Consider the following 59,663-nt stretch of genomic DNA (forward strand, 5'->3'; position numbering starts at 1 on the left):
ATCACCAAAAATAGCAAAGAGAGATTACTAAAACACGTGACCAAGATTATGGGTACGTTTGGCCGTTTACATTGGTTTACATGGGCATGGATTGCCGCGGATCCCCAAAATGCTTTGCGTTCACCAATGAGAAAATGCCATGATGACGACACATTCTCAATCTCTATAGCTTTTTTAAACATTCAAATGGATATGTTAGATATTATCATTATATACATACATTAAGTTAATGACTTAGGTAATACTTACCATCATAATTATCAACCAATGATGGGTGTAACCACCATTATGCTATTTATTGGCATACCCGGAAAAACACATTGAGTACAAAGACAACGAAATACAGTTTGTGTCTAACCAGAAGTGCAAAAAAGTAGAAAAGTGCAATGTGATTTACAAAGTATAGACAGATGGTGCATAGACAGGTCAAGAAATATAGTGCAGAGTAGACAGTAGTATACTAGCCTGACGAGCCAGACCCACATTAAAATGAAGGGTCTGGGCACTCACCGTTCACAGTGCTCAGTCCGAGGGGCGAGATAATCGGTTGTCTTTCAAATTCCCTCTGCACGCAATAGGACAGCACTATAAGTCCCATGCGTTTCCCACCAGCGGAGCTAGTTGGCTAGTTCAAACTTTTGCCAACTTAATAAAAGCTTAACTCGTGTCACACTATTCGCCAACAGCAACATCCATCTTATTTGTTTTCAAGTAGCAGGGAATTCAAGCCAAATCGTTGCAACTCTGCCATCAATCATTATGTTAAGCCCACCTAACGACTCTATACGATTTGATTGGCCTGATAGAAGTTTAATTTTTCGAGCTCACAAGCCAACGGAGAGTTGCTAGACTAGCCCTGGCAGCGCTGCCGCTAGGGTGCATCTAGATTTCTAGGCTAGTAGTATACAGTTGATTTACAGAAGGTGGATTAGAGTAATACGGGGCAGTGGTATATATAGCGGGTAAGGAACTGGGCTAATGTACAGTAGCCTGAAAGTTGTCGGTTCAATTCCCGGCTTCCACCATTGTGCCCTTGAGAAAGGCACTTAACCCCAAGTTGCTCCAGGGACAATGTAATCCCTTGTCATATAGTTGACATAAGTAAGTCGCTTTGGCTAAAAATGTGTCAGCCAAATGTAATGTAAAAAAATGTAAAAAATTATAAATATGTACAGTGTATTAGCAGTTACCTTATAAGAGCAGAATAAATATGGCTATGTAATATGAACAATGTATGAACAACATGTACAGATATGTTCAATGTAGTAGCAGTAACATTATAATTGGAGGAAGAATAATATAGAGTGCAAAAACAGTAACATTATAAGCGTAGGAAGAATAAGTGTATGTGCAGGATAAATAGCATGAAGAGCAGTAGAATATTGCTATGTATAAGTTTAATTGCAGTATGTACATTTGTAAATAAATAGAACACTATGGGTGGGATAGGGTAGTGCAATTGTCCAGGGGGGCGGGGTGGAGAGACCTGTAACACCTCCCAGAGGGGAGTGGGGTGAACAGTCTGTGATTGGGGTGAGAACAGTCTTTGATGATGTTTACGCCTTACGCAAGCATTGCTTGCCCTGGATGGCCTCGATGGAAGGGAGTGAGGAACTGGTAATGCGTTGGACAGTTTTCACCACCCTCTGCAATGCTTTTCGGTCGTAGGCAGAGCGCCATACCAAAATGTGACACAGTTTGTGAGGATGCTCTTGATGCTGCAGTGGTAGAAGTTCACCAGGATCTGAGGAGACAGTTGGACCTTCTTTAGTCTCCTCAGAAAGAAGAGACGCTGGTGAGCCTTCTTGATCAGGGTAGAGGTGTTGAGGGTCCAAGAGAGGTCCTCAGTGATGTGGACACCCAGAAACCTTACGCTGGTCGTGACACGCTCCACTTCAGTCCCGTTGATGAGAATGGGGGTGTGCGTGCTAGCTTTAGACTTCCTGTCCACAATGAGCTCTTTGGTCTTCAATAATTTGGTTAACAGGACTTGCAGGAAATTGTGAACATAAAAATTTGCTGATTATAATGCAAGCCTAATGGTGCCTGATGGTTCTTTGCTGCCCACTACAGCTAAATCTGCCCTCATCCATGAACTGGAGGGACTGGTTTCAGAAACAGCATCCTCTGAACAATCTACAGAGCTCAGTGCAATGAACACACACATTGGATAGCATCTTAATAGATGGCATGGCTGTTGTGAAGGAGATGGTTGTAAGGAAAAGGGAAATAAATTGTTGCCAAGATCTGGCAGAATGCTTCATTCAAACTGTTGAAAGTAAGGCACGAGGCTACAATGACATATACACTTATTATTTAACAACTATACCATCACAAACTCCATGAAAGACAGGACGAGACAGATCCGTACAGCACTAAAAGAACAGGATAAGGGATACAAAATACAAGATTCTACACCAAAGACTTTAAAGCTTTCCTGTGATCTAAGGAAACCAAAGCCAACATTGTCCTCTACCTTGCTCATAAAGCTGTTGAACTATGTAAACTGCCAGTCCAGTCACAGTTCACACACACAAAGGTGTTATGGCCTCAAAAGTTAACATGGTGAGCATGAGGAGCTCACAAGAAGAGGCAGACACTCATGTACGCAGTAGCAGTTAAGTCTACTGGATTAGCTGGATGTGAGAAATTCATGTCAGCTCTTCAAACCTGGTTATTAAACAGCTAAAGCCCTTCAGTGGAACATGTTTAAAACTCTAAAACCCTCCCACTTCAGGAGCAGTTATAGAGCACATTCTGAGAGCACACTGGCAAGCAAATGTTTGGGCACAAGATACAGTGCCTGCTCCAAAGATTCTTGACTCACTGGGATGGAGGCAAATTGATGATGGGCAATGGGCTCCTGTCCTGTCAAAACTTCCACCAGCACCAGAGCCTGTTGTGGACCTTGTTAAGTGCTCTTGTCTTGCCAGCCAATGCAGTAGGTGTTCTTGCAAGAGTACATACTTGACAATGACTGACTGTTTTGTTAAACTCTTCAATAATAAAACAAGATACAGATTTGCAGATTTTTCCATTTGTTTTTTTCCCCCAATTTGTTGGCAAATGATGCAACAAATCTTTTGAAAATAGTCTCTGTCTCACTTGTCAAACTTATTAGGAGCACATTTATCAAAAAGTTGACCATTAATTTTAAGGCCTTTTTAGAAGTGAGAAGATTATATTTTATTTTTTGTGTGATTTTTCTGCATATATTGTCTGCCATCTTGGAGAAGAAAAAAAATCGGAAACAGGTTGTTTTGTATTCAATGGGGTCCTAGCAAGTAAAAAAACACCAGTTGCAAAAATCTATATGAGCCGTTCCTAAAATAACACAATTCCCCTCACTATGAATCTGATGAACATCTAGGAGTATGTTAAAGGAACCATATGTAAGATTGTGGCCAAAACTGGTACTGCAATCACTTTCAAAATACTGTAGAGCGGTGTATCCCCTCCCCCCCCCCCCCTGACTCGAGGTTGCCAACCCGGATGCGAAACACTACTGACTTTATGATTAGTAGATAGGTGGAGGGTGGGCGCATCAGGCCAAAAAACACAACATGACATGACAAAACACAACATCATCAGTTGAGGGCTGCAACTTCACTTTTTAAATGACAATATCCTGGCTGTACTACTATTGTCAGTGATATAAGTATTTGAAATGAACATGATTTTTTAATGTCTAGTGACATATCAGGGCCATTTTATGATTAATTGAAATACATTTCTTACATACGGTTCCTTTAAAATTGACCATGTGTCCAAACGCACAAAATCCCTATTACCTCACTTCCTGTTAGGTGTGGCTAATGCAATGTACATACAACAGTTGTTCGTCACCGAGAGAATTTGGTGTGTGTAGCTGAAACTATGTTGACCAAGAAACTCAATGACATAAGGGGGCACTATGGAGTCTGTGGGCCACAGCCTCTGTAACTGAGTACCGAGCGCTATGACTGACGTCTGTACCAAAATTCCTGCGTTTTCGACCATTGGAACCACCTCAAAAAGGTCAATTCATATCCTAAAAGTAAAGAATCCTTACAAAAACAATAGGGCTTCGCACCCTCGGGTGCGCAAGGCCATCCCGGCCCTAAAGTCCTTCTTGGCAAGTCCATATAGCAACGCTTTTTGGGCACTCAGGCATCCTACTCAGCAGAAATGCGCGTTCGCAAGGCTTCACGACACCAATCTTGCTCCAGCAGTGAGTTCACAACACATGACTGGCAAGACGTCTTCACAACACACCATATGATTGGCTCAATATATTCACAGTTGACGTTTTGCTAAGGGAGGGGTGGGATATGTGTAGACAACGTTACAAACTAACCCCATGCATTTCTATGGAGGATTTTTTTGAGTGCTGTCTCATTAGAAAGTCTGTGCCTAAATATAGACCTGGTTGAAATTTAGCAGAGGAAATGCTTCAAATTGTCTGGGTCCACCCAGGGTCTATCCTGTTAACAAATTTGAATTTGCTCTGCAGGTCCATCAGGAAAGGAGCCCACAGGTGTCTTCATATTATACTATCCACTGACTGCACCCAGGCCATCTCCAGTTCACCGATTGAGACTACTAGCGTCAATTTGCTGGACTGCTTTTGATTTAGGTCAATCACCTTCACTACATTATACATCTTTAAACATTTAACATTACTTTGTAGAAATCTGTTTACACTTTGACATTAGAGGTTTTTGTAAATTATTGTAAAGGACAAATTAAATTGACCAAAATCCCATGCAAGCAAAAAAAGGGAAAAATATCCAAGGGGGTGAATAATTTCTATAGAAACTAAGTCATAACACAGGCAGTCTAACACTGCCTACAAAACTTCATTTCGCACATCAGCAGCCTACATTCATTAAAAGAAAACAGAAAGCACAATTCAGTTTAATACTTTTTATTAAAAAAGCAGCAAGGAAAGAAACAAAAACAAAACAAAAAGAAAACGTCCTGTTGGTCACACTCCCCCTCGACAACATCCTACATAAACACAACAGACCACCCCTCCATTCCACCAGAGGGCGCTCTATGGCCCCCCCACACATTTTGGTCAGAATGAAGACACTTGTCGTTTGTAAGTGCTCCACAGCGCTCAAGAGGTGGGAGTGCTCCTTCAACAATGACCCCCACTAATGAGGGACTACACAATTCACAAACAATGTGGACTTCAACAACAAAAAAAAAACTACCAAAAAAAAAAGGCATAAAAAATAAAAAAAACACCAATGGCTAACTTGTATTTCCCCCCTTGTAACAAACGCAGACATGCTGATTAGCTAACAGGGGGGTTAACGAGCGTCACAGGAGGCATCTCTTTCAAACCATAAAAAAGGGAGGGGAAAAATATACAGCACAGGATGCTGAATGTTACCATGACTAAACATTCACAATGGAAATCAAAGTGACTGAACTTAGAACATTATGTACAGGCAAGAGAGGGGTGTGTGTGTGAGTGTGTGGTGAAAAGACCGATGCTAGGACCAGTAAAATCAACATGTTGACTGACTGACTATTGCACAACAAAGTCCCCTCTGGCGCCATCGTCTATACAAACAAATGTATAAAAAGCCTATAGTTTGAACGAATTACACAAAGCAAGACAGAAAGTTAAAAATGTTGCTTACAAGTACGCATCACAGCACAGGCCGAGGATGAGGTCAGTTACACACACCCACACACACCAACGTATTCCTCAAATTACCCCTAACAGACAGACACACATAGAGGGGTAGGAAGGGGAATTAACGCATTCTGTACTCCGATGTCTTGGACACCTCACAGAGTTGACCTTTGAAGTCAATGTCTACAGTGAAGTCCAGGTCTCGCTGTGAGGATAGAAGTAAAACACAAGCATTAGATCAACATGAATGTCACTGCAGTCAAAGTGAGCCAACAGTCAACTTTTTACAGCCAAACATTGACTTGATAGGACAAGGCCACTCAGTAAAGAAGTCAAAACGGACAAGACTCACGTTGTTCTTGACATTTGGTTTCATGTTGATGGTGCCAAAAATCTCTTCTCCAGTCTTCACTGTCAAGTAGTCATCCAAATAAAACACAGTTTGCTTCCAGTGGGTATACGGAGACTCTGGACCTAAACACAAGACAGAAATGATTACTCATCGGTACCGGGCAGATACTTGTACACGAGTTGTGTGGAAGACCAAACATAATGTTTTGGACAACTTCCCAAAGGTTACTTGTAACCAAGAGTGAAGAAACATTTCACAGCAGTGTTTTTTGCAGACAAAACACCAGTAAACACCAAGTAGCCAAGGTGCTTGAGTAAACTATGGAACTCACTGGTTGAGAAACCGGTGCGCTTGTGGCACCGTGTAAACTCAATGTTGAAATAGGTGACCAGGGCGTGGATGTAGTCATTACGCTTGACCTGCAGGCAGAAGGGTGAGGTGAAGCTCAGGTCTTCAGCCTTCACCGTGTAGATGTCCACCTCCTGGAAAACAACAAGGAGAGTCAGAGGTTACCGCAAATACACATCACACAAGTATGGAGACATGAACTCACAGCATCAGACTTAAGGCCGGGACACACCAAACCAATGGCCGACTGTCGACAGAAAAGCAGTCGGACTGATCAGTCGGCTCCTGTCTCCGAGTTGTTAAAAAAAGTGCTTTGGAACACACCAAAGCGATGCAGAGCGTACATTTTGTGCATGCGCACGACGTAATACATTTCCATAACAGCAGGCTGCGCTAAAAGATTCAAAGCTGAAAAGATTGTCTAGATCAGGTTGTCCAAACTTTGACTCACATTGCCACTTTTGCCACATTGGTTTTTGAAAATTGGCTGGCAGGCCACACACAAAAAATTATATAACGTTTTGTATCATTTGAATGACAAAGTAATTTTGTTGTAGAAAATTAATTTCTTAAGAAATACTGTTAATTTGATGCCGTTTAATTCATTTACAAATGGTTGCCAGTTCCACTCAAATATATGGCTGGTGTTGTGCCTATGGCTGTGTCCTCTCAGTTTATTAAAGGTCAGTAGTGGGAACTACAACCCCTGGCATAAATTATGGAATCACCAGTCTTGGAGGATGTTCATTAAGTTGTTTAATTTTTTTAGAAAAAAGCCAGATCACAAGACATGACAGATGTACTGTTGCCATCGCGATTTCCTTTTAAAAAAGTTTCCCATCAAGAAGAGATATCAATTATCAACAATGACAAGCCAGCTGGCAACATGCCGCGCGCTCCCCCCCCTCTGCACGCTCAAGTGTTCCCAATTAAATGGAGTAGCATAACGTAGTTAGATCTGCTGCAATGGAAATACTATGCATCTCGAAGTAACAAGCCGTTTTGACATTGTAAACGTTCTCTAAGAGTGTAAAGCAGTTTGCAGTAGCGAGCGGCCTATGATAACCTAATTAAATGCTCGGCGGGCCGGATTACAGTGCGTGGCGGGCCGCATTTGGCCCGCGGGCCATAGTTTGGACACCCCTGGTCTAGATTAATCAAAGGACTTGTTTCGGACTTCTCTGATTAAGCAATAAAAAAAAAAAAATATTGTGTACTTTTTATTGTCATTGCTTGTGTCTGATGCCAATGAACAACTCTTTTGGACACAGAATAAATCCTTTATTTTGCCTGTTAACAGAGCTAGCTAGCTAGCCAACTTGAGCACAGTAAACAAAAAGTGAATGTTTGCTAGCTAGGTAGCAATAAGGCCTTTGGTTAAACTAGTATGTTGTTGCAAACTAACCTGAAATAACATACGTTCAGCAACTGTGTGGTAGTCTACTAGTTCTAGCAAAAATATGTTAGGATAGTTTATCAAAATGGGTTCATAACTTACATCGCTGAATGCAGGGATAATGGTCATACTAATCAGAGATAATGTTTGGTCAAGGTCTAGCACTCCACCAATCAGATTGGTCATTGAGGCCGACTGCCACTGGCCGATTCGACATGTCAAATCGGCCAAAATGAACGCCGACGACATCCGATAGTCAGGTTGGTGTGTCCGGGCCTTAAGACTTAGAGAAAGTTGGGGATAGAGTGCGAGGGGATGGCTCAAAGTACAGTATTTAAGCAGACAGGAACTCACCTTGATGAGACACGAACTGCTGACCAGCTGTTTGGGGTCCACCACGTCCACTAAAGGCTCCTTGATGGCCACCTCTTTGATGCAGGACATATCAAAGCCATAGACATTCTCCCACCCTGAGAATTTAGAGGCTTTGTCACAGTGGTTCTCATTTAGTTGAATTTAGCAGTCAAATCAAACACCTTCAGTTTCACTGACAAAGTGCAAACAAAGTTTGTCTGTACATTAAGGTATCAATATCTATCATATTCGATAGATGGCGAAAACTGCTTAATGTCCTCAACCATAAGGGCCTTCATCCAATGATCAAGGCACAGGGAATCCATATATGTATGCTAATTACATAATAATTACAAATATATAAACTAAATTACATAATGTCAATGGGCACTTACAGTGGATTTTGTAGTCCTTGTACTGCCTGTCTTCAATGGCTGTGACATACAGGGTGGCTCTGTCAGGAAAGATCAGTCCATCTGGTTTCTGTTGAAAAGTAAAGAGACAAGGGGTTAAAGCATTGCAGAGTGGCAGATTAGGAGGCTATTCAGAGCTCTGGCATTCAATGAATGCAGTGTAATCTGTCAGGTCGGAGTTACACACCAGCTGAAGCCAAAAGGACAGCCACACAAACTATTCTCAGTATTGGAAAACCTGATGTCATAGTGAAACTCAACACCAAACTCAATCACAATAATCTACCATAAAATTCAATTACATAAAGGTTGAACCTGCTCAATACACAACCAACAAACTATACATGGGCAATTCCACATAAACAAATATAATGCGGCTTTCTATTGTTTAACTCCAAGTTTAACTTCAAGTTGCCAACAGCCCACTACCCTGCTCTTTCCATCTTTTGGTTTCCCACTGCAGGGTAATAACTACCAGATCTACACGTTGGCTTAGGTGGCTATGGCCTCAGCAAGGGCAATACAACAGTAACAAAGCCATATCATATTAACTTCCCTTGTGTATTAACCTCATAGCTGAAGAAAATGTGCAAAATCAATGTATAAGCTGCAATGTATAAACTAGTTGGGAAATTACGGTATTTGGCTAGGTAATTTATAATTACAATAAATGTATAATTTTCCACTGTATTGCTTTGTTGCACCATCCAAATGACAGACATGTGCAGTTAAGGGAGGTAGCAAGAGTGAAATTGTTTTTTAAAAATAAATCTGAGATCATGCCAGCATGGAAGCTTTTCAAAAGCTTGACGACATCAGAACACCTGTGTGGAAATTGTGTAGGAGTAACAGTTTTAACCAAGACCAGAAACACAACCAACCCGTTTTGTCAAAAGCTGTACAGAAACTTGGCACCACTAGAATTGACATCAGATTATAGTGATGTCAATTTCACTCAAAACTCCACACACTTCTCCAGTATCAACAATAGACTATTAAACACAAACTTTCGAGATAACTGCAGTGTCTAAACAATATTGTGCACTTCCAAACAATGTCACACTTACCACTGGAGGCATGTATTAAGTGGTTCAGATGATTAGGCCAATAGATATGCAAAGAACACAGAAATATTTCTTGCTATATCGAGATTAGGTTTAGTCGACAGTGGAACCAAGGTTTACTCGACAGTGGAATATCATTATAAACATATTCAATGACAGATTTCAATCATTCAATGACTTGCTTGATAAACCAAGATACCAGCACAATCTCAACTGTGTTTGTTCATTAAGAGGACCATAACCCAAATTTTAGCCTGGTAAGCAGTGGTCTTATTCACAGTATACGGTCCAATAACAAATATTGCTGGTTTTAAAATAGCACTGTAGTTGTCTACTAGCCTCATCATCCATTGGTACCACTTTTAAACAATGAGAATCAACCATCATTTGTCCCACCCAAGTTTCAGGGCTGCACAAAAATACCTACACCTGGAGTAGGCAGTCATTTCTTTCCCAAAAAAGTAGTACCTGCAGCCTAAACACAACTATGCAGGCTACTCCAAAAACCATGTGATGGTATATTCACTCTAATGGCACCCATCTTTTGTATGGAGTCCACAAGTTCTCATCTGTTAATCTGAGTTCATTCACAAAACCGAAACACCAACTCACCAGCCACTTGTCACGGGCATAGATGACAGTGTTCAGCATGGACTCGTAGAAAAGGCAGTATCCCATCCACTCAGAGATGATTATGTCTACTTTGTCCACTGGGAGTTCCACCTCCTCCACTTTGCCTTTGATGATCGTCACAACTGAAAAGAGAAAACACAAGTATTTTCACTGTGCAGTGCAACACCTGACTAGAACTGTCCCTATGGAAATACCAATGACTAATGAGTCACTGGTAGATTCACTGACGTGAAAGTCTCTATAATTTGTATGTTACAGAAAGATTTGTGCAGACATTTACTTACCATGGTCAAGCTTATTTGCCTTCACAATCTTCACTGCATAGTCACATATGCTGCTGCATTCAATCTGTGGGTTGGGGAGGCATCAGTTTTACATTTCTACTGCACAGAACCACCAAAGAACTGAGAAGAGCCGCAGTGAGATGACCCACGAGTTAATTTCCCGATTGGGACAAGAACTCACCCCAATAACCATCTTGGCTCCTGCCTTAGCAGCAAACATACAGAGGATGCCTGTTCCGCTGCCCACGTCCAACACCACCTTATCCTTGAACAAGTGCTTATTGTGGAACATCGAGTTCCTGTAGGTAAGAGTTCGCACCTCATCTTTCAGCATCTCCTACAAGTACAGAATGTAAGAAAGGACAAAGGGGGTGGGTGGACATGGTTAAACTGGTTTACTTGTATTCAAATTGGAAAGAAACAGTTGATTAGTTACATCCAGCTATAGGTCTTACCTCGTGGATACCGAAGTGGGCGTATGAGTCGAAGTAGTAGTCCTTGGAAGTCATGTCTTCTGCAGAGGGCTTCGCTGAACTCTCTCCCTGTGAAACCTCAGGAAAAGTGGACGTCTCAAGTCAATAAGGGGTTTTGAGCAAAAGTAAAAATACTAAAATGATATTTTCATAGCCTGTAATACATAAACCCGACTAGCCAATATCGACTAATTAGTCAATGTGTGTTGGGACTCACTATCGGCGCGCGGTCCATTAACAGTAAAGAGTTAGTGGACTGACTGAAACATTTTATTTGGACTGCTTAAACGATTTAACTCAAACCTATATTATACTGGTAGTGAGACACTCACATTTGATTTGCTCTTAACTTTGTTAACCTGGCAAGCCTATCCTAGAGAGACACGCTCAGCCAGGTGGCCATTGAAGCACAAAGGGCTGGCATCACCTCCCACATGGCAGAAAAATGTACGAGACAGGCCTCGACATATATTATACATTTCCAGGCTCTAACAATAGACTAAAAATGTCAGCCCTGCCGCAATAGGCGAATACGTAGGCCACAACTTTACAGTCGACATCTGGAGCAAGGTAACGTTACGTTACCATTAATGGGATGAGACAAATGAGCTAGATAGCTAACTTCATAGTTAGCTTGCTAATACAAAATCCACGAGGCCGGGAATATCTTACACACAACGTTTGCCTTCATTGTCTAAAAACATGACAAATTAGACGTATGAATGTCACAAATATGAACGGGGACAAATGAAAAACATTTTCACTATTGGTTGTGCCAGGAAGGTTAATATTTCCAAGGAGATAGGTTAGCTGCTAACGTTATTTGCTAGCTAGTGTGTAGTTTGGGATAACGTTAGCTGGTAACCCCAAAAGGCAAGTCATTAATGTTAGTCATTAACCTAAGAAAGTATTCCTTGCCAGTAAGAAGGGACAACATCTAAACTTAGGCACCGACATCTGCGATGAATAATCGCCATCAGATAAAAACCCAGGCCTATATGTTTGCTAGCTAAAGGCTATCGTGGCAACACGTGATGGTAAATGAATGGGCTCAACTCGCTAAAATGGATGCTCAATGTGCGAACCTAATCTCGCTGTCTCGCTAACGTTAGCTGCGGCTACCAGGTGCAGTGCTAGCCAAGTTAATTGAAGATGTGAAGACTACATTTGAGAATAACAAATACATTCTTACATACGTGCGTGACAATATCATAAGACCGTTCAAGATCACGTTTAGAACAGACAGATCGTGTGAACAGTAACGGCTGCAATAAACTGCGTTAATATTAGCAAACGTCTCTTACCTCCATTCTGTCTGTAGTCTCCGCCATTTCAATGCTGAACTTGGAGGATGAAGCCAGACGCACACGCACTGTCTATGTAAACTCACATTGAGCTGACTCCCGCCCTTTAAAATGAACCGCACTGCATGATTGGGTGTCACATAGCCTATGACTCCACCTTTAGTACAGCATCTCCCATCAGAAATCAATTTCATTGGAGGATACATTACCCTCTGTTTTCGCTTTGCCCACTGATTCGAAGATGCAGCGGTCGGTGGGCGGTGTAGCCTACTTCGATGTGTTAGGCCTATAGAAAGGTGTAACAGTGTATGATTCAATGTCTTTAGAAGACAGCTAAGCTTTCTTAAAATGTGTGTGTGTGTGTGTATTTCTGAATTTCTCCAAAGACAATGGCTAGCCTATATACTTTTCTGTGAAGAACGGCAGTACAGTAGGCTACTTTTCACTTGCTCCAGTGATGTAAGCCTTCCTTACAGATGGATCAGCTTTAGTTCATATTTGGCAGGCCTGTTCTCATCAAAGATACATCATAAAACCTATTCTGAAAACAAGCAGGGCGTTGCTCTATAACCTATAAATTAGGCGGTATCAGCATACACAGAGAGAGTGAGAGAGAAATAAGGACCCTCTTCCATTCTATCAGATGCATGTACTTATGCCTTTGCACACTAGCACACACACTCAATTATTCCTTATACATCATGCAAACCAAATTATTGCAATCTCATGTAAACCACAGTGATTTTTTGTCTGGCAAAGCCACTGACCTTGCAGTACTGAAAAAAGTCTTTGAGATAGATAGATAGATAGAGAGATAGATATATACTTTATTGATCCCCAAGGGGAAATTCAAGGTCCCAGTAGCTAAAATTCACACAACAAACACTTACAACATAAACATAAAATAACAAATCTGCATGAATAATATGGACAGTAAAAGATACTAAATCAAAGATCCACATGAATGTGCTAAGGGATGTATAAGCATGAGGTGCAGAGTGCAGGGCAGGGACTGACCCTGTGATTCAGTATGCAGTGGTAAGGTGATTACATTAATTAATGGACAAAATAGGGGACAAATAGACAAGAACTATAGCAGTTCAAGGATATGTTTGAAGTAGGGTAAGCCATTGGTCAAGTATTAAGCTAGGTCACAGACCAGACATGGAGGATGGAGGGAGGGGTTGTGTATATGGGCTAAACAGACAGTGTAAACAGAGGGCCAGTGGACAGTCACACAAACATAGGAGGTAGTGGCGGAGAGGGTGCAGCAGACAGATATGCAGAGAAGTCTATCTCTCCTCTTCCCTTTAGTGAAGCATTGAAGAGTTGTATCTGGCCCTGGGAACAAATGACTTCCTCAGTCTGTCAGTTGTGCATGGCAGTGAGCGTAGTCTCCAGCTGTCATGCTCTTCTGCTTTGTGATAATGCTGTGGAGTGGATGACAATCATTGTCCAAAATGTTGATCAATTTGTTCAGGGTCCTTTTGTCTGATATTGAAGTGATGCACTCCAATTCAGCTTCCACAACAGAGGCAGCTTTCCAGCATGTCCAGACGCCCAGCATCCCTCTTCTTAGTGCTTCCTCTCCAGCATACCATAGAAGAGGACGCTGGCAACAACAGACTGGTAAAACATCCAGAGGAGCTTGCTGTAGACATTGAAAGACCGCAGCCTCCTCAGTAGCCTGCTCTGCCCTTATTTGTAGTGCTTCAGTGTTGGCTGACCAGTCCAGTTTATTGTCCAGATGTATCCCCAGATACTTGTAAGTGTTTACCACCTCCACATTGACCCCCTCAACAGAGACTGGCAGCAGAGCGGGCTTAGACCTACGGAAATCCACTACCATCTCCTTGGTCTTAATATTGAGTTGTAGGTGAGTTTGCACCATTGCACAAGTCCTCCATGAGGTTCCTGTACTCCTCCTTCTTATCAATTTGAGGATGTTGGAGCAACCTACAAAATATACAACCCTGTTTCCAAAAAAGTTGTGACATTGAGTGAAATGTTAAATAAAAACATAATGCGATGATTTGCAAAACATGTAACATATACTTGAGAATATAGCAAAGACAACAGATGTAGTCTTGGGCCTTCTTAATCGGTTTTCCGTTGATGCACCAAATGTGACATTTTTGGACTGCAGGCATGCCACAGGTCTAATGCACCTGCTAGATGCTGGCTTTTGAATGGTGCACAAGTTGGATGGTCCCAGATTATTAGCCCAGAGGGTGCAGAGTCCGTCCAATTTCGAAGGATCATGTCTGGATCATGTCGGTTTCTTTTTTGCATGGTTAACTAGTCAGTTCTGAAATGTTCCTCCATACATTTTCTTTAGCATGACACACAAGCCTTTTACTGCTCTTGTCCCAAAACATGTTGCCATCAAATTCAAAATAGGTGTATTTTTCATGAAACAGTACAATTTGTCAGTTTCAACATGTGTTCTTTTTCAATTTATATAAGATTATCCCATTCTGTTTCTATTTACATTTTACACAAGGTTACAATTTTGGAACCATTGTTGCAAAAAAGGTCTGTGTGCTTTTGCGTTCATTATTCTATTTGGGTAGGGAAATGTAAAATGTAAAAATGTCTATAGTCGCTATAAGTGAAAATTATGTCGTATTATTATGACCTAGGAAAAAAAACTTCTTAATGTTAATGTAAATTGTGCAAAGTAAAAATATGCAGCTGGGTTTGGATGCTATCACTAAGACATTATTTGAAACATTCAGTGCATTTGTAGACAGGAGCTATGGTTAGTCATATATCCAGGTTCAGCACTCTCTATTGCAAATTTGCATGAAAGGTGCGCTATATAAATAAAATTGATGTCTGAAAGATTCCAGAGATTATATTTATTGATGTCTGAAAGTTTATTTCCATTCTTGATAACAATGCATCCTTACCAAATGTCTTATACTTGATAACAATGCATCATTACCAAATGTCTTAACTTCTTTACCATTGCAAAAAAGTATAAGACATAAAGAAGATATAAAGGTGGCTAATGGTAAAACAGCACAGAAAGGTCCGAATGCTCTTGCCTACCAGATGGCAGAAAAGACTAGCTGGGATGACAGGTCTGCCCTGTCTTCCTCATGCAGCACTGGTTGTGGAGGTCCTGCATGGCTGGTCAGGTCCTTGTGATGCTGATCTAACCACCCTCTGCAGAGATTTGTGGTTGTGAGCGATGCAGTTACCATGCGGTTGTGAGTACTGTCAGTACAAAATCTCATTAGTCGTCAGAGGAAGAGGAGCCGTTGTCTCGCTGCCCGATCACCTGTGATCCTGCTCAGATCCTCATTGATGTTGATCCCTTGGAATCTGAGGCAGCTGACCCTCTCCAGAATTTCTGACTTTAATCTCAGAAATTATTTCTGACTTTGTTTCTCGCAAATTTGTGACTTTAAAGGAACCGTATGTAAGAATGTACTTCAATTAATCATAAAATGCCCTGATATGTCACTAGACATTAAGAAATCATGTTCATTTAAAATACTTATATCACTGACAACAGTAGTCCGGCCAGGATATTGTCATTTAAAAAGTGAAGTTGCAGCCCTCAACTGATGTTGATGTTGTCATGTTGTGTTTTGGCCTGATGCACCATCCTCCACCTACTAATCACGAAGTCATTAGTGTTTCGGCATCCGGGTTGCCAGCTCTGCCAGTCAGAGTGGATACACCGCTCTACAGTATTTGAAAGTGATTGTAGTACCAGTTTTGACCACAATCTTACATATGGTTCCTTTAATCTCAAAAATTCTGAGATTTTTTTTCGGAATTTTCAAAAATATTTTCATGTGGCCCTAATACTGTTCTGTAAGGTGGCAATCTTTCACCCAGACTGAAATATCCTTAATGCATGCAGAAATCAGATGAGAAACGGTAATCCAGGTGGGAAAGACAGGGAAAGCTGTCCGCATAGCAGCGAATGGTCTCACTCAAGGAAGTGGTGTAAATAGAGAAAAGTAGGAGCCCTAAATACTGATCCCTGAGGCATACCTGTGGTGAGGTCATGAGACTTTGATACCTGTCCCCAAGACACACTGAAAGAAAGCCCTTTAAGGTAGGATTTAAACCAGTTGAGCTTTCCCAGAAATGCCCAGTTCAGATAGTATAGGCTAAATGTCATGTCATGGTTTACAGTATAGGCCTATCAAAATGAATAAAATAGGCCTAGAATAGACCTAGAATAAAATAAAATCAATTGCATTTGTTATCTATGAGTATAACACTCAGGCCAATTAAAATCCCAAATGGAAGTGACAGACCTTGAGATGAGCCAATGTCTTACTTCACAGCAAGCAGAACGTCCCTGTTCACAAATGGAATGGTAGACGGCGGGGTGAGAGGCGGGTCGTAATCAGGAGAAGCGCAAGAGTTTGCCACAGCAAACGCGTCCAGTGCCCGTTGCTTGTGCAGTCACGAGCTACGTCCGGGAATACGGACCCTAAGATCTGACACCCTAGGTTCTTGAAGACCACGCACAGAATACATTCAATCCGTGAACCTTTCTTTTTACTGTCTAGCTGTTGTCGTTAAAGAGCATTACTTGATTGTACGATCACGGTCCTGTGGGTGATGTACTCCAACATTTGACATTGCTAGCTAGCTAGCTAGCTAGCTGTTTAGCTAGCTTGCCTTGCGTGACTCATGTTCAGTGATCTAGACTGATAGGTTGTTATTTTGACATTTTTTTGTCTACCTTGGGAAATTGCGTGTAATAGAGGAATAATCTATCTACTGTGACATTTCGCTCCCCTCTTATATCAGACTGTGATATACTCAGATGCGGGTTTGTTGACGTTTAGTCGGTGAAACGCAAATAGGTTGCTAACGTTGGGTTTGAATGAATTAGCCAACGGAAACAGCAGCTAGCTACCGTCGCAGCTAATGATACACTAAACCGATAGTTAGCTAGCCACCTCAGCAGGCTGTGCTGCATCCACAGAATACGTTCCCTTGAGCTAGCTAATCTAGCTTGCTAGTGTTAACCTTTTACGAGTTAGTTAGCTAGCTAGAGTGTTGGCTAACGTTGCACGTCCAAAACGAGAATTCATATAGGTTAGGTTTCAAGCTAACATAAGCTTGAAGTCAACGAGCTAAAAAACACACGAGACCATCACTACAATTTACATTTTGTCTGCGCTTGAAATCGGAGGGAACCGAAAATGCCGGCTGTGTCGAAGGGAGATGGAATGCGAGGATTAGCGGTGTTCATTTCGGACATCAGGAATTGTAAGTACCCTGTTCTGGTATTGAACCCTATGTTGGCCTTCTCACTTAACAGTTAATGTTTGCCGCGACATATTTTCTTTTCATTGTTAAATTACAACGGTATCTACATTTTCTTGGAGTTGTCTGAGTGAACAATTATATGAAAATGCTGGGGAATTTGTATAGTTGGTGGGGAGGTCATTTACGCGGTCGTGAAAGAAGCTCTGAATTCCCGTTGCATCTCTTGATGCTGACAGAGGGCCGCTAGTGCAACTAACGTTAACGTTGCCGCTAGCGTCACACGGATGGCGATTGTGGAACGTTAGCAAGAATCGGTCTCGCACCGTAGCACGTTAGGCCGCTACGGAACACTGTTTCTATTTTTACAAATTAGCAACAATTAATCCGTCAGATGTTACCACTGTTCACGCCAACAGGCAGTTAGCCTAGGTGTTGATATCTCTCCTCGCCAAAAGGAGTGCATTCAACTGTTTTCGCGATAATCCATTTATCAGGCGTTTGACCTGGTCTGCTCTGAGCTGGAGGGTCATGTTAAGATGTTGCCTTGCTGTGTGTCCGCATTATTTGGTGATAATGCATAGTGGCTAAAGTCATTGCCCTCTGATGAGTTTCTTTGACCATTGCTTTGTGAACAAGTGCTAGTGCGCGTTCAAATGAGGTTGTAATGAGAGCATTGCACATGAATTGGCATTGCGTTTCCAAGTACATTAGTTGATATTTACTCATGAAGAACGGGTAATACTTCCTTGGTTTTAATGTAACCATGTTGAGATACAGGCACAGTGGCATTTCATTACATAGAATGCCAGCACTTACTTTTCCTGTGAATATTGCAAGGGACATTTATTCTGAAGACATCATTGGACACAAAAAACGCATGTGAGCCAGGCCCATTGAGTGGCATGGGCAGCATCACAAAGATAAGTCCCTCTGAAGTGTCTGTGAGGTTAAGCTTTGAAGCTCTGGTATGCTCAAGGTCAAGGATTGTTCTATAGGATGTCAGTAAAGTTTGTGAAAGTAGATAACAGGGTGAATCCATTAGGAGGAGGAGGGAAGTACAGAGAAATGAGAATGTCAGGTGATGAAATAGTAATAAGTGATGGAAACATGTTAAACTTGCTTACCAGAAGTAGAACATGTTTTGTTCCACAGAACGGATTGTATTTGCAATGCAACATAAACAGGTGCATAGGAATTGTTTACCTCTGGAATAGGATGCATAGCCTACTATACGAATGCGATACATACGCCTATATGCGTATCATTAAACACACATTCTGATCTGCCCAAACATCCTGTGCTAGCTGACAGCCTCCGTCACGTTTCTGACTACAAATCATCACCACACCTAGATTGACTGCAGGGATAGTGGTTCTTGCTTGACTGGCAGTATTTGTCATTTATGTATCAAATTATAAAATCCTCCACTGGGAATGTCTGGGTCATTGGGCTATAATATTAAATAAACACTTGCACCCGGTCTATAGAAAGTACTAGCATAGTGCCTGGTATCAAAAAATAAAAATGCCTAGTCATCATTCTCCTAAATCCCTTTGTTCCAAGTTCTTCTGTGTTGTAGATTTCGGTTCACTCCTAAACCCCATACAAAATTCACTGTCTCAGAGCACTTTTATATGGCCCTGTGGGTTTCACAAAGACCCATAAGGATCGAGGGATCCTGAAGTGTGGTTTGAACGGGACCCAGTGCATCCGGTCTGCTTTCAGTATGAACTCTGACGAGTGTTGCTCTACAGTGTGGGTGTGTGACTGTTTTCTTAATGCTGTGATATTTACTTAAAGTGTCCAATCTGACAACATACACAAGTGAGAACACTGACATCCTGAAGCAATATGCGTTTTTTCTGGGTGTCGGATGCATGAAATCATGCATGTGTAGTTTTTTCCTGGGGAGGACATGCTGTCGTCTTGTCAGATTCAAATAATGACGTGTGTCTGTATCTTGTCTTATTGCCAGGCTCTGATACTCATTTCCTAACAGAGTAGTGGCTAATGGTTGGTTGAATCTGACAGATGATGAGCATAGCTGGCTGCCATTGTTGCTTTAAGTATGGGCTGCGCTTACATGACTGTGAAGGAGAAAAACAAGAAAATAAATCTGAATTTTGTCTGTTAAGAGTTTTTGTTTTACATTGCTGTAAGCAGGTGGCTACACCAAAGCGACTTGCTTTTCAGTGCTCTGTCACTGTAGACCGATGGTTTTGAAAAGGTTTGCCATCAAACAGCATGTAGTTTGTTGCCATGCGAACACCCTGTTGTGGCCCATCTGGTTTGTGTTGCTAGTGTTGTCTCAGCTCCAGCAGAGCTACTGGCACTGCTTCACGCTGGCAGTGGCCAGGTTCGGGGTTCAGTCCCACAGAAGTACAATCACCAAGACAGAGTAGGCCTAGACCAATGCAGAACTTGAAATGGCCTACATTGGCTGCACCAACTGTGGTCAATGGAATTGATGATGTATAACAAATTCTTGGTATTCTAATTACACTCTGTCTTACCATTGTCTTACCACTACCCCCCCTTCAGGTAAGAGCAAAGAAGCTGAGATCAAGCGTATCAACAAGGAGCTGGCCAACATCCGCTCCAAGTTCAAGGGTGACAAAGCTTTGGATGGCTACAGCAAGAAGAAGTATGTCTGCAAGCTGCTCTTCATCTTTCTGCTGGGCCATGACATTGATTTTGGACACATGGAGGCGGTCAACCTGCTCAGCTCCAACAAGTACACTGAAAAACAGATTGTAAGTGAAGATTTATGATTTTGTGTGTGTTTTGTATGTGTTCATCATGTCAGAGTTGTTTGTTGTTGCTTTTTGCCCTATTGTGTGTTTTTCATGTTGGGCTTGTATTGATCAATGCCAGTCAGTGGTCACTCTGTAGTCTGTAATGGGGGAGCAGAGGGTAAATCAGGTGCTTGAACTCTATTGAGCTGTGTGTCTGTCTCTGGCTGTCACATATGTCATGGAAGGCAGGGAATGGCTCTACCTGCTTCCTGAGCCAGATTTTCAGAAACCTTTTGTGACTGCTGCCACAAGCCTATGAACCTCCATCCTATTTACCTCCACCCATGTGACATCGCTCTCTCTTGCTCCTAGTGTCAACATGTCATGTTTAGGTACAAAAGATCAATGAACTCATGAGTCTGGCGTTTCAGGGTAGCCAGCCAGAGTCTGGATTGATAGGGAGAGGGCAGCCCTAGGCACATGCCTCATATAGTAACCTCTATGCTGTAAAGTTTTATTGCCTGAAAACACCCATTAACAGAATGCACTCACTTGGTCAGGTGATTTCAGAATGTGACGTTAGGTTCCGTTTCCGACATTAGGTTCAGTTTTTGCTACAGAGTTTGTTCAGCTATGGCAGGTGAATATGAAAGGCCACAGTAATATCAAAGCCTGAACCAACTTACTTTAGTGCAGGACTGTCAGGAGTGTTTGAGCTTGTGCTGTGGATTTATGTCTTTGAGATAATGGAGCAGGAATTATGTCACAGCCCCTAGAACTGCCAGAATTAATTGATGGAATGATTGCCATTTTATCATGCATTTAATTTTTTAAAGAAGTTGAAATGTTGACTATCAATATATTGAAACAATGGTCTCAACTACTAATACGGCCCCTAATCCGTAACACACATTGAAATGTGTGAACAGTGTTCGGCATTGCAGTAGAGGTGGTTCACTAGTGGAGATGGCAGGTGTGGTATCATTGAGGATGACTCATGAGTTTCGGGGGGGGGGTGCCAAGATTTGAATATCCTAGGCATCTAAAATATGAGCTTCGGCGTCTAGCCCACTAACTAAGTGAATTATAGGCAGGACGCTGGCGGTTGACTCCGATGCACACGCCGCTTCAAAATGAAATCTCAGCCCTGAGAAGGTGATGTCATATCCATCTGGGAGTGATATTCTAGCCTTGGGCCTCCGCATCAGCGCTGAGCACAGAGAGTGAGTGAAGGAGGCGGGGGTCGAGACCGGGCTGTCATCTAGCAAGACGCACTCCTCCCGCTTTAGCCTGACTCATTGTTTCAGCTCGGCTTCCTCTAAAAATCAGCCCAAATGCAGAGACCCTACCCATAACACAATAATAGCATTGTCCGCGTGTCCAAATAAACCACCCCGCGCTGCAGATGTTAAAGCGTGATTTTGCCAAGAGGCCACAGAGTGGAGAGACTATAGTCTGCGAAAAGCCTTGACCCCGTTGCGTGCAACACAATGGAGGCTTGAGATCGGAGATGAAGGCCGCGGGGCTTGTATCCCATGTCTCACTGGGGTGCTGTGGAGCAGTGTGCTCAAACACTGCACACGTTTATTCTGGACAGGACTACCTGTGTCCCACTAGAATTTCCAGTCAGGGAATTAGATTTGGCCCCTGGGTGTGTGTGTGTACTGTGCAGTATCAGTGGTCTTCAGGGATGGAAATCCTCTTAAGATCTAAAAGATGCTAACAGTGGCAAATTTGCATCTTATGTCCTTTAAAATGACAAAGAACTTCCCTACACTGTTTTACATTGTACAGTTTCATGATTTGATGATGAGTTGTATTTATATTTCTAAAGGCTATATTTGCTGCATTTTTGGGTCACGTTTTCTTGAAGTGTGTGTGTGTGTGTGCACGTTTTGGAAGAACAGCATTTGGCCAGTGTGATTAGTCTCAAAAAGGCCTGCAGAGATGGAGGCACTATTCAGTATAAAGGAGGCAGATGACACAGGGAGGGACAGAGAGAGAACGAGAGAGAGTTTTTGAATCAGAGCCACTGGAGTCTGAAGAAGGTTGCAGCAAAAAGAAAGAGGAAAGGTTTTGAGGAAGGTAAGTGGGCAGACAGTGCAGGGGAATATGCAAGGGAGGCCAGTCTGAAATAGCCAGACACAGACAGACACACACACACTGGCAGAGCTGTAACCCTGAGCACAGAGCTCCCTGTCCTTATTGAACTCCACGCTCTTAATGGAGTTCTGCTGACTGCAGAGCTGCTGCTGTTGCACCCACTCCCTGGGCTCTTACTCTTCCTTACACACATGCACACACATGCACACTGGGCTACAAAGCAATGTTCAAGGCTAATGCGCTACTTTAGTCTCCTCAACTCGGTTTCATTCAGATGCATGGCAAATGTGTGTCCTGTTTTGATCTGACTTCTCATGTTCCTCAACCCCTTTTTTCTCTGTCTCTGCCTTTCTCTCTCTCTCTCTCTCTCTCTCTCTCTCTCAGGGTTATCTGTTCATCTCTGTTTTGGTGAACAGCAACAGTGAGCTGATCCGGCTGATCAACAACGCCATTAAGAATGACCTGTCCAGCAGGAACCCCACCTTCATGTGTCTGGCCCTGCACTGCATCGCCAATGTGGGCAGCCGTGAGATGGCCGAGGCCTTCGCCGGAGAGATCCCACGCATCTTAGTGGCAGGGTGAGATTCGACTTGCAGTGGTCAGACATTAGTGACTGATTTTATGTGATTTTATAGTGACTGATGTAAATATTCTGAAATATAATTGCAATTTGGACATAATTGCAAAAGCATGACTGTGACTGTACAGTGTAATTAGGGTATCATATTTTTCTTTTGATACGTTCTATAAAAGTTACATGATTTTCTGTTTGGATGTAATGTTGTGCTGATGCCTTCACCTGAAGCCTGAAATTGCATCCCACTGGGTGTGCTTTCCTTCCTCCTGTCCCCATCTTGAGAAATCATTAATTTGCTTCGTAGGCCTGCAGCACACCAGTAATACGGGTGTGTGTGCGCTCAGTTAATAATGTTTATTGTTGCTCAGTTCTTATAAGCAATCACAAGTATTTGTGTTGCTGTGGTGTCCTCTCTAGCCCAGAAATGCAGTGTTATTGCTGCACAAGCAGAAATCAAGTTAATCGTCAAGTTAATGTCAACAGCAAATCTTTATTAACCTTTAGAGAATTATAAAAACAAAAGCACAATTTTTAGTGTCTATAAGCAGAATATCTAAGATGGATCTACTCTAGTATTAACAAAAATGAATTGGGCTGGTCATGTGACCGAAGAACATTTAGCTTGCAGTGGAGATGGGGAAGGAAGTGATAGTCACACAGCTCAGCACTTGGGAGAGTAACAAAAGTGAGTGTTTGTGGACTAAAATTGCACACTCAGAATTCCTGGTTGGAGGACTGGAATCAGTGTGTGAAAGCTTTGGGTAGCACCGAGCAGTGATTACATGGGCTGTGTGTCCAGATAGCACTATGTTTGCAGGAATGACCAACGCCAGTGTGTCGGTCAATGCCACTGTTAAAACTGGAGAGAATAATAGGATTTGTCTATACAATGCATTGGTAACAACCAGTTTGTGATGTTGGGTGTGGCTACGCTGATATTTTTCTAGTGATACACTGTGGGTAGTGTGAACTACAGTCCTAATAAGATGTGTGTGTGTGTGTGTTTTGTGTGTGTTTGGCAGGGACACCATGGACAGTGTGAAGCAGTCGGCAGCCCTGTGTCTGCTGCGCCTCTACAAGACGTGCCCGGACCTGGTGCTTATGGGTGAATGGACATCCAGAGTTGTACATCTGCTCAATGACCAACACATGGTGAGAGACACACAAACACACAGAGAGAGACACACACACACACAGAGAGACACAGAGAGAGACAGAGAGAGACAGAGAGAGAGACAGAGAGAGAGACAGAGAGAGAGACAGAGAGAGACAGAGAGAGAGACAGAGAGAGAGAGAGAGACAGAGAGAGAGACAGAGAGAGAGAGAGAGAGAGAGACAGAGAGAGAGACAGAGAGAGAGACAGAGAGAGAGAGAGAGAGACACAGAGAGAGACACAGAGAGCGATACACACACACACAGAGATACACACACACACAGAGAGAGAGAGAGAGAGAGAGAGAGAGAGAGAGAGAGAGAGACACAAACAGAGACTAACCTTCCAGAAAAATCCAGACATCAGAGAAAGAAATGAACCCTTGGTACATATGCAATCGAACAAGTAAAAAGTTACACCTACCTTGGGCTAAAATCAGTTCAACTGGTAATTTCAACTTGGCCGTGAATGATTTGAAAGAGAAAGCAAGAAGGGCTTTCTATGCCATCAAAAAAAATATTCAATTTGACATACCCATTCGGATCTGGCTCAAAATATTTCAAACAGTTATCGAACCAATTTCATTATACGGCAGTGAAGTGTGGGGTCCTCTTATGTACAATGGATTTGAAAAATGGGACAAACACCCAATCGAAACCCTGCATGCAGAGTTCTGTAAAAGCTTCCTTAAGGTACAGAGGAACACACCTAACAATGCATGCAGGGCTGAATTAGGCCAATACCCTTTACTAATTAAAATTGAAAAAAGAGCTATCAAATTCTTCGAACATCTCAAAACAAGCGACCCCAACTCCTATTGTTATAAAGCCCTAAAAAGCCAAGGGATGAGTGTAAAAACAAGTCCCCTCATCCAGCTAGTCCTAAAACTCACACATACTAATAGTACAACTAACACAACTAATAGTCAGCCTCAGGACCTTGCCACCCTTTCTCAAACAATTCGGCCTAACCAAATTATAAATGCAGAAAAACAAAACGACTTATCATATTGGACTGAAACAACAAAAAGACAAAATAAACTTCAATGTTATTTGGCCCTAAACAGAGAGTACACTGTGGCAGACTACCTATCCACAGTCACTGATACCAGACAGAGAAAAACCTTGACAAGGTACAGACTAAGCAATCACAGTCTGGCTATTGAGAAGGGCAGACACAGGCAAACCTGGCTGCCCAGAGAAGACAGGCTGTGCACCAATTGCAACCAAGGTGCCATAGAAACAGAGCTTCACTTCTTGGCTGAATGCTGCCAATGGAAAGACATACGAGATCAATTCTTTCCTAAATTCAGAGAAATGCATCCAGACCTTCAAAACTTTAAGGATCTAAGTCTAAGAATACTATTAGGCGAGGAACAAAAGAGCACAAGAGTCGCAGCAAGATATATAGATGCTTGCCATAAACAAAGGGAGTCACTTCATCAGTGAAGCACACAAAAACTCAAACACACACACACACACACACACACACTGCCGTTGCAGTAATGTATGATGCATGATGTTTTGTTTTATGTCTTTACACACTACGTACATGTATGCTTTGGCAATACAAATTGTATTTTTGTCATGCCAATAAAGCTCAATTGAATTGAGAGAGAGAGAGACACACACACAAGCAGAGAGAGAGAGACACACACAAGCAGAGAGACACACACAAGCAGAGAGAGTTTATTCATATAGAGAGGTTATTCATATGAGGCCCAGCTCCTGTCTTGATATGTCTATGGCAGTATACGTTGTCTAGAGTAGACCACCTGTTGCAATATACTTAATGTATGCCACTGAAATTTGCCGCTGATAGACCAAAGAAGGGTGCTTGATGTATAGAGCTAGCCCTGCCACAGCTGATCTTGGTAGATGGAAATGACTGTCCAAGAGTTGATTGCACCAAATTGCAGTCCTCTTTCCTGTTCACAGCAGCATGAAATGGTGACCTTTGCCCACTTCCTCACACATGATTTTGCATCCTATTTTTTTCTCTCATAAAACCTTCTCTCTCCCAAAACAACAGAGGGCACTTTTTTCATCTTTGGATATCATTAGCCTTTTTGCTTTACTTTACATGGGGAATTTCTGAATAAGGGTCACCTATTGTTATGTCATCATGTCAATTGTAGATATCATATTATTATAGTATGTTGATCTCATGTTGGATTTCATATAATCATTTTACCGGTATATAGATATTGAATATATCTCAGAGTTATTTCTGTGTTTTTTTTTTCAGTATATTTGTGACTATCTCTCTCTCTCTCTCTACCTGTAGGGTGTGGTAACTGCAGCCATCTCCCTCATCACCTGCCTCAGTCAGAAGAATCCAGATGAGTTTAAGACCTGTGTATCCCTGGCTGTATCACGTCTCAGCAGGGTGAGTGTGGGGAGTGTGCCTACTTGATCTCAGTGCTTATGTATGTGTGGAAACGTGTCACTTGTTTGGTCATGATGTGTCTGTGTGCTTAATTTTTCTCAAATTGATGAGTTTCCTCCTCTCCCTCTCATCCATATCCAGATTGTGTCATCAGCTTCCACTGACCTGCAGGACTACACCTATTACTTTGTCCCGGCACCCTGGCTCTCCTGCAAGCTGCTGCGGCTGCTGCAGTGCTACCCCCCGCCAGAGGATGGCGCCGTCAAAGGCCGGCTGGTGGAGTGCCTAGAGACCATTCTGAACAAAGCCCAGGAGCCGCCCAAGTCCAAGAAGGTCCAGCATTCCAACGCCAAAAACGCCATTCTCTTTGAGGCCATTGCTCTCATTATCCACTATGACAGGTAACTGAGCATCCCGCTCCACCACCACCATACTAGTCCGGTCTCCAGCCTATTCAGCTAGGGCTGTCCCAATTTTGACCGATTGTCCCAATTGTTAATTATTTTTTGGATTATTCGACTTAGTGCTGGGCGGTATACCGGTTCACACCGTAAACCGGTGTATATTTTCGTTATAATATGAATTTTAAATATACCGCCATACCGGTGTATTTGATTACACAACGTTTGGAACGCTGCGCCGCGCGACAGTGTTTCAGACGGGACTTTTTTCACACGCACGCATGGTGTGACTGCGAGGCAGGAAATAGTGAGGGTAAACACAAAACACCTTACGTTTTTCCCCTGAAGTATGACCCTTAAGGCTTAATTTCTCCTTAGGTGAGGGGTTTATTTAAGGGTGTTGCACAGAATATCTTGTTTCTTTAGTTAAGGAAAAACGTTAAGGGATACTGCATTGAAAGGGATTTACCGTCACAAAAATTATATTGAGATTGTTCAACAGCTGTAACTAGCTGGCTAGTAGGTGACGTTGTTAGTTAGCAACCGAACACAGTGAAGTTTAATGATCTTAATCTTATCATTCATCTCACCTTAAGAATATTCGCTGAAATTATCCAGGTAGCAAGTAAAGCATGTTATAGACATGAACTGAGCAATTCTTGCTGGCTAGTTAGAAATGATCCTGACTGTCATCAGTGCACCAAAACTTTTTTGTTAATGTTTTGCCTAGCGAACCGAACCGAAGCTCATGGCAGGCTAACAAGACATCCACATCCACATGAAGTTAACGTTAGCCTACCACTAACGTCATGCAAACCACACAATAACAATAAGGCATGTTTCTGATAGGCCTATTTGACAGAGTAAGCATATTAGCAGAGAGGTTTTATTTTAAATTGTATAATTTTCAAAAAAAGTATAATTATTGCAAGTTGCACTACTTTTTGTATTGGTTTTATACACGATGTTTGTGAAATTTGCACAGTAAAAGTTCTGTATTTTGACTGCAATTGTCTTTGCATTCTGATTAGATTCTTCATTAGAAGAATGGCTCTTTGTAAACAGCATCATTTTCTGGGGCCATGCAAAACTGCATTACCACTAGTGTGGAGTTATTCTACATTATGACAGTAAAATAGACCATCCTTAGTCAATGTACTGCAGCAATTCCTCTCTCGACCTGTAGAAAATGCTGTGAACATCTGATTATGCATGAAAAAAAAAAATACCGTCATATACCGTGAAACTGTAAGAATTTTGAAAAATACCGTGATATACATTTTTGGTCATACCGCCCAGCACTAATTCGACTAATTTAATTAATTATTTTAAAATTAAATTAATCCAAATGTGTGTGGTTTAGATTCTGTTTTTCACAGCGAAGACACCTGTTGTCTAGGAAACATGTTGTAAGTCACTCAGTGGACAGTACATGCAGAGAGGCATGTGTTTTCTCTCTAGTTTGTAGGTCAAAACTGACTGAGGTTAAATTTGAAACACAAATTTCAACTCACCAACGCAAATTATTCATGTCGACGAATGTAAGCGTTATTGATAACGTTGACGTGTCGTCCCAGCCCCTATCCTCAACCATTCATAACGTCTCCAGATACTCTGCCTCTGTCAGCGCCCTCTACCTTCTTAACCCTTAAAGGTGTAGGTTTTTGAACGTTCTAAGTTCCGCAACAATTGAAGGTTCTAAAATTCTATGTTGAATTCAATGAACCCAGATATTCTTTAGAACGTTCATTTCTCAACATTTAAGCCCTAGCTTTGCCATCTGTTTGTCTGTCTTACTTTGCAATATCTCTAAAGTCTCTTTTGTTCCTCTAATACCTGGCTGTGACATTCTCTCCGTTTATTTGTAATCCTCTCCCTTGTCCCCTCCCAGTGAGCCCAATCTGCTGGTGCTGCCTGTAACCAGCTGGGCCAGTTCCTGCAGCACAGAGAGACCAACCTGCGCTACCTGGCCCTGGAGAGCATGTGCACGCTGGCCAGCTCCGAGTTCTCCCACGAGGCCGTCAAAACACACATCGAGACAGTCATCAACGCACTCAAGGTACACACACTTGGCCGTACCCTCTCGAGGAATGCACATCAGGGATGATTGTTGTTAGAGTTTGTACAAATGAATGCCTACCTACTATGTCATTAACACAGGAGGTGCATGATATACAGTAGCTTACCAATATGAATGCCATCTGTCAGAATCATTATGTTTTCTTTTGAGTGAGGGTTCAGTGTTGGGTCCAAAATGAAAGTAATTAATCCGCTTGGTTGGTGTTAGTGTGTAATTAGCAATTGATTGGCATCCTCATTGTGCCTCCATACACTCACAAGTCAATAATGACAGTGGTACGCATAGTGTGGGAGGCCATGTGTTGTTTGCGTAACAGTGTATTTACTCATACAAACATAAACTTACATATATGAGAACATAATTTCTAACTGAATGTTGAGGCCTGTAAATAAAAATGTTCCCAAGTAAATGTAATAATCCCACTGTGGTATGCACAGGTTCAGTTTTACACACAGATACAAACAAACACACAGACTTGTTCCACAAACTGCAAAATAATACAATAGATAAATCTCAGACATATGCATGATGTACTTGATGTATGTGTTGTACTTCCTGTACAATGATGACTTATCCCTTCAGCTACTACCAATGCCTTTCAGTGAAACGTGTATCAGTCAAATTATATTAGTCATATTGTTTTTCAAACAATGTTTCACTACTGGTTAGTAAGGCTTACATCGCTGTAGTAATTGTTGGGAGACCTGCCTGTTCATGAATTTTCTGTGTGTGTCCTCAGACTGAGAGAGATGTGAGTGTGCGCCAGAGGGCTGCTGACCTCCTCTACGCCATGTGTGACCGTAGCAACGCCAAACAGATTGTTGCCGAGATGCTGAGTTACCTGGAGACAGCCGACTATTCCATCCGAGAGGAAATGGTACGCCTGCCTGTCTCTGTCTGTCTGTCTGTCTGTCATAGATGGTATGATGGAACAAAGTACAGGTTTTCCTGAAATTGTTTTCTTGACCCCCCTGTTTAAATGGGTTCCCAACCACCCTCTTATCAGTGATTGCAATATGTTTGCACTGGCTTGATAATGGTTTCCCACATTGAAGTATACATAAGATAATTATGGTTATGTGTGGACAGTTATATATTTTAGGAGGGGGTTTATCGAACACAACTTATAAAACATAATTTATAAAGGTAGAATACTAAAAATGTTATTATAATCAGTTTAATCAGACTAAATGACTAAAGTAGATGTTATTGTTATTATAATCAGTATAATCAGACTAATGACTAAAGTAGATGCTATTGATTATACATGGTGATCTATGTTTAGGTTTTATATATTTGTGAAATGCATATGATGTGCAGTGCATTGATCATGGGCTGTTTCGTTGTGCTGGCAGGTGCTGAAGGTGGCCATTCTGGCTGAGAAGTATGCTGTGGACTACTCCTGGTATGTGGACACCATCCTCAACCTGATCCGCATCGCGGGAGATTACGTCAGTGAGGAGGTCTGGTACCGTGTCATTCAGATCGTCATCAACCGAGATGACGTGCAGGGCTATGCTGCCAAGACTGTGTTTGAGGTACTGAAACCATTCTGATGTGTGCTTTTGTCCAGATACCAGGTCACAGCAATCATATTACACTTAATTACCAAGATCCAAGTCTGTCTAGAACAGTGCTTAAACATAGGAAAATTCTTTGCACCAGTTAGTTAAAGTTCACTATTTCACTGTTCTCCATCCAGTTGTACAGATCTTTTTAATTGTGTTGGCCAGTATTGACTCAGTGGTCCATCATACTTTATCACTATTTTCGTGCAGAGTTGAATGGCACTCGGGACATTTGTGAGTCTAGGCTTGTCTAGTGTTGGAAATTCTGTTATGAAACAGAACTGTCATGACTGTGGAATGATTGTACCCTAAGTGTTGCCCTCTCTTTGGCCACATGCCCTGTGACCTCCCGTGACCAATATTTGGTGCTCCTCAGGCCCTCCAGGCCCCAGCCTGCCACGAGAACATGGTGAAGGTCGGAGGTTACATCCTAGGAGAGTTCGGTAACCTCATCGCTGGTGACCCGCGGTCCAGGTCAGAAAATATCTTCAAGCTAAAGCTGCATTTACAGTCATGTAACACAGACATTCTGAACTCTCTTTTGTAAAACACTGGTCAGTTTGAAATGTTGGCACCAGATATAAACATGTTTATCCCATCTATTTAAAAATGTTTATCCCATCTATTTAACCCATCTAAGGACGTGTCAAATGCTGTCTTCTAATTTTCAGTATTGTTTCGTTTTTAAAACACCTCTGTCATTGTTACTGACACCTAAGTGATGGCTAGATTAATAGCCTCCTGTGACATGGCACTGTATACATGCCAGTTCCCAGATGAACTCTAATGTTTCCCCCAACTTCACCCCTGTCCTGCAGCCCCCTGGTGCAGTTCAACCTGCTGCACTCCAAGTTCCACCTGTGCTCGGTCCCCACGCGGGCACTGCTGCTCTCGGCTTACATCAAGTTCATCAACCTGTTCCCCGAGACCAAAAGCACCATCCAGGAGGTGCTGCGCTGCGACAGCCAGATCCGCAACAGCGACGTGGAACTGCAGCAGCGCGCAGTCGAGTACCTCAAGCTCTCCTCCATCGCCAGCACTGACGTCCTGGTGAGAATACACACACACACACACACACACACACACACACACACACACACACACACACACCCAAACACGTATGCAAATACACGTGCATGGGTTAGGTGTGATGAAAACATGCAGCTGCTATATGGCTTCATTCCTCTTCAGATCTTAGCACAGATATCTGCTGATGAGTAACCACTAGCCGTACATAAACTGGCTGGTGGTGACTTGGTTGAATACGTCAGACATGATGGCCTCAAATAAATAGACTGTTCTTAGTGTTTTTCCCCTATTTAGGGGTCCAAGCAGTAAATACACTGACATGACACAGGGGAGCGCTACTAAAAGCACATTTACATTTTGGGTCATACCTCAATGACAATGTTTTTTATTTAGATTTCTTAGAAGCTCCTGAATCCAGCGCACGCTGCTACGCCCATTTCTACATCTAGTCAAACAAGTCTAAGGCCATCATCTATTCAATTCTCATAAGATGTGATACAGATCTACAGACCATGCCAACAAAATTGGTTTTCTTAGATTTTTGATTCGTCACTCCGTTTTAAAGTTGCATACCAATCAAATTTCAGGGCGTGGCCATAATGATTCTATTGATAATATCTTCTGATGTAAAGGCCCAATCTCAAACTACCATGGTAAAATCGTAAGCTTGTGTATTGTAAGTACACATAATAAAGGCTGATATTTCAAACCATGTTAAATGTGTTTATATGAATGACTTTAAGAGGGTCAACTTAACACTGTAACATTTTTTAAACCGATGCAGGGTTGTCTTAAAGTTGCAAGGAAAATTAAGAAGAAATGAAGGAACTTTGTCTTCAAAAAATCTCATTTGTTCTTAAGTGTTTTCTTAGGAAACATCTTAAGAAGAAAGTTAAGAACTTTATTCATGAATATCAAATCTTCCAAAATAGAAGAGCAATCAAATTTCAGCAGTCAATATATGCCAGTGATAATGGCTGATCTTCATAAAACTTCATAGGCTTCCATATGACATTATGAATGAGCCTATGTACTAGCCTGACTCCGCCTGTCTACATACTTTCGCTCATTTACATTTCCCTACAGTACTCCGTCTGGAATAGCTCTCGTTCACTTCGTTTACTTTGGCAACTTCTCTCCGAACCAACCAGCGAACAGAGGGCGTTCCTGAGAGCGATTACGATTACGAAGTTGCAAGCCTAGAAGCCTGTTATCCAGGCTAGCTATGTACCAAATATGCTCCCTAACTTTTGAAGTTGAGACACTGTGCTATCCAATAATACAATCAGTAACGTCTTGTGTGATTTATAACGGTCTGTCCATCCGTTAGCCTATGACAGTTAGCATAACAAACATGGCGGCGGCCATAGCCTCCTATATTTCGAGCTTCACACTCACTCCAACGTCATTTACTTGTTGTCCCATTAAGTGGACAGACTTCATGGGTTTGTCCACTTACTCATAGTCTATGTCGGGCCTCTGTTAATCGCCCCTTGCAGCTATGTTTTCTGTTACTATGATGCTACACACACTCCAGTGTTTCGATTTGGTGTAATCTGGAACATTTTCCTATCAAATAAGACTTCACAAATATTATCAAATGGGCACTGTGCTTGCACTAACATTGTGCATGGCAAGGGGTCAGTCCAGAGTTCTGTTTGTTGGCACTTGGCAGCATTAGTTTCCTTTAGCATTCTTAAAGGTGTGTGTGTGTGTGTGTGTGTGTGTGTGTGTGTGTGTGTGTGTGTGTGTGTGTGTGTGTGTGTGTTTTAGGCCACTGTTCTGGAGGAGATGCCTCCGTTCCCTGAGAGGGAGTCGTCCATCCTGGCCAAGCTGAAGAAGAAGAAGGGGCCGGGGGCTGTGTCTGTGAATGAGCTGGAGGATGCCAAGAGAGAGGGAGGAGAGCTGAACGGAGGAGGAGAGAGGGCGGACACTTCTGCTATGGCTGCGTCCAACGCTGTAAGCCAGAGATAAGAGCACAGATGGCCACACCTATATACACACTCCAAAACACACACGCTCAAATATACACAAACACTAATCCTTACCTGTATTTCTGTATAATACACAGGAACTACACACACATCGTGAGGGAGGCTATGCACCTAGTGATATTTCTCTGTTCATAATAGTCTGCCATCTTAGCTACTAGCAGACATAGGTTACTACCTCCCCTCATCCACCTCAGATTCCTCCCTCTGTACACAGAGAGCAGAGGGATTTGGAGATGCTTCATTAACAATATATGGACTTCACTACATTCCTCAACTCCTCTCTCGCTGTATTCCCTCTCCCCAGTCCACGCCCTCTCCATCTGCTGACCTGCTCGGTCTCCGCCCAGCCCCTGCAGTTGGCTCAGCTCCTCCCAGTACTGGCAGCCTATTGGTCGATGTGTTTTCAGAGGGGTCGGCTGCGCCCAGCGCAGGTGTCAATGACGACGGCTTCCTGAGGTAAACCTGCACCGCCGGTGGCCTGTCCACCAGTACCCCCTATCGTCCGGGATAGTTCTAACTCTTACTTGATTTCAGACTTTAAAGACTTTTAACTCTTTTAAGAGCTTTTAAGCTAGTCTTCTGTGCTACCTTCTCTGTGGCTGTCTGTCAAACTGCTTTCTCCGTCTCTCTCACTGTCTCTATCTCTTCTGCCTTTCAGTCAAACTTTCTTTGGTTTTCTGTGTTTTCTGTGTACAGAAATGTCTTCTTGTCTTCTTTATCTTGCTGTGTATGTGACTCTTTTCTTGCTTTTTTCCTTCTATCTCCTTTTCTTTCCCTCCCCTGTCAAATACCCTCCCTTGGTTTGGTGTGTGTGTGCGCGCGTGTGTGTGGTGTGTACATGTTTCCTGTATGTCTGTGTTGTGTGTATGTATGTACGTATGTTTGTTGGTGTGTCCTCACATTTGATTGGACGGTGGCAGAGATCTGGAACAACCCCCTGAGACCTCTGACACCCTATTGGCTGAGGGTCCTGGTGACTCCGAGTAAGGGGCCAGTGGTGGATTGCTGTGACCTTGTTTAAAGAGAAAATCCCAAACTTAATGTTTTTAGTCATACTGTTAAAAATCATTAAGCAATTCTATAATTGCAATTCTTTTTTTATTATATACAATCTATATACACTCTGTTGGCTCGTGTTTATATATACTCTATACATATAGATGCTGTATACCACTTGAGTTGTCAGAAGGTGTTTGCATAGCCGTAATACGCATGTAGCTGTTCTGTGTTGCCACTAGCTGCACTGTCTGCGTGCTGTGTTCTGTGGTGTGTGCTTAGCAGTGGTGGTGTATTATCCAGGCTTGGTTCAATGCTGGTACTAACACCTGTGCTTGTCTTTTTTTCTTCCCATTTCTCTCTCTCTCTCTCTCTCTCTCTCTCTCTCAAACACACTCACACATATGGAAACACTCCATCTCTGGCTATGTCTTTCACTCTATTTACATCTGACTTGATTCACTTCATCAACATACCATCCCCTCTTTTTCTGGAATTCTTCTCCTCTTCCATTATCATCCCATCTTCTATCCCTCATTCCTATTCTCCATCTCTCTCCACCCTTTCTTACACCTCTCCCCATACCTCCCACTATCTCTTTTCATCCCTTCTTTCCTTCCCGTATATTTCTCTTCCTCTATGTTTGGCCTGCCCCTCCCCCATCAGCTCTGCTCCTCCTCCTGCTGTCTCTGAGGAACCTGCTCCCCCTCTTCCTGAAGCAGAAGAGCTACTCAACAAGTAAGCGCTTCCTCACCGCCTCCAGCTCTAGAGCTGCACATAGCATAACACACTCCAATTCTCGGGTGCAGGTGGTTTTCTGCTTGGGTGTGTGTGAGTTTCATCTTCCTGAAAGATTGGCCTATACTGTGGATAAGTGTTATCTTAAATGTTTTGTGGCATAGCAGGAAACTACACCATGGCACACAACTAATATCTCATCAAGGCTGGCTTCTTACCACAGTTAGCATCTCCCTGCAGAGCCAACAGAAGGGCATCACTACAAAGAGATGTGTGGTTGATGTAAACCAGAAAGGCCACGGAGGCTGTGCCCCCTGGGCATCAATGTTTGTTCACATGTTCATGTGGTGGTTGGATGCGCCCTCAGACAATTTCCATCTTTTAAAGGAATTCTCCTAGTTCTGTCCACCCAGATAGCAGACGCATAACAGCTGCTGTTGGCCCGCTGACAGCAGAAGTTGGCGAGCCACTGGTTCTTTGCTCCTCCTTTTATCAGGTGGTCCACTGCTAAACTAGAATGTTTCTCCTAGGAGCTCAAGTCCTTTTCTCGTGCAATTTCAAAGGATTTTCCCAACCAGACTGAAGCCAGTGTCAGTCTCTTGAACTGTAATAGGCTACAGGAATAATGAAATTGAATTACTAAACTAAATTGTAAAGGTTAAATTAATGGATCAACAGAGTTGAATGAGGGGTAATTTAATAATAGGGGGAAATGAAGAGTGAGACAGTGGTTCTCTGTCTGAATTTCTGCTCAGCTGCCAGTGGGCTTCACTAAAGATGGCACGCAAAAAGGCTGGGTCTCCTTCAGCTTTACTCTCAGTGGACACACTGGGCACATTGTGCAAGACCTCTTAAACCACGACAAAAAACTGTCAGCTGCTGCATGTAGGCTATTTTTGTTTTTTGATGTTTGTTCTGTTTCCATAAACTTACTTGATGTATCATTTTTCAAAAGCACTTATTTTCAAGAAACTGATTTTCTGTTTTGGCCACTTTTCTTACAGAAGTTGAATCTGAACTACAGTGATGAACTTGAGAGCTGATTATCATTAAGTAATCATTTTCTGCCTCTGTACCAGGAAGTACAGTGCCTATTCAGTCATGAACATTATTAAATTACACTTTACTTGACAGTATTGACATAAGAGTGACATGACACTGTCATAAACAAGTCATACACGTTTATGACATAATGCTTCTGTTATTAAGTGTCATTTGGTTTTTGTCGTAACAAGTTGGGGTTAGAGGTTAGTATTAGGGTTAGGGTTCATGTGTGACAGTGTCGTGTTCATGACGGTGTCATGTCACTCTTAAGTTGATATTGTCAAGTAAAGTGTTACCCATTATTATTATTTATTTTTTTGACAAGCATTTACATCAGTGCTCGAATTATCTTTTTGTCTTTAAGGGGGTCTCTATCTCATAAAAAGTTGGCACATCTCGCGCATAGCCTAACAAGGCGATACAAATATCCTAGGCGCGAGAGGCGCTTTTGTGCAGTATGCGCAAAGTAAAGTGAAGATCAGTGAAGATGGTAGGCCTAGGCTATAACACACACACACAACAGACAGATTTTTCGTAGAAATTGATTCCTTTTCATTCATTTCAACATATTATTGATTGTAATAGTCCATATTTCATTTCAATTTCACAATACAAAGAAATAGTCTGAGTGCCATTCTCAATTTCACAACGTAACTCATTTGAACCAGACCACCGTCTCAGATGGGCTATCCTCAGTGTCAAACACAATAATGCATGTAGTCTTTAACTTATACACAGGGAAATTGCAGGGAAACTGGCAGAAATTAATAAAGCCATTGCAGCCAAACTATGTTCTAGTATTAGCCTATAGGCTAATGTACACATAGTGATAATAACACCTGGGTGTTCAGTCGTCTCATGTGTTGAACCGTGGAAATAAATAGACGAACAATTTTGGAATTTGCACTGAGATGTTGTCAGGTAGCCATTGAATATTCCGCCATCAGAGATTGCTAATAGGTGTTTCAAAATATCTGGGAACTTTCCGGAGCTCTGAATGGCAGAGGATAGTTACAGATCAGTTCACACAATCATTGAAGTAGGCTGCATTATGGGCCATAATTTATGGCTTTGTCAATTAACATAGAAGAGGCGAAGCGCAAGTTCAACAGCAAACAGGACTTTTTCAGCACGTATCCAAACCATGTAGGCTAGCCCAATGAACGCCTATGTAAATAGACAAAACACTCGCATCAAAGCAGGGTGACTTCTTCGGACTTGCGAGTGCTGTCAAATCGATCGTATGTGGTTTGCTATAGTCTGGTAGTGAAGTGCAGTCATGCTGCGTTCAAGAGCGTAGTGTAGGTCTACGTCCTGTAGTAGCCTATATTTTAATTTAACGTCTTTAATGGTAAGAGATCGGACAGGGATGGATAATGAGCGTTGTTGCCAGATACCTTCAGATATGAGAGACCCCCTCAGATTTTTGACTTTGTTGCTTTCATGGGAGCCTGTCCTCACTCTAAGGGAGCTCGGCTCCCTCTGGCTCCCACGTAATTCGAGCACTGATTTACATGCAAAATAGGGACTTTTTAAATATTTGTGAGGAATTAATGTATTTACATTAAGCTAAGTTTGTTTAATGGTGTCCAGTTCCGTGTATTTAGTCATCAGAATTTCCTTACACCTGAGAATTGTGAGAGTCCATCTGTTGTTTTTCTTGACACATTCTACTCTCTGCTTGTTGATTCTCCAGTGTTCACACAGCCCACTCAACGTCTGGTGCAGTGTTTTTTCTAATGCTGTTAAGAGTCACTTTGGTTTTATTCCTTAATCTCTCTGTCTCTTTCTCTGCACTCTGTCTTTGGTAGGTTTGTGTGTAAGAATAACGGAGTCCTGTTTGAGAACCAGCTGCTGCAGATTGGAATCAAGTCTGAGTATCGCCAGAACCTGGGTGAGCCCTCAACCATATTTCTTCTATTGCACTCCTCATCTTGCCCTGATTGAAATCAATCAACTCCCCAACTTTGTCAAAAAGCATAATACCTTTTAGAGTTTGTTGCATGAACCAAAGCAAGCGCTGTGTACACCCTTATTCACCCTGATGCACAATTTGTTGACCCATTTTACCCATAGACAGAGTACAAATATGCATGGTACGTTGCAGACTTGATATTTTATTTGTGTGGTGGTGTGTTTTTCTCTCACAGGGAGAATGTACTTATTCTACGGCAATAAGACTTCAGTGCAGTTTGTCAGCTTCTCCACTACAGTGTCCTGCCCAGGTGAACTGCCGACTCATATCCTTTCTCTGAATCAGTGTTCTCATCAGTTAGGCGTCAGATGCAGCATAAACTGGCCTCTCAGCAGATGGAAATGCTGGCCCCGCCACTGTGTTGCCGTATGTATGAGCTGGGATCAAGTAGGTTTGTGTTTGGAGTTGTCAAAGTGAATGTTCTGTTTGAATTAGGGCTGGGCGATATATCGGTATTACGACTACGACTGATATATTTTTGAAAACGATATGTAGTTGAGGCAATATCGTAATACCGGTATTATGTCAAATAATGGGCCATTTTATCAAAGCCACTTGCTCTTCTGTGTTCAGACCATTCAGACAGCCGCAGCTCTGCTCAGCTGCGCCCCTTGCGTGTGCACGTTCTCCCTCACAGCACAACAAACTTTCAAACATGACTGACACTGAGTCTGATTTTGTCTACCGTGATCAGAGGTTGGTACTGATGCCTATTTCCGTCGGCACATCAACGGCTAGACCGAGAATTCTCGTTGTGAAATCAAAATTCCACTGGAGCTCCAAGCGGTTTTGTACACGCAGATTTAAGTTACAACACTGTTTACAGCTCTTCGACTCACGGTAAAATGTCATTTTTGGTACATAGCCTAGCTAATTTAAATACACTTATGAGTGCTTGCGTTTAGCGACATAGCAGATCTAAAGTCCTCAGGGAGATAACCTACACGCTGATTTTATTAAGAGGATAGGCTATGCTCGCGAGCAGTTAGGGGCATCATTTTTTATGATTCCCGACACCCCATTAAATCGTGCATAGGGATTTTTTTCTTATGAACCGGAACATGCAAAAGGGTAATGAACGCATACAAAATCACGGTAGCATCTATCACACTCTTGGTGAGTGACTCCGTTACGTTGTTTAGGTAGCCCAATTGTTTGTTGTCAAGTCACACATGTCTACGCCATCATAGGCTACATTTGCTTTCATCTAGGCCCTATCAAACCCTTACGGTAAAAAAACTGCAGGTTTTTTTCTGCAGTAGGCTACTGCAATATTTTTGTGCCCAAAATATTGCATTGTGCAGTACAATGTAGGCCTGTGTTGTCAGTCACGGTCGACTTATTGGTCTTTTGTTATTTGCACAGCTTTATCAGGCCTTTACCAATGCCTATTGGTATTGATAGGCCTATGTTATTGTTTACACTTTTTTGCACAGCTGTGTTAGAGCAGTCTGAAATCATTCTGATCAAAGCTGGATGTGTTGTCATAATTGTCATGTTGAGTGAATACGAAACACTTAGCTCTTCTGTTTAAAATATCGATATATATCGTATATCGCCAATCAGCCCCAAAATATCGGGATATCAGTTTTGGTCCATATCGCCCAGCCCTAGTTTGAATGCACAGGTGTGTGTGTGTGTCTTAGAGAAAGAGAGAAGGTGAGCGTGTATGTGTGTATGTTCTCCTTAACTGGCCCCACAGCTGAATTTGCAGACTAAAACAGTGGAGCCTCTGATTGAGGGCGGTGCCCAGGTGCAGCAGGTGGTCAACATCGAGTGTCTGACTGATTTCGTTGATGCGCCGCTTCTCAACATCAAGTTCAGGTACCGTTGGGCGTTGGCACATACTCTCTCTTACTGCACTTACGTATTACCACTCATTTACTCAAATTGAAAATTAAAGCTCAACTCCCTCCCCTCACCCACTCTTCACTCAGGTATGGTGGAGCCCTGCAGAATCTCACCCTCAAGCTTCCCGTCACCATCAACAAGTTCTTCCAGCCCACTGAGATGTTATCACAGGAGTTCTTTCAGCGCTGGAAACAGCTCAGCCAGTGAGTGTGTTTGTGGTGTGTAGAGCAGAGGGGTGGAATAGGTTGGAAGATGAACCTCCACACCAGTGTGTGTTGATCTTCACTTTACAGTAATTATCTGGTAGGGATCATGTGTGGGGGACAAGTAATTGCCTGCTCACTCATTCTGTGATGGCTTTCTCAATTGGACAAAACAATATGTGATTTCTCCAGAGAAGTCATTTGGCTGTGATTTTAATAAATTGAGTGACATAAGAGCCAAGTCTTACATTTCCTGTAAGTTTGAGCCAATCAAGATTGTTTATGCTGTTGTATTTAGTTGTCTGAAAAAGCCACCAAGGAGATATTACACTAGATATTAACTCACTCCTTCTCTGAGAATCGGTTGGTGCAGCGATGAATCTAGCATATTAACTTGAATGTGTGTCTGGGTGGTGGCTTTAGGAGGGTTGTAACAGATTACTGGCTTGTGTCTGTTGCATTAGACGATTGTGTAATGAGTTTAATATGTCAACCACAGAGTTACTCAATCTACCCCACCCAGTAATCTGACATGCATTTGGCCTTTCCCTTCTGCAGGCCTCAGCAAGAGGCACAGAAGATCTTCAAGGCTGGCCATGGCATTGACACAGAAGTGGTCAAAGCCAAGGTAAGAGATTTACAGATACAGCTTTTGCTGTGGTCTTGCTGTGGTACACACAATCACACACTTCCCTGCTGATCTCCAGAACCCTATCAGGATTTGGATGTAGAATAGATGTATTGGATGTTTTGAATGTAGATGGGCACCTGCAAATCTCTTGCTCGAATCTAGACCTTTTAGTAAAATGTTGCCTTTCGAGCACTCATGTCTTATGTGTACATTTATTTGCAAAACCATTTGAAATACATAGAGTGTGCAGCATGTTTTATTTGAAACAGAAATATTCCAAAAATAAGCACAGTTGATATACATTCTTTGAGCAGCCCATTTTTTAGGTTAGAGCTTTCCCCGAGATCTTTTTAGTGTCACTTTGTTCATTCCATCCCATGTTCACCACCATCACCACCACCCTCTTCCCCTGGGTAGTTGTTGGGCCTTGGGACGGCCCTGTTGGAGAACGTGGACCCTAACCCAGAGAACTTTGTGTGCGCTGGAGTCATCCAGACCAAGGCCCAGCAGGTGGGCTGCCTACTCAGACTGGAGCCCAATGCCCAAGCTCAGGTAAGTCATATACATGGACATGCATGTGCACGCACTACACACACACACACACACACACACTCTTACACACTTGTTTGACCGAACACAAAGATTCCAATCCCTTTCTCTAAGCCACTTTTTGCCCGAGTGAAAGCACTACCCTGAGCCTAAATCTACTCTTGTAGCCAAGACTGCCTCACACAATTGTCACTACACTAGCTATAATCTTGAACACCCACAGAAATAATTGTTGACCCTTCAATCCAGCCTTCTCTTTTGTGTTAACATTGTAAACATACACACCTGCGCTCAGACACACGCGTCTGCACACACGTTCTCTGTTGTCTGCCGTCTGTGCTGGCGTGGGGCGCAAAACAGCTAAAGCCTCTGTGTTTCATTGCATCTCACTGATGTGTCTGTGTCTCTGTGTCTGCTGCTGCAACTCAAGCCTGGGGAGCAGGTAACACTCCTCTTTCTCTCTCTCTCTCTCTCTCTCTCTCTCTCTCTCTCTATCTATCTCTCTGTCTGTCTGTCTGTCTCATATCTGACTTTCTTGTTCCTGTCATCTTGCACTCTTGCTGCCTCTTTGAGCAGCGTAATGCTGTCTCTAGCTTTCTCCATTCCTTTCTTTCTTTCTATTTCTCTCGCTCCCCCTCCCTCAGTGCAGTGGTAGACTCCAGGCCATTGGGCGTGTTATTCGTGTTCAGAACCCCACTCTCAGTTGGACCAAGTCTTTAGCGACCATTAATCATGTGTCTGTAGAAGTATGCATGCATGGGGTATGTGTGTGTGTGTGTGTGTGTGTGTGTGTGTGTTTTTCACTTGAGTATGTGTGTCATGTCTATGCATACAGTTAGTATGTGTGTATGCTGTACTCACCTGTACTTAGCACAGTGTGCTAACTATAATAGTCTACCTATAGTATGTGTATTAGTATATATTATAGTGTTACACATTGTGTAACTCTCTCTGTCTCTCTCTTTCTCTCTCTCTTTCATCCCTCAGATGTACCGCTTGACTCTGCGCAGCAGTAAGGACACCGTCTCCAAGCGTCTTTGTGAGCTGCTGTCGGAACAGTTCTAGAGTCTTCTCCTGGAATCCATGCCTAGACCATCACCTTCCTAGAGCCCTCACGCAGACCAGCGTTCTACTTTCCAGAACCCTGAACAAAGAAAGAAAACTTCAGAAGCATTCGTACATAAGGGAAAAAAAACACAGCCGGCATTCTGCGACGGCCATATAACTGTCCTAATTACAATTATTATGATTATTATTACTGTTATCATCAGCGCAACAGTTCTTGTTTTTATTGGTGTTTACCTGTGTGCGTGTGTGTCAGAGAGTGTGTTAGAGAGCATGTGTGCGTGCGTGTTTGTTTGAGTGAGTGAGTGAGTGAGTGAGTGTGTGTGTGTGTGTGTGCGCGTGTGTGGTACAGAATTGTGGTGATTGTTGTGTTCTCCGTCCGGCCTAGTGACTGAAGTGTGCTCTGTGCTTGTGTTGGCAGCTGGTGCGCATTGTGCTGGGAGGGGCGAGCGGTCGGCGCACACGCGATCTAACATTTCAACTTCCGATAGCATTCCTGCGAAGTGTACGCATACACAAGACACTCACCCACACACGTCTCTTAAACATTCCTTGTAAGCCATGGATGGGAGGACGCACCAAAACCCCTTTGCTCGCTCACATGCACAAATCTGAGGAATTGTACAGATGAAGTAGAAATACACTAAGGGAGGCAGTTGCCTCTAGATGGGCCGGACATTTGCGCTTTACTGACCTAATCACCCCCCTCCAACCCTCCCAGCACATCCTCATACATTAGTTTATATATATATATACACACACACACACAGCTTTCTCATCAGCTCGCTCGGCATGTATCACTGCAATTTTCCACATTTCCATTCCCATATTCCCCCGGCGCAGAAGAGCAGGCTTAGTGCACTTTAACAAGGCTCAGGCAGGGAAGTGATCATGCACGCTTCATTAGACCCTCTCGTGGGCTCGTCATTTATTGCATTTATTACACCCCCGTCATGACTTCAGAGATGAGAGATGCTTTGTGATTGGTTGTGACGTGTGGTTTTTTTTTGTTTTTGTTTTTTTTGGCTTTCTTTCTTTTTTTTTATTTTTATTGTATTTACCTGTCTATTTTGTCTCATCTCAGTGCTGATGTTAGTGATGTGTTAACTTGAAGTTTGTTGCCCCATTTCATTGTTTTGTACATTTCATGATTTCATGGTGGTCCAAATGTTCAGGTTGTGTCCAGGTCGCCAGCTCTCTTCTGTTAGAGGAGACGGCTGAGGGGACAGCAGGGCAGCGGGAGGGAGAGGAGGGCGTCCTCTGTCTGTACGTCTGTCTGTCTGCACATGAAGAGTGCAGCAGTGGATTCTTATGTAGACACACATGCACGCACACTACAAAGATCTGCGGTGATCTGTGGCGACCTCCGCTCTTGCACTCAAACACACACACACACACACACAACAAAACACAACACAACAGAACAGAACAGAACAAACGGGACTAAAGCCAGATTGGGTGTTGAGTTGTGGTGAGGTTGTGACTGATATTCCAGAGCGCCTGTTTGAGCACTTATCATGTGAACATGTTTAAATCAGCGAGTACTTCAATGCGCACACTATAGTCTAAGATAACACACTAGTCTTCAACACACACATACATCTTAGATGGCAGAAAAACAGAGAGAAAGATTAGGACCAAACCAGCTGCCAACAGTCAACCACAACGCCAGGGATCATCTTGCTTTGGTTCAGCATTAGGTGTGTATGTGTGGGATGAGTGTGACTGTACCATATTATAAGGAAAAAAAAATCTAACGAAGTTTATGGGACACTGTCATATATGTTGAATAAGGAGTCACTATGCTTCCCTTGATGCAACTGTGCATTCACTGGGACTTTGTCATTGTAGTTGAATTTGAATCATTGTCATATTTGTGTGTGCGCGTGAGCGTGTCTGTGCAGTATCCGCTAGCTAATACAGCCCCAGTGTATCGGTGTTAAACCTGTCAGATACCTGTGTTAGATTCCAATTTACTCTGTACTGAAAAATGTGAAAGTAAAACTATGCCATATATTCAAACGGTTCTCCATGTTGTTTTATTGTATTGTGTCCTATAACTTTTGAAATATCCTAGTATTGTTTTTCAGCTTGGATTTTTACCACACACATCTAACTAGGTCAGTGCTTGCGTTTTGCAAAAAATGTTACTGCATTTTGTTTGCAAACAAGTCATCTGCATCCAGCCATAAAACTATTTTATGCAAACTATCAGTCAGCAATTCAAATATCATTTCCGCACCATTGAAAAATCAAACTATTGTTTTTAGGTTTCTAAACTACTTGTTATGGCATCTAATTTCAGTGAAATGTGTAGGCCTAGCAATGCCTGTCAAATATGAGCACATGCACGAGCCTTTGCGCCTATCCCCAGTTTACCTCGGAAACCGAAATTCAGCGTTTACGTCTCCCTGCCCTGCATCCACTGGTGGCAGTCAGGTACCGTCTACACTGTCCTAAACCTCGGCATTGTTTGACACTGCAATGAAATTATAATGTAGGCCTATTGTGAATAATCTCGATTAAACGTGCCGGGTCCATTTCTTGAGTCAAGAGCCGCTGTCAGCTGCTCATCCGAGGCAGAGCAAGGTGTGAAATTACCCATGATGGAGACCGCCTGCAATTGTGTAATAGGCCTAAAGAAACACAAATGTAAAAAATGATGCAAGCTACCTCTGAAGACCGACATTACTGCATGCATTACAAGGTTAAATAAATATAGCACAATGAACGCAGAATTCTAAATAATGTATGGTGTTTACATTATAAAATAAATAAAGGGAAACTGCCGTTGCGCACATAGTAACGAGTTCCACAGCCGAAAGGACTGTAACTGCAGTGTTCGCCTGTTGGGGCGACGTCTCCCCGCTCCCTTTCAGTGACAGAATGATTGCGCTCCATCCATCCTAGTCAAACTGCCGGGGTCCTTGGGCAAACTGATGATGTCGAACAAAAGGAGCGTGCCCGCGCGCGCGTCACTGGAGAGCGCTAAGCGCTCATTGGCTGAAAATGACATCACATACAAATGTACTATTATTGGCGTCTGGACTCGGCATTACCTCATCCTTTTCCTCCCTCTCTCAGGTATAGACATCCAACAACAAACAGCTATAACGTCGCAGATTGAGAACGGAGAGCAGTGGAACACATCTCCAACACAGACCGGTGTAATTTTCGCGCATTTAATAGGAAATACTGCAGAGTTACTCTTTAAACGGGATTACTGAGGAAGAAACACGACACTGCGATTCAGCATTTGCGGCGTGTAGCCTACTTTTCAGTGCATTGAACTTTTGAGCCACAAAGCATTTGATTTTGCATCTATTCCTTTTTTTCAACATATCGGATAAAGAAATCACTGGTGAGTTAATCCATAATAACACAGTATGAATTAAGTATAAGTATAAAATGCATGCAACATTGCCCTATTTCAGTGCATTCCTATGCGACTTAATTAAGAGTATTGGAGAATGCATCAACTTAATTCATGTTTGGTGTTATATTAATATTATGTTGACTGCAATTCAAAATACAAGCGTAAATTAGTCTAGAATAAATTAGGTTGTGAAGTCCATGCATCTGCGTCATCTCTTGTTTTGGCTCTATGAAGTCACTCCACATGCTCGGTTTTTTCTGCACAGAGTGCACCCCAGAAGAAAGGAGGATGGTTTTCCACAGAGAAAGAGAGAATGAGTGTCTGCCGCTCTCTTGCATCCTGCCGCATCTGTATCTGGGTGCAGAGACGGACGTCACGCAGGTAAACAACACTTAAACTATCTGCATTTTTGTCAAGTTTCTGCAGTCTTGTCTTGCATTTGTGTGGATGGGAGCGTTACGTCTTGCTTTGACCTATTACGTGCTCTCGAAGTGACATGAGCTCATCTGGGTCGCCCGGAGCTACTAACCTAGTTTTATTGTCCTAACAATGCCGTATCTGTTTTCTCACCGGTTGTAGGACAGTCTGTCTGCGCGGGGAATATCATACGTGCTGAGCGTCAGCCGCTGCTCCCCTCAGCCCACATTTCTTCCCAAGTCTCAGTACCTCCGGATTCCCATTGACGACTCCCTGCGGGACGACCTGCTGCCGTGGATTCCACAGGCGCTACGCTTCATTGGTAAGTACACAGTGCATCACTGTCTACATCAGCTTGCATTGGCAGAGTGTTTGCATGATGTGCATTCATTGTTTCTCACTCTCTTTCTGTGTCTTGTAGATGGGGCCATGTCTTTGGGATGCTCTGTGCTGGTGCACTGTGCAGCTGGTATTTCTCGTTCTCCAGCTCTTGCTGTGGCCTACATAATGTATCACCTGGGAATGGATCTGGATCATGCATACAGGTGCGACTTCACGGCCAGGCAGAGATCATTAACACATAATCATGCTAAATCTATATATCTAAACAGACCATGTGCTGATTATAACTAATAAACTTTCTCTCTACACTTACAGATTTGTCAAGGAGCGCCGACCCTCCATCTCCCCAAATTTTAACTTCCTGGGTCAGCTTCAGCTTTTCCAGGGTACTCTCACCCCCGCATGCACAAATCCACACCATACGCTTGAGCCGTCTGGTAGAGCTTTGGACCTACCACAACCATTCCCTACCACTGACCACACAGATTGTAGCTCCTCTGTATTGCTATCAACCAAACTCAATCCCAGTGCTCAGGACATGAAGCGTGGCAACAAGGAACACGGAGAAGGTTGTGTAAACACACACTGTGACACCTCCAACAGCAAAGATGGCACCGCAGTACAGAGTGGAAACAAAGGACTGGCCCAGACAAAGTCTCCTGAGTTCACTCTGTCGCTCTCTGATAAGCTCAAAAGTCTCACTCTTTCACTCAAGCCCATAGAGGTGCAGGCACTGTCAGAAGCCCAGTGGAATCCCCAGAAGCCCATCACACTACAAATCCCATCAGACCCGGTGTCGGTCTCAGAGAAGCGCCAACGTCTCACTTTAGCCCTCACCCCTGTGAGTGTCTCCCTTCAGACACCACAGAGGCACACCACACAGAGCAGCAAGAGGGCCGACCTCCGTCAGGATGCAACTACCAGTTCACAACTCCTCCACATGGGGGAGTCCGGAGCACAGCACAGAGCTACAAAGTCACAGAGGAAAGCAGAAAAGGAAAAAGAGAGGCAGAGGAAAGCTTTAAGTTCTCAACACCCTAATGCACATCAAGGCTCTTCGCGATCTCTCACAAGGAGAAAGGACAGGCAGAGCCAAGACAGAGCAGTGACAGCCCGGAAGGATGCAGAGGCAAAGCTAAGAGTGGTCAAAAGCCACCAGGGGGTGCCAGAGCGTAACAAACCCAAGACAGAAAGCATCAAAGAGATTCCCTCCATGAATATTAATGGGTCTCTACAGAAGGTGCATCCATCCACCGCTGTGGAGGCGGTTGAGGGGTTAAGTGGCGACACGCATCTCGTGTCTCCGCTAAGTCTCACTGTAAATAAGCTGTTAGATTGGGGAGAGAAGATGCTGCTCGGGGTGCTATTAGGCCCTCGCATCAAAGTCGGCCAGCCTGCCTTACCCTACAGGTGCTGAAAGAAAGGTGATGTGGCCAATAGTAGTCTGGACAGTTGGGAAAAATTAAAAATGAATGGATATAAAAAAGACAGTAAAGTCACAGGAATATCATGGGAAAGAGTGAGCGTTTTTTGTGTGAGGATTTTTGTTTGAATGAATGGACCCCATACTTTTCTCACTGGGAGAGCTGTTTTCAAATCGATAGTGAATAAGAATACTAAAGGAACTCAGGATGCCTGACCCCAGAGCAGGGCTCTTGCTTAGGCATTTGTTGAACAGACACCCTCATTGCATGTTTATCATTTATTCTAGATTTGACAGACATACACTCTTTCCTGTTAAGGAATGGCCTGTCATCACATGTCTTTATTGTTGACTTGTTTGAAATGGACTGTAGGTGTATCCTATTCTTGAAATAAGTGATTTATAAGTGTCTGTACTTTTCAGAGACTTGCTTGAGTGTGTGGATTTATTATTTATGAAATGACAAATTTATTAAATTATTACTATTTATTAAATTGATATTTTGATGATGGTATTTTAGCACCACAGCTTGTACTGAAATCACAGTATTCATTAAAGCTGAACGTTTAGACTGCTGTCTGTCTTCATCTCTTTGTCACAGATTTAGATGTGATTTGTCGGGCACTAGTGTTTTTGTAAAGGTTTACTGCAGCAGAAGCATCATCACCATCAACACATATATGTACTACTATATATGTATACTATACTTACACTGAAAAAGAGTCTGATCAGATTTATATTTTCATAATTCCTGAGACAAGCGTCTCAGAGCTCCCGGATAATACAACTTTCGGAGGAATTAAAGTGGCATTAGAGTAGACAGTTAATGCCTAGTCTATCATAATAGGACCTTGATAATTCTTTTCTTTTCTAGCAAGAGGGCACTATGTTGCTTGTCTGAGGCTATAGTTCTGATAAAAACAAATAACAATAAAAACATTTAGGTGTTTGGTGCCTCTTCAATCAAAACTGTAAAGATAGGTTATTTTAAACACGTTAAGTTTAATTAAATATCAGATAAATATTAAAAATGCATCAGATTTTAATCAGATATTAAACACGCATTCAGCAGTTCGTTTGCAAACGCACATTATGGATGGAATATATGATGGGAATTATATGTAATGGATTTCTGTAAACTTTTTCCAAGCGAGGGGGCGAGTCAGCAACACTCACTATACGCCCATGATCATGAGTCACATCCGGCATAAGGCGCGTTCCCTGATGCTGAAATTCCATGTGGACCAGGACTGCATTTTGCCAAATACACGCCCTCCCCTTAACAGTCGTGCCTGTCAGGAATGAGGGACACTTGGTAGCCAAGTTATGCTGTAATTTCAGTCCAACAAAACTATTGAAAGTAGACTTCAGAAGTCCTCTTCGTTCCTAAGACTAGCCTAATAGGTGGGCTATAAGTTCTCGATGCTGCAGCAACAGATAGCTTAGGCAGCTATAACTGAACGGATTATTATTTTGCTATACTGGACAGACTATCTCAATTCTTAGTCTATGGATGCTGCAGGCGATAGCCTAGTGGTGGTCTCACATACAGGCAATCGCCAAATAAGGAAATGAGCGAGTCTAATATTTGGTTTACTTACCGGGGCTTTAAATTGATTGGTATAGTTGTAACGACAATGTTTGAAATCTCTTACGATGTGTTGTCGGCCACAACCTATCTTCAGCCAATAATAACACAAGTGCAACACTATATTGATTTTGCTAAGCACTTCGCAGCCAACAGTCGCTGAATAAAACAACGGAACTCTCAGACACTCCCATTTGTACGTATGAGAAATGCGGCTGAGAAAAAAAACGCCCCGGGGTATGAAAAAAGTCGGAAGGAGCTAAAGAAACTCAAGAAATGACAAAGGAAGAAGTTGTTTGAACGCTCAAATTGTAGTCAAGTCATCCGTCAATCTGACATTAACTTCCCTCGATTATGTTGTTTTAACAGTTATTACCCGTGTTTACATCCGCTGAAAAAGAAACACACGTATTACTAGAGAGCTGGCTAATTACTCAGTTGTGTGAGCGCTAAAGCAGGAAAACTTAGCATCTCCGGACTGATTTACCGAAGGCGTCTGCGGAAGGAAGGTAATCCAAGTTTTTCCAACTCTCGGAATGCACCCATAGCAGACAATTAATTGGGCCTTTGCTGAGAAATAGTTTAATTCCACAGCTACAAGATTAGGCTACTTACTTAAACAGAGAGAATAATCTTTGTCGTCTGATGATCCCTGTTGAGGTATTGGCTAATTATCGAAGCTGATGGAATAGCATGAACCAACATTAACGATACAGGATGAAGACTGAAAACTTCGCAGCATGTAGCACAATTCAGTTACCAGGCAGTAAATTATATTATTAACGTAAGATATGTATTCATGGGGCTTGATCAGGATCTACTTCCTTAACTTCAAATAAACTTAACTAACCAAAATTTAATGCTTTGTAGATGAGGCCTGTCGCTCATGGGAATTGCCCCAAGTAGCCGACGCTATGCTAGATAATTTGAAGTTAGGTAGGCCTATGCATGATGTCGTGTCAACTTTCAGCTGTTCTACTGTGTTTTCTACGTTCCGGATTACAATATAAATCTCTTTTCCTTTTACGACGTTATTTTAGAGGGAAACCATGTCCTCTGAAGAGGAAAGATTCAAGTTGGTAGTCGTGGGCGGTGGCGGTGTGGGAAAAAGCGCACTGACCATTCAGTTCATCCAGGTGAGAGATTGCGGTCGGAGCTCAGTCCAGTTGGCCGACAGATTTCAGTGATTTTGACCTCCGCCGTTGTGATTCTTATTTGTAACCATGGCTGACTTGTCTTAATCACCACGAAGGGTGTGGAGAGGTGTTGTCAACATGTCTTCGCTTGCCTAGGCCAAACATTTCTTTACACACATCTGTGTGGTGGGTTGAAACCTAATGATGTTTGTGTTTTTCGTTTCAGTCATATTTTGTATCAGACTATGACCCAACTATTGAAGACTCTTACACTAAAATCTGCACTGTTGACGGGACTGAGACGCGGCTGGACAGTAAGTGTTTGTATAACTCACAGAACTAATCAGTTACATTAGTTTGTCCAGATTCCAGAAACTGATGTTTAAATAAGTGTGGACTGTGAAAACTGATATCATAATGCAGAACAGTTCACTTGTAGAAACGGCTTTCAGTCAGACCAGTCATCCCAAAACAGGTTTTGAAACCTTTCAGACCTTTTCAGAAGAGTCTAAAGTGCTGTTGAAAAGTCAATTTTGGCTTTTGGGAACATGTTTTCAGTGTAGGCTAGATGTTCAGTATTTTTGATGATGAGATGCTTGATCACTCTACAGTGTGGTCACAGCCATCAAATTACATAAAATGTTTAAATTTCAAAGCTTTAATGTTTGATTTCATAGTTGTCTGCTCTCGGGGTCAGATGGGTCTATTCTGTGCATAGCTTACATTGTTGATTTCAAATTTAAAAAAGTAGCATTATTATATGTAACTCCTTCAGAAAGAACACTAACATTCAAACATAATTTGATAATTCAGTACTACGCAGTGTAAGAGTGTGTATTTATAGTGTGCAAGTATATAGTAGGCGTAATGGAAACTATGCCTAAGGATGGGATTCAGTATGAATGAATTTTATGCCCAAGAATCATGGTTTGGTTTAATATATTTTTATGCAAGAATCATGGAGGTTTAGTTTCATATTTGTCTGTTGTCTATGAACTATGCTGTGTCTAAGAATAATTTATCTAACATTTAAGCAACGCTTAGCATGATTATGTGCACTGTGTAGCTACTTTACTACAGTCAGTGTAACATTCAAACACAGCAAACTGATTCTTTGTTGTAACACTATGTATTGTGAGTAGTGTAGAAGTAGAGTGAGTAGTATGTATGTGTAGATTGGTCCCGGCAGACATGAATGTGTCTTTGAAAGAATATATCCATGGAAAGATGTGCTTGATAAACGTATGCTTTGCATTGACACAATGTAATAATGTATTGTAATGTAATGTATACAGCTTTATTACTAGTATTTAAAGATAGTTTTTTGAAAAAAAGATTTAGACTATAAACCAAAATGTGAGTACAAAACTGAAAAAATAGGCCCAATTCTGAACAGATAACTAGGCCATGTTAAATAACAGTCTCTTGTTAGCTGATCTGTCATGATGGTGTTTTTGCTGGGATGAGACCTCATCTGATGAATATTGTGTGTGGTTTTACACATTTCCAACTTTTACTTGGCACAGAATTCTTGAGTATTTCTGATGAGTGGATTTCTAGATATGGTAGTAGTGTATTCCACCACCTCCCTGAATCATACCCGATTATTCCACAGGTCAGTGAGATGTGTTAGTGTGACGGAGGAAAGAGGTCATTAGGTGTGACGTGTAGTGTATGGGAAGTAGGTCTGTGTGTAGCCAGACAGCGCAGTTTGTGTGTGTGTTAGAGACTTGTGTGGTTTCGTTTCTGTTGTGTGTGGCTGTATGTTAGGCTGTCCTCATGTTTCCTGTCTGTGTGTGTGTTTATGTGTGCTCTCTTAAATGCCTTTTCTCTTCTCCTCTGGTCAGTTCTAGACACAGCTGGTCAGGAGGAGTTTGGTGCTATGAGGGAGCAGTACATGCGCTCAGGAGAGGGATTCTTACTAGTGTTTGCCCTGAATGATCGGGGCAGGTAAGTCTATGTGTGTGTGTGCATGTAAGAGAGGCAGACAGAACATGCACATGCGCGTGCATGTGTGTGTTTTTCGCATGTCTATAATGGGAACTGAAAATCAGGTTTTGAGAGTCTATGTATGTGTCTTGTGGCAAGCGCACACAGCTACAGTATGCTGTATTTCCTCAACTGTGGTAATATAAATATGATACGGTCTACATGCATTTTGTAACTGCCCAGGTGGGTCGGCGGATGTATTGTTGTGGTTAGTCTGTTGAATATGAAGCTGTCTGCTCTGATTAATACTTATAAAAGAGTTGAACAGTATTCAATTTGGTGGAAGTCATTGTCTCGCACATTCATTGACATGCATTGTATAATATTGCATTGTATTTTAAGATGGTTAGGAATTGAAGATGTTGACTGATGAGCATATCGTTTGCTATATTTATGAGATTCATTCCATAATGGAACCTCTTTAATTCCTTGATCATGTTTTGTTCCTGTAAGCCTTTTGCTGTTGCAGTGAAACTGGCTAAAGACAAATTTGCTCCATAAATCATTTTGTTCCAAGCCCTCAGATAAAAATCTATTCACGAATGTTTTGGAAGATTGTTTACAGCCTTGTAATATTGATGTGCACCAACTCCACCGACACTTCTGTACAGCTCTTTGAGCAGTATGCTGCAATTATGAATGTCAATTCCCTGTATCTAGTAATGTTAGATTATGGAAGCAATTACAGTCCTAAAAGCAGGAGAAAAAGAGTATGCGTATTACTTCAATACATTGCTGCACATGTACCTCACATTTAGTTATGTTGCAGTTTCAAAACCTCCCTCCTCTGTCTGGATTTTGCTCTTATTTCTATCAGTTACAACGAGATCCAGAAGTTCCACACCCAGATTCTGCGAGTGAAAGATCGTGATGACTTCCCCATGGTTTTAGTTGGTAACAAGTCAGACCTTGACCAGCACAGAGTGGTAATTATGCATACATATGTCATAGCTACATATCAGCTAATAATCTGCATACATATGTAAGTGTCAAATGGAATTTAGACATGAATAGACATTTTAATGACTGAGCCATGGTAAACAGCAGATTTAAATTTAATTGATTCAATTCATTATAACAGAATTGCAACTAAACCTATGCTTAATGGTATGCTGTCCATGTCCATGGTGTAAGTATCATTCCATAAATGATCATTCTTCAGCATCATTTATACTTTGGTCTGCTTGTGGATCTGTGCAGATATCCAGAGAGGAGGCACAGGCTTTTGCCCGGGAAAATCGGATCTACTACATGGAGTCCTCCGCTAAGAACCGTTACAATGTGGATGAGGCTTTCTTGGAGGTTGTGAGGGCAATCAGGTGGGTGAACTTGAACCCAGAATTGTGCATGAGGCACTTTTGTAAGGCAGGTCTTTCTCTTACAGTATGGAGCCTTTCTATCTACATATTTATCTTTCTCTATCTCTCTTACTTGCTTTCTCAGGAAGTTCCAGGAGACAGAAAGTCCACCTCTTCCTGCCAACCATTCAGGCAAACAGAAGAGCAGTGGATGCCCATGCAGTATCCTCTAATTGTTTTGTATGCCAGGCCAAGCCAGTGCGTTGGGCTTGAAGGGTTTCTTTAAAGAGGCTGATGTTGTGGTGAAGCATGATCTTTTTTTATTTCATTCGCACTTTTTTCAACAACAACAAAAAAGAAATGTATTTCAAACTGTTTTATTGTTCTAATGTTTTTACGTGGGTATATCATTTCATTATGCAGCCATCTGACATTAAAGGGAAAGTGATTGTTTAAACAAACTGAAACAAACCAAGGAAAATTAACTTGAAGAGTCCAGAGGTTTTTTTTAGTTGAGAGAAAAAAAAAATTTCTTCCACAGTGGGGTGCTGTTTTCCCTTACTGTACAAGTCATCAGGTTTAGATGAGGGACCGAAGATGAGCTTAACCTGGGTGAACTGATTGGTTTAGTGGTGTGTTACGGTGACTAGAATCATAATTAAACATATCTAAGAAGTCTGGTTTAGCACCTCATTTGTAGTGAGCTATATTTGGAGGTGTTGTAGAAACACTGTCTAAAGCCATGTGTCACAGTTTAAAAATGATTCATAAGTGCCTTGTTTTAGCTCCATCACATTTCAGGAACTCTTGGGCCCCATGGTAACATAGTGAGACATAGGGTGGCTGGCTGTGAGTCTGTGTGGAACTTGTAACAACCTGAGAAGCATTTGCATGTTTTTTTTAGGTTGCTACAGGTCTGTGTGTTATTTAAGTAATTTTTGGAGTAGTGACGTCTGCTACATCTTTAAACTTACAAAAAAGCAGTTATAAAGAAGTAGGGTAACGCTAAGAAGCTTGGATTCCTTTTATTTTTTATCATATCTTTTGTGTGTATATGTTTTGGGGCTTGGGGTGGGAGAGGGAGGGGAAGTACTATGTGGATGAGCTGTTGGCTGTGTGTCTAGGTACTTGTGACTGCATACGTGGAGCTACATTTTGTTTTATATCTTTTGATGCACCGCCTTGTAACAATGATTTTAATATGTAGAGCACACAAAGGTTAAACAACCAAATGAAATGTACTACATTAATGGATAGTCACTGTCTATGCTTTGAGAAGAGACGTCTATGTGTGATGGGCAGAACGTTTGCCCCTGTAAATAAACCATTGCTTTCTCTGGCCACCAGGAGGAACCTTGCACTCACGTAGCAAGGACTCCAAAGATCCAATACGGTTTAACATATATTAAAGTTAATCAACAATGAAATCAAGTAATCAAGATAGAATATCTCTACCGTAGAAGTAGAAACTCATTTGAAAAAGAAAACAAATCAATTAAAATCCATCTGCGTCCATACACATTCTTCTGTTGTCAAGTTTTGAATGTCTTAACTGAAGGTTGTGTTTCACAGTTCAATGTCTCACAGCTTTTCTCTGGTTAAATGTATTGTAGCAGAATACAACGTTTTATTTGTCTGATGAACTACAGTTACTTACACCTGACCTCCTACCTTTTGCTGCAAGACTGTATGTGCACCCTGTATGCAACAATTTTGTATTGACACAATGTACTGAAATCAACCAAAGACTTTTATACCAAATTAAAGTATTATTTACTTAAACGAGTAGTTATTACCGCTTGCCCTTTTTTAATTGGTACCATTAATTCAATATTTTGTTGTCAAAATAAACAGAGTAATAATGACAAATGAAACCACATGCACATAGACTGATTGAAAGTGTACACACTGAGATAAATGAAGGTTAAGTCAAACTGATTCTGCTTAATGCTCAATCTTAGAGGAAATATAAAGTTATTTCATTATATGCTAACCTTGTACAGAGTACAAGGCTAGATTTGAGCCCTATCCATCTATTCATGATGTTTATTGTTTGGACCAACATTTGATGCTGAGGTTGCATCTGATAAGCTGTAAACGCTAGCCTAAAGTTAGCACATTTGAGTGTGCCAAGTGTAGAGTAGGTGCATCTGTAGCTTATATCGTTTCAAGATTCCTTTAGAAAAGGCCTGATATATTTTATGTCGAGAAAAACTTAGTAGGCCTACATGTGTGGTATGAGTTTTGAAATCATTTTGTGTATTGTTGATCCATTATAGATTAATATCATAATAGGCTTGTTCTGCTTTGGTTAGAAGCCAGCCTGTCCAACAAACTCCAGGAAACTCCTAATGACACTCAACAGGTATGCTGTCAAACCGGTATGGCGCGTCATGTCGGTGTTTTCATCGATGGGGAAACTGCTGGCAAAAGCTAAAATACGACAAGTTGCCGAAATATCTTCGTAATATAGGCTATCCGATGTAATTTAACGCTCTGTTCACCTCAATACAAACGCGAAGAAAAGGATAAGGTGCCCTGGTGTAGGCTACAGTGATAAAGGAAAGATATCTGGGTTTAAGACTAACTTTAAGGTAAGCACCCTTTCTTTTGTCTTCCGATCACCTGGCCGTGTTCCAGGTAGCCTAATAAATATGTCCCACTTCACGGTAGTAAGCTTTCACGTTTCAGGCTCATCATAAACTTAACAAACATTATTTTCAATTTATTTAGATTTGTAGAAACTTTAACTTCGTTTAAATAGCTATAGGCCTACGCCCACTTTATGACAGTCGAATAATTTGTTGTCGTGAAATGGGGTAGGCCTACACATTTTGGATCTTCCGAGATAATCAAAGCATCTAACTGAAAAGAGACCATTTCTGTGTGTGAGGGGGAATCGGTTAAAACCGCCTACCTTGGCCATCTAAGGGTGTGTCGGTCTGTTGTAGACTAATAGGCACATTTGTTTTGCGTTTCGGAAAACGATTTCATGCTATCAGTGTCCAAACAGCCAGTTGTTGGTTTGTTAATAATCCGCCAAGGAATTTCATGTTTTTTCTTGTGTGGAAGGCTTGCGGTATGAGGAGGCTCGTGACGACGTGTGTCTGGATGTTGCTGCTGCACCTGTCCTGGGGGAGGGTCATCATTAAGGATCAAAATGGTAAACCTTGACCTTGGTTCCTGACTATTCAAAAATATGCCCCTCTGAATCCCTCTCTTCAACTTTCCATTTTTTTTAGTTTCAGTAATTGACAATGATAACTGGTGCTAGATCATTCTAACAGATGATCCCTATAACCATTTTAAATATATCTTTACATTCTCCTGTGTTATTATCCAGTGTTCCAGCCAGAGCAATCAGCAAGCCTTTTCTTATCACGCTCTCTTCTCTACAACTCCTGGGATTTTGAGATGGTGGTACAAGGCAACATTGAGAGAGAATGTATGGAGGAGTTGTGCTCCTATGAGGAGGCCCGGGAAGCATTTGAAGATGACACACAAGCGGTACGTGTGTTTTCAATGGTTGGGAGCACATACTGTACAGGCTGGCAGAGGCCAAAAGAGTACATGCATAATAGACTGTTTTTAATTATGTGACACTGTACACCTTTACTTTTATCTTATAACTGGCTTTCTTGTGCTTTGTTGAATAAACAAACTATCAGCCCTAAACCTTTTTCCCTATTTTAACAGACAGTATTTTGGGACACCTATGTCAACAGTCAAGGTACAAACACAGTCAATAATTTATCTGAACATTTTTAACCATTTCTGATTGATGTTGGCTTTGTATGAATAAAACAATGTGACTGACCTAAAGAGTCAAATGATCCTCTTCAGGATCTGTTGTCAGGGTGGACGTACCAGGTCTGGTAGCTGGCCTCGTAGCCTTGTTACTGGTGGCTACCATTGCTACTGTGCTTGGCTGCTATTTCTATAAGAACCGAGGCAAGAGTGTGAGCAGAAGTGGCAAGTAAGAGCAAATGTGAATTTCTATGTAATTTATGGTTAGGGTCTGTAAACACAGTTTATGGCCACATATGGTGATGCTCTTAAAGAATGAGCATAGTGTACTGCAAGTGTGTGATTTCCTGTGTAATTTGTATGCAAGGGCATAGGATAAAACTGTAGGCGTATACAATTGTCACTTTTAATTGATTAATCCAATTTAGCACATTGTGTAGTGTATTCATTTTACTTGTGTATTTGTATGACACAACTGCAGATCTGTAAGTGTTAGTGTGTGTGTGTGTGTGTTTGGTAGTGCACCTGTACAGCTCTCAGATTCACGTCCTCCTGAGTCCATCCCACTATCAGGGAACCCTGTTCCAGGGCTGCCCTCCTACTCAGATGCCCTCAACCGCAGCGGGCAGTATGATGCACCCCCTCCACCATACTCGGGGTATGTCAGCCAGAGTGATGTTATTTAGAATGTTCTCTGAGTGGTTGAGTATAAGCTTAAGATATACATGCTTTTGTTCTCTGTCACTTGTCTGTGTACATGTGTTTGCTCTCAAAGCCTTGTAAGCACAGCAGCCTGCATATTGTAGGCCTAGGCCTATGCAATCAAGTTCATGGTTTGTGTAATTTCTTTGTCTGAAGGGGAGCACCGTCAGAGGCTCCAGGGTCTGAGGTGGGGGACTGAAATCTGGACACAGGACTTCAGAAACCAGGAGGAAAGAGGGGATTTTATGGGCCTCTCTTGTGTTGGTCAATTATTATAATAATATAAAATACTGGCAAAAATCTATATTTTTTAAGGGATAATAGGCTTTCATAGTTTTTCACAGTTAGAATGTGGTGGAGAAAGATGTGTTCTGTACGTATTTCATGTAGAATATTCAACTTTTTTTAATAAAAATGTTTTTACAACGTTTTTGCAGACCTAACTAATTTCTGTTATTTAATAGTAAAATAGATATACTATGTTGTAACACCTACTCATATGCAGTTGTTTCTTGTTATTTGTAACCATTCAATTCCATTCGTCTCTTGTATGTGCGGCTGAGGGTCATTCACTCTCGGTCTGGCTCAATGGATTTCATGCGTTGCCGTGTGGTGCGTGGGTTTCTAGACAATACTCTAGCCTGGGCGCGCTCCGCGGGAGAACGAGAGGGGGGCGTGCGGGCGCGCGAGACGAAAAGATTGTCAGTCATTCAGCGAGCCAGTAGGCCTATACTGTTGCCTTGTCCGAGAATCGTACAAAAAATGCAACATACCTTTACTACAGATATTTTAATTCGTGAAAAACCATACATTTGATTGCGAGGTAGGCTAAATCAATTCTGGTATTTACGCTGTAGAATCATGTGTCTATTTACCCAGATTCACTTTCCGAACGACTGAGGTGTGTTTTGAATGCATACAATTTCAAATAACGACATTTGAAAGCAATTTTGTACAAGAAGGCACAGGCTACTGCCAAGTAGCACAACATCATGGTGCCAGTGCTAATAATATAATATTACGAGACTACGCTATTAGAAGACAGAAAGAAGCACCAGCGCTTATGGC

At 42.1% G+C, this 59,663-nt stretch overlaps 5 protein-coding genes across 11 annotated transcripts; 4 read left to right on the top strand and 1 right to left on the bottom strand.

Annotated features, from left to right (window-relative positions):
* Positions 1 to 4,890: 4,890 nt before the first annotated feature.
* prmt1 (protein arginine methyltransferase 1) lies at positions 4,891 to 12,367 on the bottom strand. Of its 4 annotated transcripts, none has more exons than XM_048246853.1 (10): positions 12,251 to 12,367; positions 10,929 to 11,024; positions 10,655 to 10,810; positions 10,474 to 10,537; positions 10,169 to 10,311; positions 8,475 to 8,562; positions 8,080 to 8,195; positions 6,313 to 6,463; positions 5,982 to 6,103; positions 4,891 to 5,834 (listed from the first exon to the last, which is right to left on the bottom strand). In XM_048246853.1, the coding sequence occupies exons 1-10, from the start codon at positions 12,275 to 12,277 to the stop codon at positions 5,751 to 5,753; spliced, it is 1,047 nt and encodes a 348-aa protein (XP_048102810.1). In that variant the 5' UTR covers positions 12,278 to 12,367; the 3' UTR covers positions 4,891 to 5,750. The 4 variants fall into 4 exon arrangements, with proteins under 4 accessions (XP_048102810.1, XP_048102808.1, XP_048102809.1 ...); XM_048246851.1 differs by having other exon boundaries at positions 8,080 to 8,210; XM_048246852.1 differs by having other exon boundaries at positions 8,080 to 8,210; positions 10,929 to 11,015; positions 12,251 to 12,364.
* A 4,245-nt stretch (positions 12,368 to 16,612) lies between these two features.
* Positions 16,613 to 44,599, top strand: ap2a1 (adaptor related protein complex 2 subunit alpha 1). Its single transcript, XM_048245424.1, is given in 23 exon segments — positions 16,613 to 17,497; positions 20,039 to 20,250; positions 22,720 to 22,913; positions 23,935 to 24,064; positions 26,352 to 26,453; positions 26,595 to 26,854; positions 28,746 to 28,762; positions 28,765 to 28,913; positions 29,674 to 29,811; positions 30,290 to 30,472; positions 30,879 to 30,976; positions 31,321 to 31,552; positions 33,305 to 33,490; positions 33,830 to 33,981; positions 34,446 to 34,508; positions 35,188 to 35,259; positions 38,115 to 38,197; positions 38,454 to 38,543; positions 39,979 to 40,102; positions 40,216 to 40,332; positions 40,891 to 40,960; positions 41,381 to 41,515; positions 42,500 to 44,599. Coding segments are annotated over 23 exon segments (2,952 nt in total). The 5' UTR covers positions 16,613 to 17,430; the 3' UTR covers positions 42,578 to 44,599.
* Positions 44,600 to 45,636: 1,037 nt separating this feature from the next.
* Positions 45,637 to 48,704, top strand: si:ch211-195b15.8 (tyrosine-protein phosphatase vhp-1). Its single transcript, XM_048245857.1, has 5 exons — positions 45,637 to 45,938; positions 46,219 to 46,334; positions 46,533 to 46,692; positions 46,792 to 46,915; positions 47,028 to 48,704. The coding sequence occupies exons 2-5, from the start codon at positions 46,242 to 46,244 to the stop codon at positions 48,127 to 48,129; spliced, it is 1,479 nt and encodes a 492-aa protein (XP_048101814.1). The 5' UTR covers positions 45,637 to 45,938; positions 46,219 to 46,241; the 3' UTR covers positions 48,130 to 48,704.
* An 814-nt stretch (positions 48,705 to 49,518) lies between these two features.
* On the top strand, positions 49,519 to 55,663 carry rras (RAS related). The gene is made up of 7 exons (XM_048246925.1): positions 49,519 to 50,232; positions 50,764 to 50,859; positions 51,086 to 51,173; positions 52,707 to 52,809; positions 53,666 to 53,774; positions 54,049 to 54,167; positions 54,292 to 55,663. The coding sequence occupies exons 2-7, from the start codon at positions 50,773 to 50,775 to the stop codon at positions 54,377 to 54,379; spliced, it is 594 nt and encodes a 197-aa protein (XP_048102882.1). The 5' UTR covers positions 49,519 to 50,232; positions 50,764 to 50,772; the 3' UTR covers positions 54,380 to 55,663.
* Positions 55,664 to 56,473: 810 nt separating this feature from the next.
* Positions 56,474 to 59,025, top strand: prrg2 (proline rich Gla (G-carboxyglutamic acid) 2). 4 transcript variants are annotated; one of them, XM_048245646.1, is made up of 7 exons: positions 56,474 to 56,740; positions 57,191 to 57,309; positions 57,490 to 57,653; positions 57,843 to 57,876; positions 57,990 to 58,122; positions 58,414 to 58,551; positions 58,752 to 59,025. In XM_048245646.1, exons 2-7 carry the CDS (start codon positions 57,198 to 57,200, stop codon positions 58,792 to 58,794), a joined length of 624 nt encoding a protein of 207 aa, XP_048101603.1. In that variant the 5' UTR covers positions 56,474 to 56,740; positions 57,191 to 57,197; the 3' UTR covers positions 58,795 to 59,025. The 4 variants fall into 4 exon arrangements, with proteins under 4 accessions (XP_048101603.1, XP_048101604.1, XP_048101605.1 ...); XM_048245647.1 differs by having other exon boundaries at positions 56,476 to 56,740; positions 57,219 to 57,309; XM_048245648.1 differs by lacking the exon at positions 56,474 to 56,740 and adding an exon at positions 56,820 to 57,078 and having other exon boundaries at positions 57,219 to 57,309.
* Positions 59,026 to 59,663: the final 638 nt, after the last annotated feature.

The sequence above is a fragment of the Alosa alosa genome, chromosome 6, assembly GCF_017589495.1.
Source record: "Alosa alosa isolate M-15738 ecotype Scorff River chromosome 6, AALO_Geno_1.1, whole genome shotgun sequence".
Taxonomy (NCBI): Eukaryota; Metazoa; Chordata; class Actinopteri; order Clupeiformes; family Clupeidae; genus Alosa; species Alosa alosa.

Bases quoted from the DNA above. Each gene is read 5' to 3' on its own strand.
- prmt1 (XM_048246851.1), bottom strand. From the start codon at position 12,277: ATGGCGGAGACTACAGACAGAATGGAG. The intron at 6,464-8,079 runs GTGAGTTCCTGT...GTTGTTTTCCAG, and splicing joins GCAGTTCGTGTCTCATCAAG to GAGGTGGACATCTACACGGT. The intron at 5,835-5,981 runs GTGAGTCTTGTC...CTATCCTCACAG, and splicing joins AACCAAATGTCAAGAACAAC to CGAGACCTGGACTTCACTGT.
- si:ch211-195b15.8 (XM_048245857.1), top strand. From the start codon at position 46,242: ATGGTTTTCCACAGAGAAAGAGAGAATGAGTGTCTGCCGCTCTCTTGC. The intron at 46,693-46,791 runs GTAAGTACACAG...TGTGTCTTGTAG, and splicing joins ACAGGCGCTACGCTTCATTG to ATGGGGCCATGTCTTTGGGA. The intron at 46,916-47,027 runs GTGCGACTTCAC...CTACACTTACAG, and splicing joins GATCTGGATCATGCATACAG to ATTTGTCAAGGAGCGCCGAC.
- rras (XM_048246925.1), top strand. From the start codon at position 50,773: ATGTCCTCTGAAGAGGAAAGATTCAAGTTGGTAGTCGTGGGCGGTGGC. The intron at 50,860-51,085 runs GTGAGAGATTGC...TTTTCGTTTCAG, and splicing joins TGACCATTCAGTTCATCCAG to TCATATTTTGTATCAGACTA. The intron at 53,775-54,048 runs GTAATTATGCAT...GGATCTGTGCAG, and splicing joins ACCTTGACCAGCACAGAGTG to ATATCCAGAGAGGAGGCACA.
- prrg2 (XM_048245646.1), top strand. From the start codon at position 57,198: ATGTTTTTTCTTGTGTGGAAGGCTTGCGGTATGAGGAGGCTCGTGACG. The intron at 57,654-57,842 runs GTACGTGTGTTT...CTATTTTAACAG, and splicing joins TTGAAGATGACACACAAGCG to ACAGTATTTTGGGACACCTA. The intron at 58,552-58,751 runs GTATGTCAGCCA...CTTTGTCTGAAG, and splicing joins CCCCCTCCACCATACTCGGG to GGGAGCACCGTCAGAGGCTC.